General features: G+C 35.5%; 2 protein-coding genes and 1 pseudogene across 3 annotated transcripts; 1 reads left to right on the plus strand and 2 right to left on the minus strand.

The window, feature by feature from the left end:
• Nucleotides 1-5,892: 5,892 nt before the first annotated feature.
• Nucleotides 5,893-28,732, minus strand: Aasdhppt (aminoadipate-semialdehyde dehydrogenase-phosphopantetheinyl transferase). Its single transcript, XM_015489926.2, has 6 exons — nt 28,447-28,732; nt 26,624-26,849; nt 13,839-13,960; nt 12,929-13,090; nt 9,742-9,813; nt 5,893-7,817 (listed from the first exon to the last, which is right to left on the minus strand). Exons 1-6 carry the CDS (start codon nt 28,627-28,629, stop codon nt 7,653-7,655), a joined length of 930 nt encoding a protein of 309 aa, XP_015345412.1. The 5' UTR covers nt 28,630-28,732; the 3' UTR covers nt 5,893-7,652.
• A 126-nt stretch (nt 28,733-28,858) lies between these two features.
• On the plus strand, nt 28,859-60,656 carry Kbtbd3 (kelch repeat and BTB domain containing 3). Of its 2 annotated transcripts, none has more exons than XM_015489927.2 (3): nt 28,859-29,038; nt 52,773-53,017; nt 55,960-60,656. In XM_015489927.2, exons 2-3 carry the CDS (start codon nt 52,785-52,787, stop codon nt 57,560-57,562), a joined length of 1,836 nt encoding a protein of 611 aa, XP_015345413.1. In that variant the 5' UTR covers nt 28,859-29,038; nt 52,773-52,784; the 3' UTR covers nt 57,563-60,656. The 2 variants fall into 2 exon arrangements, with proteins under 2 accessions (XP_015345413.1, XP_048651902.1); XM_048795945.1 differs by lacking the exon at nt 28,859-29,038 and adding an exon at nt 53,600-53,722 and having other exon boundaries at nt 52,884-53,017.
• On the minus strand, nt 36,308-51,228 carry LOC107145706 (annotated as a pseudogene).
• Nucleotides 60,657-61,919: the final 1,263 nt, after the last annotated feature.

Raw genomic sequence — 61,919 nt, forward strand, 5'->3', positions numbered from 1 at the left:
CTTATCACACTACATACAGATTCTGAATTTTTCTTTGAAAGCTAAACTTGGTTAATATAATAACATCAGTGTAATTGTGGTACCGTTACTGGCTTCTTTGTATACTAGATGTATTAGTATCTTCAAGTATGAAAGTCTTCAAAATATAAGATTTAGAAGAGAATTTTACCAAGTTGGTGTTCTTCTAACTAAAGTTTAAAGTAAAGGTTTGGAATTGTAAAAATTATGTTTCTTGGTTCAAAGCTATTATGCAAACTAAATAAGTTCTTATTCTTGTTAATTTCATTTTGTATTCTTCTTATAAATTTTGTAACTGTTATCTATTAGTGCCTTACAGAACTATAACTTCTAATTAACATCTTGAGTTAATATGAGATAATAGGCCATCACCTATAGGACAGACAGGATGAAAGTCTAACTTCCAGTACTAATACTGATCCCTAATCAAATGGAAGGGTAAAAATATAGATATTAAAGGTGGAACCCAGTCCTCTTACTTTAAGACTGGTAAAACTGGCTTGCTAGATTTTTAAGACCCAAACTTGGAGACTAAAGTTGAGGAAGTAAAAGGGCCAAAAAAGAAAATAGCCAAAATTTGGCTCTTGCCCTCTGAGGTCAGTTTGAACATAGGCAACAATGGGACTTTTTCTAAAGGCTTTGGGACTCTGGGCCACATGACCTCCCAATCAGGGGTATCAATGAGACCCTGGAGAACAGAAAGCTGACTAGTGTACATGCTGAAAAGAGGAGGGTCGTTGGAAAGGAAAATGTTCCTGATGCTTCCAAGGGAAGCCACAGGGTCAAGGAGACCTTGACACATTCTGGCAGATGGCACTAAAGGAGCTAAGAAACTACTCTCAAGTTCCCAAGAATGACCCCCTGAGGGAACTCAGCTGACTCTCAACAAAAGATAGGAAATTGACCAGCATGTTCTTAAATACCTAGCAAAAAGAGTTACAACCAAAGTACAACCATACCTGGACATTCAAAAGAAAAGACAATAGTTCTCTTAATGGAACTTGAGACATACACTTTTGTCAGCCCCACCAAAAATAAGACTAGAGGCTATAAATGAAAAATTCTTAGACAGTAGTGCCTGATAACTGTCAAAAAAGACTATCAGAGTCACAAGTGTTTTTAGTTACTTGTAGGTCTACAAATCTTCCTAACCTCCCACATAGACAGACTTAATCTGTTTGCTAGTATGATTATCTAGCTCTAAGTAACAGAAATAAAGGTATCTCTACTAAACCCAGAGATTATGCCAATAAAAAAGGTATTTTATAAAAATCAGATGACATAAGATATCTTGATTGTATCTTATTGGTAGTATCTTGGCATTATAAAAACTAAGTGTTGTATTTACATTCCTGACAATTCTGGCAACATAACTAATATCCTTAAAGATTTACATTCTCAAATAGAGGACATGTCCCCCCACTGGCCTTGCCATGGGAACAACTTCTCAGCTCTTGCACCTCCTGGTAAAAATTCTATTATCATGATATTCATTGACACATTCCAGATGCTTTGATATTTACCATTGTATTAATCTTATTCCAATACTCATATCTTCTTGTTTCTCCATAGAGCATTTGCTTCTCAAATGACCTTACAATGTGCTTCTTCCAAACCAGACTTTTAACATGGAGCCCTAAATTGACCCCAAACATTCCTAAAAGGTAAACCCAAACTGCTTTTCCCATATTGACCCCTCTCATTCTGAAGTAGCCAAAGTTGTCATAGTCCATTTCCCCTTATAGTAGTAAGGGTTCCCTTTTCAGAGGGGGGATTGAAGCTAGGGGACAAAAGGACAGTCAGTATAGGTAATGAATGATTGGGTCAGGAAGATGGGGGGTCTATTTGAAAGGAAATAGAATGCTAATACCTGCAGAGCTCTTCCACCCCCTCCAACCTATTGCCAAGGTTACCTGCCTCCAGGGAATTGTTCCTCCCAACAAGGAGTTTTAATGCAGTACCTCCTGGGCAGTTCTCTTCCTGCCTTTCTGTTGAGATAAGGAAAGGCACCCTGGAAAGGGCTCCTTTCCCACTTTTTGGCTACATGGGCAAGATAAGAGAAGGGGGCATGAGAAGAAAGGATAAAAGGGGCAGGATACCCCTACTTCCACAGGTACCAGCATTGGACCCCTCCTCTACAGAGAACTTTCTCTATTTATTTAGTCTAGTCTTTAAATAAAACTTTTTGTTCTTGCCTCAGCATTTCTGGGGTGTTCAATCTTCAAATCAGGGGAATGGACATGGATGATGATTCTCAACATCAGTATCATCTCTGGCTTTAATACTGAGTAAAGACAACAGAGAGAACAAGGAATGAACAATCCCAGTGGTGGAGTGGTTAGTGATAGAGTGGTAACTGGGTAGTTAGGATTTGGGGAATGAATATTAAGGAGTCAGCTTTAAACATATTATGTATGAGATATCAGTAGGTAGACGTGGGCATGTTGAGTAGGCAGTTGAAATTATGAGTCTGGAGAGGTCTGTTAAAGATTTGGATAGTATTTGATGTCCAGGTGTGAATGAGATCACCAAATGTAGGTATGGGCAAAAAAGTGAGGAGGTATGAGGACCATGATTTGAGGTGTGCCTCAGTTTTGGAAGATGAGGAGAAGCCAACTGGTAAGCAGTGCCCAGTGGGTAGGACAAGGAACCAAGTAACTTACAGGGCATTTGAAGTAAGTTAGAACAAAGTATTTGGAAGAAATAAAGAAGGAAAGAATAACTGTTTATAAGATGCACTCAAGTTAGCCAAGAAATTGGACAATGAGAATTGCCTAGTAGCTTCTTAAATGTGAATGCCATTCATTAATGAGATAAGAACCATTTTCATAAGACTGGTAGGAGTTAAGCCCTAACGAGAATTAGGTTTTTAAAGGGAAAAAAAAATGAGAGGAAAGAGTTTGGAGTCACTGAGAATGTATCATGCTATTGTATCAAAAGAAATGAGGGATGGAGGTAGCAGATGGGGATTAATTACTCCTTTTTTTTTTTTTTTTTTTCAAGAGAACAACTCAAGTTTTGAAACTGAAGAGAATGATTCAGTTGAGAAGAAACAAATGGTGAAGCAGAAGAAAGAGCTCCTGAAGTGGCATTTTTGAGTAGTGAGATAGAATGAGTGGTTCAAAGTGTCTTACTGAGGAATGGACCCTCCATAGAACAGGAAAGCCAGAGTTGTGGGTACAGATATTGGGAGGTAGGCAAATGTGATGTTGCTGAGAGATTGGGTGGGAAACAGTACACCCAGAAGGAATGATTGAAGAAAGAGTAGGCAAGAAAAAAAGAGACCTACAAGAGATAGGGAAGCAGTCTGGGCTAAACAGGAACAAGATGTTTCTACTCCTAAAATGAAAGGGCAAGGAGAAGTGGCTTCAGAACTTGTGAAACCTGTATGTGGAAGAAAGAGGGCTATGTCAGAAGCGGTTTTGCTAAGGAAAACAGCTAAAATAGAAGGGAGAAGGCAAAAGAATCATCCTCCTGACCTCTTTCCCTTACCACCCTTCCTCTAATGGTCCCTTCCATTTGCAGAACCCAATCATGGAAAAGGGAGCCTGGTTAATACAGGACACTGGACATCAGCCTTCTTGGGTACCAAGCAAGGTGAAAATCTCTATAGACTTAAAGGGGAAAAGAACCACCAGTTAAGTAGGCTTCCTGCTCATGCAATACTACAAAAGCATAGAAAGGGCTTTAAAATACACTCAGTATCGATAGAAAACAGGGTATTTTCAGGACCACCAAAAGTTGTAGGCTCCTATTCTTCTACTGCTGAGGGCTTCTAGGCCAGCAGGAGTGATCATACACATAGCACAGGGACAGTCCTGAAGATGATCTTTAAGGAGTGTATTAGGCCAAGCATCAGATGCTACTACTTAGGTAGCTTTTTCCTTCTAATGATGGTTCCTTTTAAGTTTTTCCATTGAACAAATGATTCTAAAAGCAAAGAATGGTGACTTAACTTTTAGGGAAAAAAAATTCTCTTAAGCCATTTTTACTTAAAATGTAGCCAAGTTTGCATTCTCCTTACTATCTGTATTGCTTTAACTCCAAAATTTCTTTCAACAGATTTAGATAAATCAGGTACTCACTTGCTGTCTTGTGTCTCCTAAGGGTATATATTTCACTGTTTTTGTGGCAAAAGCTACAGAGGTCCCCAGATTCCACTATCACTGTTCCACTATTGCTGGTTGTTAAATAATTTCCAGCACCCCTAAGGTTAATATAGTGATTGAACCTGGAGTGGTGGTGTGCGCATCTCTTCAGTGACTTGGGAGACTGAGGCAGAAAGATTGCAAGTTCAAAGCCAGCCTCAGCACTTAACAATTTACTGAGGCCCTCTCTCAAAATAAAAAACAAAAAATGACTGGGAAAATGGTTCAGTGGCTGTGCAACCCTAGTTAAAAAAAAAAAAAAAGTGCTCCACTATGCAAAGGACAACATGATCTTTACTAAATTGCTCACTTTAGTTTTCCCATCAGCAAAATGAACCAATCCCATAAGATGATTAAACAACCTAAGTATGAAACAGTTCGTGTGGAAGACAACTATTTAATATAATTAACTAGGACAAGACACTTAAGGAAGTCATTTGACATTATCTGATAAACCAGAATTTTATCCAAAGACCTTAGCCAATCCCAAATTCACACATACTATGATGGCATTATTTTCCTCCTAAAGATGAAGTTCATCATTAGCATTCTTCATGTTCTCTTTAAGTCTTTAATAATTGGAAATATCTGTGATCAGAGATATAAGTTCATACGTGTATGTCTAAATCTATTTGGTTCTCAAGTTTAGGTAGAAGCTGGGCATGGTGGCATACACCTATAATCCCCGCAAATTAGCGTGAGGCAGAAGGATCCCAAGTTCAAGGTCAGTCTCTTCAACTTAGATCCTATTTCAAAAAGAAAAAAAAAAAGGGACTGGAAGGGGGACAGCGGGGAAGTGGCTAAAAATGTAGCTCAGTGGTAAAGCACCTCTGGGTTTTATCCCTCAATACCACACACCAAAAAAAAAAAAAAAAAAAAAAGAAAAAGAAAGATAGATCTTGAGTTTCCCCAACCTCTACACCACTTTGCAGAAGTGGACTGCCCTTCCTCCCAACCTTAAAAAATATATATCTCCCATGTCCCATCTGTTCTTAGGAAGCTACTTGAAGATACACCCTAGCCAGAGGGGGAGGACATCTAAGATACAAGATCTAGGAAATAGGAAACAGAATCCAAAACAGAAGAAATAATTCCCAAGTTGACAGTAGAGAAGATTTTAGAAGACAGCTGTACACCAGCCATAGAAGGCAGACAGTCCAGACTGGACACTGCAGACTGCTTCAGGAGTGATTTTACAAAATGAATGGACCTGAAAGAATGTTATTAGGTCTGAATATAATACAGAAGTTATTCATTTAGCTGGTTGAAAGCCAAGCAAAGCCAATTGTTAATTCAAGGAAATGAAAATATAGTAATGTAGTATATTATCACTTAGTAATCAGGTTACATAACCTAAATAAATGTAAATATATTCTAAGTGTAACCATAGTCAAAAAGGAAACTCTGGAATATAATATGTTGAGAACAGAAAGGGGGATAAGCAGAGAATGCATAATGTTGAGGAGAGAGAAGGGTTGTATTAGGAAGCCAAGAAACAATGCCCTAAAACTGAAAAATCAAGTAAAAGTAATATAAGCATATTATCTGGAGATATAGTTGTAAGTCACAAAAAAAGTCAGAAGTTGTAGTACTTTAGGAAAAAACTTACAGATTTGATTTTTCAAACTATGTACATGTACAACTTTGATTTAAAAAATAATAGGAAAATCAAATCTGGAGAAAAACAGATAATCTAGCACTGTCAGGCTCATAAAAACTCCATAACGAGTATTAATTATTTTATTATCATAATGACAAGACAAATGGTTTTTCATATCACCATTACACTCATGCTAGGGATAACAATACTTTCTGTATTATAAATGCTACTTGATCTTTTTTAAACACATTACTTATTATGCTTGGAATAAATGAGCATGCTTAATAAAATAAAAAATATTATAAAACATTCCAAGATTTTTAATTAACAAAAGTACCTATTTTTATACAGTTTACATACCACTTTCAATGTTAGTAATAGAAACAATGAAATTATTTGATATTTAACAATAAGACTAACTTCCCAAGACATGCACTACAACCATATAATAGATTCTGTCATCAATATGATGGTCTTGGCATTTTAATATATTATGTTCACATTTTAAATTAAGTCCTATTAACTAAAATAAAAACAGATTGAAGACAATGAACAAGAGGATCATTAAAAAAAGGAATACAAATAACCAGTAATGTTTATCAACATCATTTGTAATGAAAGAAATACAAATTTTAAAAAATGACACAACATTCTTCAGGTATACTGACAAAGAGTAAATGCGGGGGAGGGGGAGATAAAAGATAATACCTACAGTTGACCAGGGAGTATACAGATAGGCATGGTCACACATACACTACTAAATGGAAGTGTAAACTGGATAGCTTTTCTGAAGAACAATATGCTAATACTTACCAAAGCTCTAAAAATATTTAAGCCCTTTCAGTCAGACACTCCAGTTCTAAAAACTTTCTTAAAAGACATAATTAAGCATGTGCCTCAAAATATACTAGGGCATTCACTGCACCACTTACAGTAACATAATGTAGACAATCAAAATGCCTAACACAAAAGAAAATAAGTACATTATGGCACATATTTCTTACGCCAGACAGTGGGGCTTCACCTCAATGCCATAATCCCAAACCTCCTGTAGCTTTTTCTTTCCCAACAGAATCTACTTCTAACAGAGGCAAAAAATGTCAGATGCTAGCTTTCTCTATGACCAAATCTGAGTTGATGGAAAATGAGAGGAAATAATTTGGAGGCTATTAGGAGAAATATTCCGCACCATAAAATAAATGTTACAGGAAAAATGGTCTTTCCTGCCTTGCAGATGCAATTTTAGGAAGATATAAAACTAGAAGTTATAGCATTATGCTGGGGAATGAGATGAGCTTAAGGCAAAATCAATAAATTGAGGGCAAAAAAAAAAAATTCTTAATGAAACCTCTGACATTTATTATATGTTATATAATAAATATCCTTGGTTACTTAAGCCATTTGGACAATGTTACCTCTAGTCAAAAGCATCTTAACTGATATTAGTCATAGAAGAGAGTACTTTAGAACCACTAAAAGTTTATGTAACAGAGGTATTGTAAACAGTTTAAAAAACTTACAAAACAGTGTGTTCCCATTTTAAAAAAAAGTTAACATGGATTCAATGGCCAAGAAAAGTCTGGAAAGAGAACTCAGAGTTTAAAGAGTAGCTTATCTATGAAAGATGGGATCCTAATGTTTCCTTTATTCCACAATGAACATGTAAATTCTTCCAGCCTTTTTCTATCAATTCAATGCAATTTCAGACAGGAAGAGGTAAACATATTGTACCAGAAGTCTGCTTTTTGAATAGTAAAAGTTTTCAGTTAAAAAAAAAAAAAAAAAAAGTTTTTGTGAAATAAAACTTGATCAGGCATTGATTTTTTTTTTTCTGAGAATATGGAAGATTACAATTTTCATTTCCCTTTATTACGTAGGGAATCATATCATGACTTTGTACCATTTCGAATTGGAATTTCTTCTGTGAAGCAAAAACAGTCCCAAAATGAAGGATCTTCAGGTGTCATGGGAACAGCAGATGATATTAAATCATTAAAAGTAAGAATAGTAAACTGCCTCTGGGTTGGTATAGAATCATCTTGGGATGAAACCTAAAAGGAAAAAATTAGATTTTAAAATATTTAATGTTTTTAATATTTAATATTTTAAATATTAATATTTTAAAATAATTAGATTACCTACTGTAATTATTACTGTATAGTAATCATATGAACAACTTTATAATTATAAAAATAAGACCAAATTATATCTTCAGTAGATTACAGTATGACTGTAAAATTTTTAGAATATTTTTACTCCTTGTATTAGTACTGAAAATGTACCCAATTTAAAAAAGAGAAAACTTTTTTGTATTTAATGATAACCTGGTTGTTTAAAATTTCTTGAGCCCCGCATCCAGAAAGACTCATTCAGTAGACAGGAATTTAAAAGAATCTCAAAATCTGCAATTTTAACAAGCAGAGTTAGGCCCAAGGCAAACTTTTGAAAGCTACTACTCTAGAGTAAGGATCTGGGATCTGATAAAACTGTTACTAAGTATACAGATGTAATGTTACTTTAGGAAATTACTATTCTGCAATACAGACTTTGTTCAGGACACAACCCAATATAGATCTTTCATGTTCTATACATTCTAGTACAGGTTGAGCATTTTTATTCTTAATTCAAAAAATTTTTAAAAAGCCAACATGCTACAAAATCTAAAACTGAGTGCCGTTATGATACCACAAATGGAAAATTTCATATCTGACTCTCATGTGACAGGTCACAGCAATTAGAGGTACATTAAAAATATTATCTATATCTATATAAAATTACCTATAGGCTATGAGGTGTATATGAAACAAATGAATCATTATTTATTATTATTTAGTATTTTAATATGTCTAAGTAAATATTCCAAAATTTAAAAAAAATCCCAAACACTTCTGATCTCAAGCCTTTCAGATAAGGGCTACTTAATCTGTATAAATAGCATTTGGGTTTTGTAAAGTATAGTATAATTATGTATAGCTGTGCTGTAATATGGTTTTGATTTTCAACTTTATAGATAGGGAAATTGAGGCTCCTAAAGATCAAACAATTTTCCCAAGCTTACCACACAGGTTAAAATAGTAGACTTGTGTAGAACCTAGACTTTCCATTATGCCATTGCTGGATAGGCTCTAACCAGGGAAAAGTAGTACTGAATATGTAGATATTATAAAAACGATAAGGCTCTATAAAAACACGATACCCACAGGGAGTTATGAAGCTGAGACTTGAGATCATTAGGACAGGTAGCCTAGGTCAATAACAGGTATTAATTTTAACATGCTATCCTTAAAAAAAATCTATGTAGAATTTTAACACTTTGATTAATCTATCAAAGGCATGGTGTGTGTTCTGAGTTATTTTTCTAGAAGAGAAGCTACACAGAAAATTGATTGTTCTACATTTTCTTACCCAGATTCATTAAAAATAATGGAGTGCATATAGCTTTGATTATAACATTATCTTAAACAAATTACTTTGGCAGAACCACAACTAAGCTGCAGTTTTTAATCCTAATTTTTTCCCTCTCTCACTTACTAGGTAACAGCCTCAGAAATATATGTCTCACATGTTTGACACTGAAACTTTGGAATAATTTAGGGTATTACTTTAAAAGTGGAGGAGGTTCAATTGCAAGATAATCCTATTACTTACCAACCTTCAATTCAGTACCCTTTTTATTCAACACGGCCCCAATTCATAAGGAAATAAATTTCTATTTATATGACCAAGATAATGATTATAGTGAATTTCTACAAAAATATGAATGCTATGATAATACTACCAACATTTTTTCCCATAATATTTAAATATATTTGAAAATGAAGAAGCAGGTAACATACGCTTTCAAAAAGTTTCTGTGACACAGACTTACACATAATCTCAAACCTGATGTAAGGCATATTAACTATTTCCATTAAAAAGATGGGAGGACAGATTAAACATTAATTCATACTTTGAAGAAAAAAAAAAAAATCTTACATCCTCGTGTCTAGATCCATTGGGTTTCCTAAGAGCTACTGCAACAAAATGGTGTTCATCTATTTTGCTTTCCTGAAAAATAAAAGGGAAAGAGACACGGATTATAACATATGTAAATCTAGATATCGTTTTGTTTACATTTTATGTATCCCATTCTTTTTATATACATAGATACACAAACACACATGTATTCCTCTAGGAACGAACTTATAGGCAAATGAGACCATGTCTTCTTAGCCTTTGTCTTTTATAATAATAACATTTTAAATACAAACCCCATGGCTTTCCACTTTAAAAGAATGTTGCAAATTTTTGGTTTTATGTTTCTTAATTAGATTTAGATCAAGTACACACTAGTTATCTGCCCTTTAGTATGGGTTGGGGCTGTAGCTCATTGGCAAAGTGCTTGCCTACCATGTGTGAGGCACTGTGTTCAATCCTTAGCACCGCATAAAAATAAACAAACATAATACAGGCATTCTATCCATCTATAACCACCAATTTAAAAAAAAAAAAATAATAATAATAAAAAAAGAAATCAAGTTGCAATGTTGGTTTGTAAGCAGTTAGTTACTTATATAATACAGCCTATGGAAAACCAATGTGGAAATTTATAGGTAAGATTTAAGAAATAGGAAACTATCATCAGAAGTAATACTTGGAGACCTTTCACCTTTCATCCTCCTTCATATTTTCACACCTTAAAAAATCCAAATTAGCAAAAAATAAAAATTCAAGAAGAATGAAATTAAGACGATATAATTAAAGAGGAAAAATAAATAAGACTAAGAACGAGAAGATTCAGTAAATCAAACATCAAAAAATATGCAGGCTACAAAGCCTGCTTTTTCTTTACAAAAAAACTAATTTGAATGTATAGATTTAAAAATACCTAAGATTAATTTTCAGAAATTTAGCAAATGACACAGTTCTTATACAGATGGAATATTTTAATAAATAAACATCATGCTTAACATATATGTATGAAAGTTGGGCACTAAAGACTGTTACTAATTGATGTATTATTTCTAACAGTATGAGATACTAACAGAAAATATCATTCTATCATGACCCCAAGGAAAAATATTTTCCATTAAACTAAGAAATTTTAAGCTCACAATATTTACTTAAGTATTATAAAAAAATTACTCTATATATCAGTAATAGCACATTATAATATATAGAAATGTTTTGGCTAGAATTACTTCGGAAAAACACTCCGGTCAGCAACTGTACTTCCTGTATGTAAGGCAAGTACCATAGATAACTGTGGGCAATAACCAGTTCTTATTCCACCTATCAGCTAAAATACCAAGATACCCTGCTCATTTTATCTATATAAGTTGTTACAAGCCAAAATTCAGTGAGATTAATTTCAAAATGAGGCTTCACTCTGTCTACTCAGACCTTATCAGTGCAATATAAATATAAAATATGACATATCAAAAGTAGAACAGCTGTATTATAACTGATGCCCCAGTTATCAAACTGTCATGTACCTCATTGTTACATGTGGAGTTCTAATAATGTTAGCTATTTATATACAATAAATATTAGAATGAAATCTCTATGAGGTTAGGAAATTTATATGAAATCCTTTCTGGTTGAGAAAGTGCCTTTAATAAATGTGCCTTTAATAAATTAAGATGAAAAAAGAAAAAAAAAAATTTAAAGCAGCAAGCTACCCTAGCCAGTACATTCAATGCTGTAGAACATAAGACTTAAGTTTAATTTTTAAGACTTTCTAAATTTCAAGAATTCTCTTGTCATTTTTTTTGATATATCTATATATATATATATCATTCTATATCTTTTTATATCTTTATATAGATATAGGATTCTATATCTCAAATTTACTAAATTTACTGTGAACACCAAAATCCCCCTAAAATTTCCACCAAAAGAAAAGAAATCTTTTCAGGAAATAGTTTAACATTGGTTTAAAAGATGAATCTGCTTCAGTAAAATGATAGGTCATTTTCTTCATGTGCGTTCTCTTACAAAGTTAAAAAAAAAAAAAAATTAGCTACAACTTAAAACATTCTCATTTTACCTTTATTCCCAAAGGTAAAAGGTTGAAAAACGTATCGATAAATTCTGACACATTTCTACTTGATAAGTCCTTCCTTTGCAAAAGAATATAACCTCATCATTTCAAACATTTTGTTGTTCATTTTCCTGTAGAATGTTTGATTTTTCCAGGTATGAAGATTCAATATATTTGAATAAGTGACCTGCCTTCGGAGAGCATTAAGAAATTAAAACAATTACATAGCTACAGATTATGAGGTAAAATGTGGTATATTATAGGTAAACAAATATAAAACATATAGTCTTAAAGAAGACTTAATTTTGTTAAAGAAGGCATTAAGGTCGGGGGAGTCATGGAATTGGTATTAGCAATCAGAAAAGAAAAGGGGAGGGGACATTCAAGGAATACCAGGTTGTGATTTAGCTGTGATGACTAAAGAAGGTAGACAAAGCAAAAGTGTATTATCTTTTAAAATACAGGATCCAAAGTAAAATTTACTCTTTAACTGACAGAATCCCTATCTACTGAAGCAGTTTTTGATATAGATCTCTTTCTCAAAATACTTTTGCCCTTGGAATTCTGATACTACTTTTATTTTATATCCTATTATTTTGGCCATTTTTTCCTAGTCTATGCCACATTCCACTTTTAAATATTAGTATTCTCAGAGTTCTGTCCCAGGTTTTTCTCTTTTCTAACTTAGATAATCTCATTGCTTCAACTTGAGTTTCTCTTCCTAGATTCAATTTATAGCTACTACTTAGGCAATGTCATAACTTCAACTTCAAATCCCATGGCTTCAAATACCCATATATTAATGATTATTGTTTGTTTGTTTGTTTTTTTTCTGGTCCCAGCCCTTCATTCTATTTGCCCACTTGACATTTTCACTTGGATGTCTCAGTGGCATCTCAAACTTAACATTTAATTTGTTTTTTATAACATTCTGTATCTCAATAGGTAGTCCTCTGAAGTCAAAGCACTGCTCACATCATCTTTGATACCTCCCTTCCTTAACCACCACATACATCAATCTGATGTTACCACTCCATACAACACCTATCAAATTCTCTTGAGAAAATTCAAAAACACCTCCTATCTTATCCATTCATCACCAAACCCTGGGGAACTAACCTCTGTATCTAAATTTCTTACCTCAAATGCCCATTCTTTTTCTTCCTCTCCATCCAGGAACAAACGTGTTTCTTTATAAACTTCGCCTATATCCAAGTTTAATGGAGATATATCAAATTCAAGCCGCTGCAATTCAAATCCCAGTCCAACACCAATAGCTTTTATGAAGCTTTCCTTCAGCGCCTAAGATACAGACAGGCATCCATTTCTTAAAATGAGTATTCAGAATATAAAACTTTCCATAAAATGTACAGGACCAGTACCATATGAATTTCTACTTCTGTACCATGTTATTGTATGCGATTTTTAAGAAAATTTTCCTTTCTAGTAGCATAGAAATAAATCATGCCTATAAACTTAAGCTAAATCACTTAAACTCTGCATCCATTCTCTCTTGCGTGAACTGTGACAACAACACTTTCACTGGTTTGTTACAAGAATTAACTTATTAAGAGCTTGAAATGGTATCTTCCAGCATGTAGTAAATATTATGGATTTGTTAAACAATAGTCATGCATATGAATTTCTTCAAGACAGAAAACATTTTATTTTTTTTTGAGAGAGAGAAAGAATTTTAATATTTATTTTTTTATTTTTCGGCGGACACAACATCTTTTGTTTTTTTGTATGTGGTGCTAAGGATCGAACCTGGGCCGCAAGCATGCCAGGCGAGCGCGCTATTGCTTGAGCCACATCCCCGGCCCAGAAAACATTTTAAATGGTAATGGAATACAATGAATTTTTGTTTTAAAAGTACCTTCTAAATTAGTGTTAAATTTTCTCAACATAAATCATCATGTAATACTATATGTGTTAAAATCCAAAGTTCTCAAGCAATCACACATTTACTTCCAAAGGACTTTTACTCCCATTTTTAGTGATAATAGAATCATTACAGATTTCTCTTTTCAAAGTTAGAAAAAATTTATACCCAATTCCTATAAAACATATCCAGCTGAGTCCATTCATCCTTAAAGCTTCTGATTGTTTCCCATTCTTTGTTGGTAAACTTTCTTTTCATAATATGAAAGAACTCTGGAATTGAACCTCGACCTGTGAAGTAAGAAAATACAGAATTAAAAAATTAGCTGTTCTATTAAAAAAAAAAAAAAAAAAGCTGCTCAGTAGAGCAGCTAAAATCTGTTAAAGTCAGCATAGAAAAAGAACACTACAAGGCAACCCATCCAGTCACAGTAATCTTAAACTAAGTACCAGTCAATCAAATTGAGCTGGGAATTAAGAGAATAACATGCCATGTCAAGCAGAGCATAGCCTAGAAACTGAGGCACAGTTAAGCAGGAATCAGTGAAATTGGAAATTATTAAATAATTAAGAATAAAAACTACATGGCTGTACCAAAAGATGTTCCAAAAACTCAGATTTTTAGCATCTAGCTAAACAGGAGAAAAAAAGGAATCAATTATTTTCTTGTAATTTGCTGTAAATCAGAAAAAAAAAAAAAAACTAAACATTGTTCTTTTAAGTCATTACTGTGACTAGAAAATTAATACACTCTTATTTCCTTCAAAATAACTGTGTTCTCAAAATGTTTTCTAATATGACTTCTTCAAATAAAAACAGATTTTCTTGTCTTTTTGGTACTGGGGATTGAACCCAGGGGTGCTTGACCTCTGAGTCATATCCCCAGCCCTTTTTATTTTTTATTGGGAGACAGGGTCTCACTAAGTTGCTGAGGACCTCGCTAAATTGTTAATGCTGACTTTGAACTAGCAATCCCCCTGCCTCAGCCTCCTGAGCTGTTGGGGAGGTGTGTACCACCATACCCAGCAGATTTTCTTTTCTTTTATAGATATAATGGTAAAATAAGTTCATATTAAAATCTGAAACATATCTTTAGCGCCCACATTCCAAAGACAATATACTCCACAGCATTCTAAAAATCAGTGATAATTAAAGAACACAACTCAAAGGGCTTGCTTCCTACAACTACGGGCTAAGGTAAAAACTTTTTGAAGGAAGTCCCTCCACAAATTCTGTCAAAACAGAAATGTCTCCAAAATGTGACATTTCTATTCCTGTTAACTACAACTCTTTAAGTGATAGCTGCTACTATATTCTCCATGAGCATCTCTTATGGAAAGAATTATGTCTGGAAAAAAGATGTTGACTCCCCCTATTAATGCATTCCTGGCATATATATCACTAATGCATCCTTTGAGAATCCAACAATTAAATTCATTATTATTATTCACTGAAAACATATGAGTTCTAGATGCTGATAATAACATGATGAGTAATCATACCTTTCCCATAGTTAACTCAAGGCAGAAAAATATTAAAAGCCAGTTCTCTCACAAAACTCTAATTCCCACACTGTTCTCAATTAAAGAGTCAAAATAATTTGCTCATTTAGCCAGGAAGTGTTTCTGATTATCCTAAAATGATAAGTAGTACTTAGATAAGACAAAGATTCTTGTTCTTTTTCAAGCACTGAAATATTAAACTGTGAGTTTAAAAGTTCTATCACAAGGGATTCTACCCTTTTAGGGCCCTGGATCATTCTTATAGTCTGATGATTACTTTTCAACACCTTATGGAAACAACTAGAAGCTCCTCAATAAAAACTGTATTGATCAGGGCCACATCACTGGCACATGCTGGATCAACAAATAACATACTAAAGACTACCTTAAAGAAAAGAAAGCAAGCCTTCAAAATAACTGAAGTAAATCTGATTTTTAAATACTGGGAGCACATAAATGATAAATTGTTTCCTTTAAATGGTTTCTAGTATAAGTAATAACAATAGGAGAAATAGCTTAACTTGAATTTGGAAAACAACATTTGTGTATTTTGAGTGGAACTATAGTTTTAATATAATATTATAATACAGTAGTTTTAATATAAAACTATAATTTTAATATAATACAATCCAAAACTCCATAATTTAAAAAAGATGTGTCCATTGTCATCTATAGTGTCATTTTGTTTGTTGGTTTCTCCAAGTTTTCATTTTATAACCTCTAAGAAACTGATTTCTAACTAAATGTGATAAGGCAATGAAGGAAAAATTTAAATATGTATGCTTATAAAAAACGATTAACATAAAAGGCAATCTAGCACAATCACTAGGAAGCAATCACAGAACTCATTACTTAAGGCTAAAAAAGTAACCAACGACTGCATTTTCATATACTTTTGAGAGCATCTTATCTAATCCACAAGAAATTTGACAGCAACAGGAAAAGGTCATTTTGTGAATATTCAGCCAAAGCACAACAGCGCCACACTGTGGTATTACGGGGGAAATATGTAATTGGTGAAGTCTGTTAATCCCATAGCTTACTTAAGAAATTGGAATAAAAACAACCATTAGGAAATACCACTAGAAAAGTAAATTTGTCCCTTAATCTATTAGCAAAATTATTGGACAAAAGCTGACAAATCGTCCTAATAATACTATTACACATTCATGGCTATTACAATTTTCTACTTAATCATCCTATTCAACATTTAAGAATTCAGAAAGGACATACATATGTAAGAAAGTGGAAACCATAGAGGTACTACTACCAGTTATGTTTAGAAAACCTTGATCTTCCATCTTAGACCTTATTATTAAGCAGACAGTACTAGATATTAACTAAAATGTTCTGCAACATTAAGCAACTAAAAGTCTTTTTTGTTTTCTTTTTTTCGTGGGGGGTGTCCCAGGGATTGAACTCAGGGGTGTTCAAACACTGAGCCACATCCCCAGCCCTATTTTGTATTTTATTTAGACACAGGGTTTTGCTGAGTTGCTTAGACCCTCACTTTTGCTAAGGCTGGCTTTGAACTCATGATCCTCCTGCCTCAGTCTCCAGAGCCACCAGGATACAGGCATACACCACCATACCCAGCTCTAAAAAGTTTATTTTAAACATAGTAATAACCTACAACAAATCATTCAGTCAATACCCTTGGCTACTATTGCAAGCCTATGACAAAAATTCCTGATAGTACCAGAATCTCGAATCTCCCCTACATCATTTTCTCAAAAATTAACTCATCAATATGTATGTATAAACAGCACCTCAGTTAAGGCTCACCATTCTTCTTAAACAGACCAGCAAGATGAGTGATATCCACTTGTGGGTTTGCTTATAGCAAAATTTTGTTATAGAGACTACATACGAGAAATTCTAATGAGTTTCATTTTTTAAAGTATGATTACATAGGACTGGGATTGTGGTTCAGTGGTAGAGCGCTTGTTTAGCACATATGAGGCGGCACTGGGTTCGATTCTCAGCACCACATAAAAATAAATAAAATAAAGGTATTGTCCATCTACAACTAAAAAAAAAATTTAAAAATATGATTACATATAGTCTTGCTTCTATGAGAAGTGTCAAGTATTCTAATATGTATACACTAATGCTTCACTTACTAGCTCACCTATCAAGTTTATTGAGATACAAAACCAAAAACAAAAAATGTGATTATACTTTCATAAATTCTATACAAAAAGCCTCTTGTATGTTATTGACAAAGGATTTTTAAGTTCTCAATATGTAAAGTACAGCAGAAAAAAGACTAGACTGCAATATGATATCCTTGACTTGAGACACTGCAATATGATATCCTTGACTTGAGACTAACACTAAGTAGCAAACTTCAGTTGCTCTTCTGTGTATTTATTTGAATGTATATATATTAATATATACCGGTTGGCAAGAAACAGGCCAACAAAGCTAGAACCATGAGGCTGGGAATATTATCCTTCAACAAAGGTCTTTCATAAGCAAGGAAGAAGGCCCAGGAAAAGCAGGTGGGACCACCTAGGAGCCTACATACAAAGTAAGCAGCTGTTATTTTCAGTTCTTGAAACATAATGGAATTTATTTTCCCTCCTGAATTTCAAACTTGCTTGCAAACCATGATCCATCCCCCTTTTCTCAACTTCTCCATTTTGAAATGGAAACTTTTTCTTATGCTTCTCCCACCATTGTATTTTAGATGACTTGTTTTCTAGTTTCACAGGTTCACAGATGGAGATGAATTTTGACCCATGATGGATCATATCTAATTTGTATGATTCAGATTATGAAATCTTCAACTTTTTGAGTTGATACGTTAGATGAGATTTTGGATGTAGAGCTAATATGGGTTTGAGTTAAACCTAAGGGATGCTGGGAGGGGGTGAATTGATTTTGTATGTAGAACGGATATAAACTTGGGGTGGAATACGCACAGGATGAACTTTACTGGGTTGACAAGCATTTCCAAAACTTACATCCACTCAAAACTACAGAATGTGACTAGATTTGCAAAAAATTTCCGCAAATGTAATCAAATCAAGATGAGGTCATACCTGACTAAGATGAGACCTGAATCCAATGACAGGTTACCTTAAAGGAAGACAAACTGATTATACAAAGAAGAGAAGGAAGAAGGCTACTTGAAGGTGGAGGCAGAAAATGAATGAAGCACTAAAAACTAGGAAGAGACAAGGAAGGATTCTTTCCTGGAACCTATAGAGGGAGCATGGCTCTGTTGACAACCTGACTGATCTAAAGCCTTTCAGAATTGTTAATAATTTCTTATTGTTTTAAATCACTGAGTTTGTGGTACTGTGCTAGGTAGCTCTAGGAAACCAGTATATACATGTATACAATTTCAAGGATTAAGTAAACAGTCTTATGAGTTTAACTGTTATCTCTCTGGAGTCAAATGTTCAAATATTTTCCATCATTTCTTTCTCATATTTATTTATTATGTCTAGGGACAAAGAGTTGAATAGATTAAAGAATAAACATATAAACTACCTGGAAATACCAAGTACTTAATAAAGTTAAGTTTTTAAGGTTCTTGTGGTAGCTGTTATTGCTAAATGTATATAAATGTGTGCACACACAAACATATTCCCTTTTGTCAACTGTTTTATCAAGTCCTTCGTGCATTCACCAAATAAGACTTATTTGATTTTCTCATCAAAACTTAAAAGCATATTAAATATTAATATCAACCTTTGTTATATTTGCCACAAATAGATCCCTAGGTTTGTAAAGTGTGATTTAATATGAAATCACATCAGTTGACTTGTGGTTTTTTTTCTTATTCTTCTAAGCTAAAACGTCATCCTTTTTTCAGAAGTGTGATCAAATATACAATTCTTCTGTGTTCTTATAATTGTTATTAGAACATAACTTTAATTAATTTTGTTGTAAAGTGTGTGAGGCAGGCATCTATTTAATGGCTTCCTGATCATCTGAGCCATCAATACAAGCAGATGAACTACAATTTTTCTTTTTGATGGCTTTGTAAATTACATCCAATACGATGATGTTTCCCAACATTATGCTAACAATCAACTGGAAAAATCGTTCTTACTTGTACTCTAAAATTCTGGCTAGGTAGATCTAGGGCACTTTCAAGGAAGCTGCATTTTCAATACACATCTTACCTGATTTTGATATACCAACAATCTTATAAATATAATTATATGGTCCTATTACTATTATAGAAGAGAAATCTGAGACTATTAGTTTATTGTTTGGAGGCTGGTAGGGCTATTCCAACCCCTGCCCCCACAACTTAATCCTGATACTATTCTTTTTTTCGGAGGGGGAGGTGTAAAATATACATAATTCTGCCCGTTTTTTAAGTATATAGTTCAGTAGCATTTAGTGCTTTGACAATGCTGTGGAATAATTAACACCACTTATCTCCAGAACTTTTTATTCTTTGATCTGAAACTTCACCTAATCTCAAATTTTTTCCAGTTTTCAATAAAAAATATTTCATTTTCATTTCTTATCCATTTAATCTGTTATCTTCTTCAAAAATATGCATTTTTATATGCTGAAATCTCTGTGTTTAAGCCTCTTTATTTCCTAATTCATTTCCTTTTAATTCTGGAAATGTTTCCAAGGTCTGTCATATCTAAACAGATTCTATTTTCACCAATAACTTCTTATTGGAAGATAAAAGATTTTGCAGAGGAAAGGTTGTAGTTTTTGCTTGAATTTAGTAATGAAGACTGATTTTCTTCTAAAATTAAAAAAAAAAGTTCATGGAGCTTTTATGGGAGACAAAAAGACATTTCTTTTAAAGTACTTTGGTCTCTGAAATTTCTTCTTCTAACTTTCTGAGTTTAAAAAAATTATTTTAGGGCATGTGTTTTTAAGAAATAGGATATTACTATATTTTTTTGGTGATAAGATTTTGTAAATTAACAATGCATATTATAATTCCCTTCAGATTAATAGACGCCCCACACACACTGGAAACTTAACTCAGGGGCTCTTTACCACTTAGCTATATCATCAGCCCCTTTTATTTTTTATTTTCAGACAGCGTCTTACTTACGTCATATAGGGTCTTGCTAAGTTGCTGAGGCCAGCCTCAAACTTACTTGTAATTCTCCTACCTCAGTTTCCTGAGTAACTGGGGTTACAAGTGTGCATCAACATAATAGCCTAATTCATTATTTTACATAATAGTCTGTTAAATTCATGTCGCACGATTTGCTTAACCAATTTCTATTAATAGCCTTCAGATATTATTCTCATATACAAATATCATTATGGATATAGCCCGATGTATTCTTCTATTTTTGGATAGAATATCAGAAACAAATACTAAATCAAAAGGCTTATGTATTTTTTTTAATATTTATTTTTTAGTGATAGATGGACACAATTATCTTTATTTTATTTTATGTGTTGCTGAGGATCAAACCCAGGGCCTCACGCATGCTAGGCAGGCGCTCTACCTCTGAGCCACAACTCCAGCCTTGCATTTTTAACTAATATTTTTCCAAAAAAGCTGTACCAATTTTTATTTCTTCCATATATATATGACTATTCTTTACCAACATCCTCCATTGTACCAGGTATTTTCTCCATAGTTTGCAAATCTTATTAGTACCTCATTCTTACTCTTCATTACTTTATTTTGTCCTAAAATTGTAACTTTTTAAACATTTAATCTTTAATTCCTCCAAAATTTGTGTACACAGTATTATATTTGGATGGCTTAACCAATTTTACCAGCATCATTTAATAATCCTTTATCCACTAAATTAAAATATTATGCATATATAACAGGCTCTTTTCCTTAACTCTCCTAGTTGTCTATTATTTTGCTAATACCCTACTCTTTTGTTTACAAGGCCTACTATAAGATTTGTAAAAAATGGTAAGGCAAGGTCCCTTATCATTGTATTTCTCGTATTGTTAGACATTAGATTTTTTGCAAGAACTTTATATTTATTTAAATTCAGTTTCACAGAATTTTTCATAATTTCATATTTGCAAATCCTTAAATAGGTATCAGTAAAATCTCAGATTGAGAGGTCATGTACTATAGAACGCAGGTTGAACATATGGACTTCTACTTTTTAGCTAAGTCACCTAAGTCTACCTCTGAGCCACACTCCCAGCCCTGTAAACTTTAATATTATTTAATGTTAAATCTGTAGATTTGATATTCTGAATGTGTGCTATGTACTAGACACTATGCCAGGCACTAAGTATACTGTACTAAAAATGACAAAACAAGCACGATTTCTGAAGTCATCTAATGAGCAAGATAATAATGAAATAATTGTCTGAATCTTTTTTATAAAATAATAACAACAGTATTATGCCCTGGACTTAAGGTAAAGAAATAATACATATAAGGCATTTAACAAAATATCATACTCAGTAAATACTAGTTCCACACACAATTCCTATGAACAGTAGAAAAGATTCACCCCCGTAACCTAGGGTGGGCAAAACATGCAAGTAGAAACTTGGTTTTCCAATAAGGAATTCAGAATACGAAGAGAATGTGACTCTTTACAAATCCTAAGTCTAACCTTTAAAAAAAAAAAAAGTGTTTTAACTAAACATATCCTGCAAAATGCAAGTTTGGAAGACTGTACATCATCCTAGAAAAAAAAATGATAATGGAATATGTTATAGTAGCAGCAAAGTTGAAAACTGAATCTGAGAGGAATACAAATGGACAAAGGAAACAGCTAAACAGACTGGTAAGGAAGAAGTCTCAAAGGAAGAACCATTTTTATCATAACTTACCAATAAGAGTAGTTTGTATTCTAACAAGAATCTAACAGCATGAACAGTCTTTCATTTTGATTATATACCCCCCCCCCTTTTATTTCCAAATAACATCAGGAATATTTTCAGAGAAATTAAGGAGAGAGGGACCCTAAAGTCTTTTCAACCATTTGTACATTTAATAAATATATTTGGTATTTTGAATGGGTACTATGTGCTAGACACTATGCCATGCCAGGCACTAAGCATACTGTAGTGAAAATGACAAAATAAGCACAATTTCTGAAGTCATCTAATGAGCAAGATAATAATAAAATAATTGTCATAATTATAAATGAAAAAGGCCTACAAAGGAAAAAAGATGAAGTGTCAAGAAAGTCCTTTCTGAGGAGAAATACTGGCTACTTCTCATTCCTCAAATCTCAAGTGTCAAGAAAAGAGTAGGGAGAACACAGGCAGAGGGACCAGTTCTTTTGCAATGACCCCAAAATAGGAAAAAATTTACAACATTGAAAGTAAAAAAAAGAGACAGGTGTGGTCAGAAAATTGTCATCAAAAAGAGCAGATAAAAACTATAGAAAGGTCTGCAAATGAAGAGCCAGATGAAAACAAGAAAAGAGAGTCATGTTAAAGAGCTTGGATTTTATCCTATATGCAATGAGGACCAACTTCAAAGAATTTTAAGAAAATTGAAGAACGTATTTCAAACGTCTGTTTTATTCCACAGCAAGACTGTAGTGACTGGGTGAGGATGAAAGTGAAAAGGGAGAAACCAATTAGGAAATTATTTAAATAGAGCAGTGGACAGGGTATCATAGAAAGAGACAAGATATAGGCTCTATCACCTTCCCAGTTATCATATAATACCAATTCTTAATTATTCCTGCTGCAATTAAATTTATACTTATTATTTAACAGCTGCTCTAGACATAATTCCATAGGACCATCACCTCAACTTCACTTTTTTTTTTTTGGCTCAGGGGATTGAACCCTGGGCCTTGTGCATGTGAGGCAAACACTCTACCAACTGAGCTATATCCCTATCCTCCCACAGGACCATCATTTCAAATTACTGAAGTTAAAATTAGTACCGTATCCCAAAATATTTTTGTTATTTTGTCCAGTCAACTAATAATCTGCAAATTTTATTAAAAAACAAAAACATGAACACAGGGAAAATAATTCTAGTTTGTTTTACAAACTTAAATAATAAATTTTATACTGTAATCTTGCCTTACTTTGTAAATATGGTAATAAAACTGCACAAATCATAAAAGTCTACTTACTTAAACTTAAATTACTAATACCTTTAATGGTAGGGTTAAGTTACAAAACAAAGGAAAAACCTGACAAGGAAGATATCATTCTTCTCAGAGTTAAAAATGTACTGAGGGGCTGGGGTTGTGGCTCAGTGGTAGAGCACTCACCTAGCATGTGTGAGGCACTGAGTTCAATCCACAGCACCACATAAAGATAAATAAATAAAGGTATTATATCCATCTACAACTAAAAAAAAGTATTAAGAAAAAATGTACCTCACTGGCAACTATATATGCTAGGGTGCCCGATCTCCTACAAACCATCATCTCTGGACATTTATTTACTGATTGGATATTTACTGAGTGTTCAGTGAGTACTAGTTACTTTTGTTATCAAGCTGCCTTGCTACCTTCTTCATTAAGGAGAGAATAAAGTTGGTTACAGTAACCTCCTTAATAGTGTGCATACCTAAACTCAGAATTTCCTAGATCTGTCATTATATCCTCTCCAGCTCTACCAGGGCAGCAATGGCAGAATCAGGAGATGGATGGGAAAGAGCCACACATAGCAGAAATGTTTACTGGGATAAGGAAAAAGACTCCTAAATTCCTTTAGGAGGCTTACCTTCAGACACAGAAGAGTGTTAACAGAACTGGAGCTTTCAATATACTAATAAGCTTCCCCTGCCAAAAGCTGACTGTCTCTTCTTGATAGTTGACAGTCTAGTAACAATGTCCAGTACAAAGTACAGTACTTCCCTTGTTGCTATCCTAAGTTTTTCTTTCATCACTTATCAAGACTCTTAGGAACATCTCTTGATCAATTCCCTCATTCTGATAAATAGAGCAATTGAAATGAATCTCCACTGAAGCAAACCCCTATCTACTTCCGTCCCTCTTTAAGAAATCATGCTGAATCCATTTCTACTTCAGAAACTAGTAACATAGTAATAACATTAGTGACAACTGGAAACTCTCTCTTTCCCTTTGTGTCTCTGGACATAGCAGCTTTTTGACAATGAAATAATCTTAAGAAAAACAAATAAAATAATAAATAATAAAAATAATAATGAATAATAATCTTAAGGAATAGGTCAACATATTGTTATTAGTCAAAATCAACCAAAAAAGCTACAAGGGAACGAAAGGTCAAATGAAACATTAATTGGAAACTGAATCTCCAATTTCTGTTCAACTATCTTCCAATCATCTATTAAAAGCTTGAATTAGTAATTCTTTATTTACCCAGTATTGACCATAAGCCAATCCTGCATATCAAGTCAATTAGTAATAAAATCTGTTCCTCATAGGCATCATTTCCTGGCAGATATATCATCTTGCTGGGCCAATCACCACTGTGTAGTTTTGCAAATCGCATTCTAAAGATTAATGGCCTCTCCACTAATTTCTGATTTTAAGAAAAACTCATGTAAGGACAGTTCAAAGGTATAAAAACATATGGTCTTATCCCCATTATTACTCTGAATCCTCTACAGCAGTGGTCCCTTAATAATGAACTTTCTATGCCTCTGAATACCTCAGAACTATGGAAGTGGATTTTTGCCCTTGTGGGACTGGATTGGTTATGTCAAGAGCAGGATGTTTTGAAGTAAGGGTGCTTCTGTTTTCTTCTTTTCACATGCACCCTTCCACTTTCCACCACTAATTCAAATTGCACAAGCACAAGGCCCTTGCCAGTGGCTTCTCTTATTCTTGGGTTTCCCAAGCTTTAGAACCATGAGTCAAAATAAACCTCTTTTTTAATAAACCACCTGGTCTCAGGTATTCTGTCAGAGCAACAGAAATCAAACTAAGACATTGAGAAAAACAGACATGTCCACATTCATACAAAATGTAACTACCAATTTGAGAAGGTTTATACCTTATGTTTCATCATGGAATCTATGTCAAGATCCTGTTTCATAATCACTAGCAGAGCCACCTGAGATTTATAAGCAGGAGAGAGTCCTGTTGGGCAATTCCAAGATAAAGATAATCAAAGCAAAAGTGAGATGAAATTCACAACCATACTCTGAAGCCGAAATTATAGCACCACAGTGCTTATTTATTCATATCACAAATATTTATTGAGCACTATTATGTACTAGGCAAGGTATTAAGAAGATATGATAGTGATCAAACTCTGTTGTAGTTAATAAGGTTTTGGCTCTCATGTAACTTAAAAGCACCAAAGGAAAGAAACTCTATCATCCTGATGAATAATTATAATAGGACAAAGAAAACATATTTTATGACTGCCTATAACAAAAGAACCTATTTGAGAGTGAAAGTTCATAAACGTTTCCTTAAAGGTAAGGTTAAATCTAACCAGTAAATAAGAGTAACCTATGTAGAAATGGGGGTGAGGAATAAGGTTAACATAAGCCTTCTAGATCAAGAGAACCACATAAACAAATATCCTAAGGTGGAGATAGTACGTAGATTAGGCAGTTGTACAAATATGAATTTAGGAAGTTGTGAGTTCTCCTATCAGTAGTTTTCTTCTTAACCTATTATCTTCTAATGAAAATAATGGAATGTTTATCATAGGACAGTTGAGAGAATTCAAAGAATATATGTAAAGAACTTAGTGAAATGCTGCCTCACATAGTAACTACTCACTTAATATCAATGATGCTAATGATTATAGAGTAGTAGCTGAGAACTTGCACACAGTACATATTAAAAGTGCCTGAGGCTGAGCATGCCTTAATCCCAGCTGCTCAAGAGGCTGTCAGGAGGATCATGAGTTCAAAGTCAGCCTCAGCAATTTAGCAAGGCCCTAAGCAACTCAGTGAAACCCTGTCTCTAATAAAAAAGCTAGTATGGGGCTCAGTATTTAAGTGCCTCTGGATTCAATCCCCAGTACCCCCCCAAAAAAGAAGAAAAACTTTAAAAAAAAAAAAAAGTGCCTGAGTTTACTCAACCCCAGTTTACTCAGCAGCTCCTGAAGCTACTGATAACAACTTTCTAGGGCAATATACAAGAAACAAATATTTCAATAGGGCCTACTCATCATTTTTACTTATATAAATGTGCTAAACAAAGAATTGTATTTATATATAACACAAATATGTCATCTCCACCTAAGAACTACAATATTTTACCACTGAGACTATTCTTTTAAATAAACTAACAATTTTACTGATGAACTCTGGAAAATGCTTAGGTGAAACAGTTGATGTATAATTCAAAAAGAAATAATTTCACTTTGCTTCTAAGCAAAGTATTACATGGATCCCCAGTAATGGAGAATGTATTCTTTTAGTAGAAGTTTGTTAACATAAAAGGAAATACATCCTTTTCATGTATATACTCTCTCTTCGCGTATTAGATCCATTTTTTCCTAAACTTAAATATCTGATACATTTCCCGGACTGCTGGATTACTCAACAATTAAGAGCTGAGACATCAAAATACTTCACTTCTATACCACAAAAATGCAACATTACCTGGAAAACTAGTCTTCATTATATCAATTCCAACTTGTAGCTCAGGTTCAGCAGCAAGCACTGCATAGTCCCCTTGATGAGAGATGTTAAAGTTGAAATTAGGGTAAGGATTCAATGAGTCCTTTGCAAGGACTGGTTTTCCTTTTGCAGTTCTTTGCAAACGGATATGATTCCAAGGGATATTCAATTTCTCTGCAACTAATTTCCTTATCATCAGACGACCAGCCTGTTAAGTACATAAAACATTTGATATGTATTGATGTCTTCTAAACATTATTGATGTCTTCTAAACATTAGGCATAAAATATACATTTTTGTGGCTTCTGAAATTTTCAAGTTTTGGAAGTATATAAATATTAAAATATGATGCACTGCTATCAAGTAATTATTATGTAGATAGAAGAATACCATTTTGCTTAGCAATTTCTTCCCTTACCCCACAAGCAACATTAACAGCAGGTATCAATCCAGACTTCTCTTTAAGTATTTAAATATATGTACTTCTACATGTTTTTGCTAACTCTTGCTATATAAACACATATAAAATCATATTATGCAGTATCCTACAACTTACTAACTTTTTAAGTACTGGGGATTATTTCATGTCTATCCGTATCAGTCCAGTATGTAGCATACTTCATAGTATTGAGGTTCCATAGAGTATTGGCCATTCCCCTATTACTGAACATGTTAGGTTATTATGAATATTGTAGATTTGCTGTTATAAAATTCCAAACCAAGCAACCCTCCTCTATCTACATTCGTACATATATGCAAGTATTTCCAGATTCTATGCATTGATCATTCAGCTTCAAAAATTAGTAAGGCATAACCTATCTTGTTCCAGTCTCACACTTCCTTTATTAAGAAAAAAAAAAAATACACACACACGAGTATGACAAGGTTTAAAATATTTTTTAAAACTCCTTCAGGACTTTTTCCTTCATCAATTTCAACACTGACTGCAGGACTTTCAAATTCACTGTTTCCAGTTTCTTACAAATTATTAAAAATATTCACCAATTTGCCCTCATAAAAGAATCAACTAACTGGCCCATATTTCAGTGTTTAAATATTGAGACATTTTCAAGAAACGAATGTCTATGAAGTGATGGTAATTAAAGGTTGCTTAAACTATGCTACACAGTAATTTATTTTGAAATCTAATTTGCCATATTTTGCTATAAAAATACAAACATAATTAAAAAACATAATACATCTATCACAAATACTGTTCCCCAAGATTGCATCCTCCCTGGACTTCAGTTTCATTGATAAACGGACGACTGGCCTAGGCCTCTTACAGTCCCATGGTACACAAGGATACAAGCAAGCTAAGTCGTATTGTCAATACTTTCTGAGCATGTGCAAGATGCCCCTGGGACACTGGTGGGCTATGTAAAAGGCAGATTAGCATGGCCTATGAATCCAGCAAAGAAAAAAAAATACAATTTGCTACCACGTAAAAGATACATACAATAACAATTAACTACAGTAAAAAAAAAAAAAACCCACTATTACTCTGTAGGTTTTCCCTACACTTATTTTATGATTTGGTGGGGGTCTCTATTTTCAATTGCCTGGGGGAGGAGCTAATTTTTACTGCGATCGAGGCCTCCCAGGAGGTTACAAAGACTTGAGAGACCAGGCCGAGAGCTTGACCGAGACCCCGCAGCGCCGACCACTCTTACCCGGGACGGTCCACAAGTGTTCTAGAGCTCAAAGATCCACGTTACGGAGGGAGGATGGTCTCCACAGCCCAAGCCAACCCACCTCCCCCAACATCTGCTTTCTCGGCTTTAAATACCAAAGACCTGTACTACCATGGCTGCCTTAGCGTCCCGGGCAAAGACGAACTGGCCAATGCGCTCCTTCTCCTCTGGCTGGATCGATCGCACCGCCAGCAGCCATTCTGCACGGCTCGGCAGCCAAGTGCCACAGGAAAAGGCCCAACGCACGCCCTCCATGGATGGCACCAAGCAGAACCGTTTGGCTGGGAAAACCATACACTGAACACGGGTTTCACCGCCACCTCGGGCCTGATGGCGCGGACGCTAGCGTGGCCACACCCCCTTCTTCTCGGCGTCTGTGCGTAGAAGGCGGGGCGCCGTGCGGCGTCAACTCGCACGTAGCTCTCCCAGAGCGTTCCCTGCCCCGCCCCAAATTCGGCGGTCTCCCCTTGGAGATAGCGGTCGGGGGCGGTTACACCAACGACCTCTGCGCTTTGCGGCACCGTGTGACGTCACGTAGGCGTGACCCCGCAGGCGAGCGAAGGGAGGGACCAAGGCCAGGAGCCCTACAGTTACGCCATTCACGCGTAGGGAAATACTAACCAGACAGCGGTGCAAGCCAATCGCAATCAGTGCTCTGGAAGCAGGGAGACTTGGGTGGAGACTTCAGAGACTGCAGTTGCAGGTGGGTGAGCTCTTGGGTCTGAGGGAGGAGTGGGATATCAGTTCCTCATTCCTGGGGTCGGGGTTACCTCGTACGACCCCCAGAGAAGGGGCTTTCCTTACCTTCAGCTGCTTCTGTCGCCCCTTTGTATTTTGGGGAGGGAGAGGGTTTTCTGGCTAGGAAGGATTACCTAGATATCCCTGGAGTTGTGCAACGCGGTGGCCCTGAGTTGCCTCCTCCTCTTGCCCCCCAGCCTCATCTGTCAGTGGAAAACCTACCCTCACCCAGGCATTCCTTACCCCTATCAGCCGCCCACCTGAAAGCTGCCATCGAAAGCCGGGCTAAGACCCTGTCCTCAGCGCTGGCGCGAGCGCGGGCCCCGCCTGAATCCGAGGCTGTCAGCTAGCTGCTGGGCTAATGCTGACCCTTCATTGCGGCGCTTAGCGCCCAGGTGCTATTTTGCGGTTGCCACGCCTGAGCTAGTATTAAAGGGAGAAAACGGGATTCCGATGTTGAATCATCAGTGGTTTCATCTTGACAGAGGTCCTTGATCTCTCTAATAGCCACAGAAATCAAGTAAATAACTTCAACGGTCCTTCAGGTTTACTCTGTGCCTTTGCTCACTTTTTCCCCTCAGGCTTTATAAAGAGTCACATTGATATAGTCTGTTTCCATGTAGACTGTTTATGACTTTTTTTCGGTCAGTACTGGGGATTGAACGCAAGGACGCTCTACCACTAAACTACGTCTCCAGTCATTTAAAATTTTTATTTTGTGACAAAGTCTTGATAAATTACCCAGTCTGGCTGTGAATTGCCATCCTCCTGCTTCAGCCTCCCCAGTCACTGAGATTACAGGCATACGCCAAGACTTTAAGCTGTTGGTAACACAGAAAAAGCCCACCTGATCAAAGTTCTTGTGGATTTTGGTAGAGGGAAAAGTTGTATCTGCAGATGAATGTAAATACCCCGCTTGATGGTAGATTAAGTGCTATACAATGGATTCAGCCTATTCGCTTCTTCCTATGGCTGCCAGGAAATATCATCTATGTCCCGCAGTATTGATCACCACAGTTACCTGCCTGTTACTTCTTTAAGCAGAATTTTATTCCTTTTTTCATCTGTACTTCTTCCCCATTAAGTTTTTGTAATATCATGAGTCCCCTCGAATCCTGTGCAAGGCAATGGGATTTTGAAAACACACACACACACACACACACAGAGAGAGAGAGAGAGAGAGAGAGAGAGAGAGCCTCAGAGCACAGTAAGATGAATTATTGGCTTGAAATATCAATTTAGCTAATACTAAGAGATTTTGTCAGGTGCTATGCTTAAGATCTGCTTACCACTTGCAGGGAGCTTTGTCTAGTAAGGCAGATGAAGGACACACATAAAAAGCTTCAATAAGAAGATATGAAAAGTAAAAAAGTACTAAAATCTACATCAGCAATGATTATAATACAGTTTTTCATTTTTCACTTTTTGTATCTAAGCATCATACATCATAAATGAAGCATCATTTCCTTATCTTTTGAACTGATTTTTATAATTTTGGTATGTTTTCTGTTTTTAAAATACATCTATGTACATTATCTTACATGTTCTTCTGTTAATAATTATTAATGATGGAGAAACAGCTCAAAGGAATTTGCAAAATAATTTAAGTTCAGGTTTAGGAATTCATATTCCCTTCTTTTACCACTAAACTAATTGTACAAGATTTATTTAGTGCAATATACGGACAAGTGATGTAGTGGTTATTTTTACAGTTTTTTTCTACCTATAATATAATTCTCTCTTACCAACATCACATTCCTTGTTCCTCTGTATGATTTAGGCTCAAATGTCATACAAAGATAATGTCTAGAATAGCTCATTCTCCTTACCCTCAATCCCAGCCCCAAGTCTACTACTCTAGTGAACACCCTTTGTAGGTTTATTTAAGTTAATCACCCTCCTTATTTACTTTTTAAAATCTTATTTGTCCTTCAAGGCTTAGCTTAAGCCTTTCTCCAGAGTATTAAAAAATAAAGGTATTGTTTATAGAATTCATTTGCCAATTATTCAAATATTGCTTTATAAAATCTCTTTTATGGTCCTGATACACACACACACACACACACACACACACATAATCTTTCAAATAAGAATATAAATTGAGAAAGAATTTCATGTATATTTGAACTTTTACAATGATATACATAAGCAAATGTTAGTAATTGACTATTTTTGTACTGCAAATTGAAGCCAGGGTCTCAGTCATGCAGACAAGTGCTCTGCCACTGACCTATATCCCCAGCCCTTTAAAAAAAAAAAAAACTTTTTGGGACACTATGCTGACCAGGCTGGCCTCAAACTTGCAATCTTGTTGCTTCAGCCTCCTAGATAGTTGATATTACAGGTATTTATCACTGCCCCCAGCCTAGTAATTGACTTTTACAATAGATTTTATTATTCTCATTGGGGTAATACTGTTTTTATATAGTCTGTCTTTATCTCCTTCACTTTTTTAAAAGGAAATATAAATGCACCAGTTAGTAACTTGCCTAACTAGGTTCCATAAACCCAAAATTATATTAAAAATTGTTTATTGCATTGGTCAGGAGAAGAAGAGGATGAACATAATAGAGGCTTTGCCAGTTTATGAGTAATAGTCATTTTGCCTGATCCTGATTCATAGCTTCTTACAGGGATTCTGGGAGACATGATGTTCTCTTTCCAGTTCTACCACCAGTTGTCTGTATGACTTTGGTAAATCACTCTCCCAGGTACTAATTTCAGTGGAAAGGCATCAAATGAGATCTAGCTAAGATATTTGAGATCACTAGCTTTTTATTGGGTTACAAACTTTATTCTCTCTCAGACCTTTTTCTTTTTTTTCCACCCAAGACTTTATTGACTAGCTCTATAATTCTGCCAGTTTCTCAAGGAACAAACCATTATTCTCCCTTTTCCTCATTCTCCATGTTCATCCCAAAGCCCTATTTTGGTTCTGCTCTAAAGTAAAGCTAAATCCATCTATTTCTCTTTCCATCATTGTACACCTTGTCTTCAAAGCTAAATCTAGAAATCCATGCTCTTAATCACTATGCAACATTGCTTCCTAATTAGATTGACAAGGACAGAGTGTTGTGGCACAGAACTAATATTCCTGAAAGGTTAGATGAGGAGAGACATGAGAATTCAACTTTGAGATGATAGTGTGGTGGCATTGAGAAGGGCAGTTTAAGTAGGGTAAAAGAAAGGAACTTGATTGTAGTGGAATGAGAAGGTAACTTGAGGCTATGCTACCACAAAGTTAGCCCTTAAAGAAGTTTTTTCTACTTGAAAAAAATATAAAAACAGGATGGTAGCTAGAAGAGAATAAGAAGTCAAAGATATTTTTTGTTTGGTATTTGTTTACAGATGGAGATACTAAAATTTGTATTCTGTGGAAAATGTATAGTAGAGAAAGAGAAATTTTACTATTGCAAGGGAGGTTAGTTGTGTGTGTGTGTTTTCACCACTCTAATGTGTACTCCGGAGTAGAGGACCTTGTCTGTATTGTTTTTAGCTGTATCTTCTGTATTTAGAACAGAGCCTGCTATAATAATAACTACTCCCCTAACTTTCTAACAATTGCTGAATGACATGGACTCTGCTTCTTTTACTCTTTTTTCAATTTATTTTTCACATATTTTCTGGAAAGATTTTTTTAAAACACAAATCAGATTAAATACCTAGTTTAAAATTAGTTGTTCCTATTGTACTTCAAATCGAATTGTAGCTCCTTGCACCTGCTTTCTGCAGTCCTGTTTCCTGACATGATTGTTCCCACTAACTGTTCTCCAGGTACACCAGCTGCCTTTAAATTTCTTAAAAACTGAAGGACTACTTTCTCACTTTAGGACTTTATCTAGTATTTCTCCCACCAGTACCTTACCTTCTCACCAGTCAAGTCTCAAATTACACCTTCTTAGAAAGGGATCTGAGTCACACCCCATGTACCCACTTACTTACTATTTGACCTTGGGAAAATTACTCAAAAATCTCATGTTTTTCTATCTAGAAAATGGAGATGATACTCCAGTTATCTGCTTTATATAATTGGTTTGAAGATTAAGAGCATGTATAAAGCATGAAGTACAGATCCAGGCACAGAGTGAGCACTGTGTTAACTGTAACCATTTTATTATCTGAAGTAGACTGTTCCTGCTTTTCTTTTTTCTTTTTTCTTTTTTTTGTGTGTAATTTATTATCATCAGCAGGAACCATATCAGCCATATGCTCCAAAATATTTAGTTCCTAATTCATATATAGTTAACATATGCAATAAATATTGAATAGTATAAGCCAGAAATCTTGCTCCATTTTGGAACATCAGTATCAAACTAATAAGTGAATGACTCAATGAAATCAAAGCCCAGGTCAATTAGGACACAGCTTTAATTTCATATTTTATCAATTTTCATATGCCTTTCCATCACTACTTTGCATCAAAGACTTGGTTCTTAGGTTTGACCCTTGTACTTTTATTGATTCAATTATGTAAATCACCTTTTAATGGAGGACATTAAAAGAAAGAATAATTTGTTTTGAAAATTGATTCAGTCTTTATTAAACAGAAAGGTGTTTCATTGAAGCTGAGATGCAATAGATGAAATACACTATTATTTTATGTGCTACTAAGAAAAAAGATATGCCAGTTTAATTATTGTATATTTTTTTATCATTTGGAATTTTTCATTCTGAAAAAATGAGCCATATGTGCATGTGCTCCTGTGTATATATGTATACACACACACACAAAAAAAAAACATATATCCCTTGTACATACACTGAAAGAAAAATTGGCAGAGTTGTTCCTAAAACAACTTAACATTCAATCTCTATTTAGGCTCACTTTCAATTCATGCTCAATGTCTGTGTTATATCCATATAATATCATTCTTTGTTTATAGAATTAGTGATTCATCATTTCTTATGGAAGCATCTGTTATTATCTCCAGGGTTTTCTTCCAAGTTGCTAATATCCATTTTTCATATTTAATATTCATGGGTTGACTAATGTGACTGCTGAGCAAGCAATGTGGTTATAAGATGCCTGTTCACTTCAAATACTATTATGAAAAAAATTGCCTTAATAAACTACCATAATTGAATTTGAAAAATATTTGGAAAAAATAATTAACCTTCAAATCTTCTGCCAAGAATTAAGAATAGTTCAACATTTAACAATATTGCATATTTTAATTATTAATACTTATATACACTTGACAATATTAATTCATCATTTATGATATCATTAAAGTATTACAACACTCCAGTGAGATTGGTGTGTCTACTTTGCAGATAAGGAAACAAAAGCTTCACCAATCCTGAGCTGTAGTCACCAGTAAATGATGGACTATTTGGAACCATCTTCCTCCTGCTCCAAATCCCATTTTCTTTGTTATTTGCAAAATATACAAATAGAGATTTATTCGAACCAAATTTAAGAAATGGAAACTTTTAGCTGCTTGGATTTGTTATTCTATGTAGAATATACATGGCAGGGGGATTTATTTTTTTACTTTATAAAACCAAATAAATGTGATTGATCTTAAAGTTTTATTTTAGTATACTTAAAATTTTCTAGTAAACTCTGCTTTGTTCCTGTTCATAGAAATAAAAATTCCTTTATGTTATGTCATTGGGTTCTATTCTTATTCATGAACTATAATCCTAAATAATTAACTCAATCCAACATAAGACCTAAATTACATATTTCTAATGATAATGAAATTGATTAAGAAGTATTTTGGTTGGATTTTTTAAAAATTGATATTCTTAATACCTATGCCAATATGCACATAGTTTTATCTTTTTGAAGGTTTAGAAGATTTTGATACATTTTTGCAGTTTCATTTTCTAGTTATTTCAAAAAATATTGAAAAACCACTTTATACTCAAAATGTTTTCTTTGTATTTCCTAAGTGTTTTGAATAAGACTAAAACTGGAATTGCAAAGTAGTTTCTTGAATTGATATTTTATTTTTTTATTTTGAACTAATTACATGTAGATATTTAGTTATAAGGATAGTGGAGAGAGTTCTCCTGTATCCCTCACCCAGTTTTTGCTAGTGTTTAATATGTAACACATAATTATAGTACAAAATTGAAACCACAGATTTGACAGTATAATGGGTGATTTAGTTCCATGTCATTTCTCATATATGTATATGTTATTATAACTTTCACAACAATCTCTATACAGATTAAGGGCTGCAGAGGTAGCTCAGTGGTAAAGTGCTTATTTGGCATGCTCAAAGCCCTAGGTTCCCAGCAACACACACACATGCACAAATGTGAGCAAGACCTTACTATAGATCACTACAAATGTCTCTCTTGTGTGCAAAACTACCCTTTCAACCACTCTCCACCATCATCCACTGCTGGCAACCCCTAGTCTCTTTTCCAGGTCTGTAATTATGCCATTTCAAGACCTTTATATAAATGGAATTATACAATGTGTGATCTTTTGAGATTGGCTTTTTAGTAACTCATCATAATGCCCTTGAAATCCATCTATGTTGTTATGCATATCAATAGTTTGTTCATTTTTAATGGTGAGTAGTATTCCATGGTATGAATATGCCAGATTGTTTATTCATTCACCTATTTAGCAGCATTTTGGTTGTTTCCTCTGTTTTAGTATACTAACAAAATCTTTGTAAAGCAGCAAATACAAATATTTGTGCACATTTAAGTTTTTATTTCTCGGAGATAAAATGCCCACGAGTATCATTGTTGAATAACATGGTAAGTATATATGTAGTTTTTTTCTGATTTTTTTTACTTGTTATTTTAATAGATCATTTGCATTTTCTTCAATAATAAGTAAATCTGACCAAAGGTATCTACCCCTTTGGTCAGATTTACTTATTATTTAGCAACTGAAGCATTAAATGATAGTTTTTACTCTCAATCTTTAATAATATTATATTCATTATATTTGAGATTGTTTAGCTTTCTCATGGAGAAAAAGAAACTCAGGCATAAACCTTCATATTATACACTTGCTGGGCCTGCAACACAGTTTTAACTAATTTTTTTAACTGATACGTGGGCAATTTCTATAAAGTAGGCAGATATCAACAAGAATGATTTAAATGAGACATCATTACCCTAGGTACATGTATGATTGCATGAATGGTGTAACCCTACTTTGGGTACAAAACTAAAGAAGTCAAAAATTATGTTTCATTTGTGTATAATGCGTCGAAGAACATTCTGCAGTCATATATAACTGACTAGAACAAATAAATAAATTTTAAAAAGAGAATGATTGTAAAGTGGCCGGTAAAGAGTTATGATCTTGGATCCATTACTCAATCCATTTCAAGGTCTCATTTACATTCTGGTTCTTTGTTTGGCAGCTGATACACAATTACTCCTTTGTAGGATGCTACAGCTTCTTCATAAAGAACTTGAAAAATATCAGATTGAGTATTATCTTTTAATTTCTTCTCACTATAATCTCTTGTTTCAAGTCTTTTCCACAATACACTGTTATATGTTCTCAACACAAAAACTATATGAAACCAGCATTCAGGGAGGAAATAAAAACTGTGGTGATCAACAGTGAACTCCACCTTTTCTCATTTGTTTTTCTGACCTATCAACTATTCTACCTAAAATGGGATATTATACCATCATGTAACTGGCCTTCTAGAGCTAATCACCCACCCACCTTAATGTATTTCAGTTATGATCTTGATGTAAGTTTCTTGCCTACTATGGTTTTCCCAACCCCTGGGGTACTGGTGAAGGTCAGAGGCAACACCACCACAGAAGGAGGGAGGCGCCTCCACTCACCTTCCAGCTACACTACCATATGTTTAGTTTTTTTAAGAAACTGCCAAACTATTTCTACCAAATATGTGTGTGTGATCCAGTGTCTCTATATCCTCTTATGCCTTTGATATTGTCACTAAGTTTTTTTTTTTTTTTAGCCACTCAAATAAATGGGCAGTAACTTTTCATCTTGGTCTTAATTTGTATCTCCATAAAGACTAATAATGTTGAACATCTTGTCATGTGTTTATTTACCATCTGTATATTCATTTTAGTGAAACATTTCTTCATACCTTTTGCCCATTTTTTAATTAGATTGATTTGGGTTTTTTTGCTGGTGAGTTTTGAGAGTTCCTTGTGTATTCTTTAATAGATTTGATTTTGCAGATATAGTCTTCTGGTTCAAAGCTTGTTCATTTATCACATTCATCTTTTTTTTTTTTATTGGTACCGGGAATTGAACAACCGAGGGGCACTTGCCCACTGAGCCACATCTCAGCCCTATTTTATATTTTATTTAGAGACAGGATCTCACTGAGTTGCTTAGTGCCCTGCTTTTGCTGAGGCTGGCTTTGAACTTGTGATCCCCTGTCTCAGCCTCCCAACTGCTGGGATTAACGATGTGCACCACTGCACTGGCTGTTCATCATCTTAACAGGGTATTTCACAAGAAAAAAAAATAATTTTGATGAAATCCAATTTATTAAAATATTTTTTCATTTACAGATTATGCTTTTGAAGTCATGTCTAAGAAGTCATTGACTAACTCCTAGTCACAAAGACTTTATCCTATATTTTCTCCTAAAATTTTCTCTTAAGTGAATTAATCTGTAATGGGATTAATTGAGTGGTAATAACTGGAGACATGGGGTGTGGCTTGAGGATGTTGTAGGTTTATTGGTGCCTTGGCCATGGGATATATATTTGAATCTGTCAAGTGGAGGCTCGCTCTCTGCTACCTGATCATCATATGAACTGGTTCCCTATGCCACACTTCCACCATGATGTTCTGCTTTACCTCAAACTGCGAGAAATGGAGCCAGCTGTCTGTGGACTGAGACCTCGGAAACCATGAGCCCTCATGTAAACTTTCTTCCCTAAAATTATTCTGGTCAGATCTTTTAGTCACAGCAGCGAAAAAGCTGACTAAACACACTATGAGTTAAATTTTATGTGAAGTATGGTGTTTAGGTTTATTTATTGACTCGTGAATATCTATCCTCTTAAGCACTGTTTGTTGAAAAGACTATTTTTCTTCCATTGGATTGCTTTTGAACCTTTGTCAAAAATGACTAGACTGTCTGGGGGCCAGGGCATGGCAGCACATGCCTGTAATCCCTCCTACTTTGGGAAGCTGAAGCAGGAGGATCAGGAGTTGGAGGTCAGTCTAGGCAACAAAGCCATACCCTGTCCCCTTCCCACCCCCCGCCCCCCAAAAAAGACTATACTTCTGTGAGGCTGTTCCTCTAGTCTATATTTTGTTCACTGATCTGTGTGTCTGTCCTTTCACCAATGTCACAAGGTCTTGATTACTGCATCTATAATGTCTTGAAATTAGAAGGATCGTTGTCATATTATTACTTTTTCAAAATTGTATTAGTCTAGTTTTTTTATCATTTCATATAACTTTTATAATAATCTCAATAGTATCTGCAAAACATCTTGCTTAGATTTTGATATATAGGTTTGGTTAAACCTGTATATCAGTGTTTTTTTGGGGGGTAGCGATTAATTTTGTGAGTATGTTGACTTTTTCAATTCACAGATATGGCACATTTTTCCTCTTTGATTTCTTTTGTTAGTATTTTAGAGTTTTCAGCAAATGCGTTATGTATGTGTTTTATTATATTTATATTTGGGTATTTATTTCCCTTCTTTTTTCAGCTATTGTATTTTTAATTTTGGTATTCATATATTTGTTACTAATATATAGAAATATAAATGATTTCTGTGTGTTGATCTTGTATTTTGTGTTGTTGCTGAGCTCACTTATTAGATTTATTTGTTTTTTAAGGAGGTTAGATTCCTTGGGATTTTTTGTGTACACAATCTTGGTATATGCAAATAGAGACAATTTTGTTTTTTCTTTGCCAATATATATGCCTTTTATTGAATTTCCTTGCTTTAGTGTGCTGGCTAGAGCTTCTAGTGCTATGATGAATAGCAGTGGTAAGAGTAGACATCCTTGCTGTTTTCCTCATAAGGAAGAGATTTGGTCTCTATATTAATACTACTATTTAGTATAATGTTAGCTATAACTATTGTTTTCAGTAGATATTCTCTAGCAAGTTGAGGGGGAAACTTTCTCCTGAGTTTTTCTAAGTAATGGGTTTTGGATTATGTCAAATGTTTTTTGTATAAATTGATATGATTATGTAATTTTTCCTTCTGTAGCTTGTTAATATGATGGATTACATTGATTGATATTCAGATATTTAATTAGTCTTACATCCCTGTATAAACTTGCTTAGTCATTATATAATTTCTTTTATAGTTTGATGAATTCTTTTTACTAATATTTTGTTAAGAATTTTTGCATCTGGATTTGTGAGGGATATGGGTCTGTGGTTATGAAGTGTGTGTGTGTGTGTGTGTGTGTGTGTGTGTGTGTGTGTGTGTGTTTGGGTATTGTCTTTGTCTAGAGAACAGCAGCAATGCTGGTTCAGTTCAAGGTCAGTTGTGGCTCCATGCATTGGGCCTAAGGTGAAGCAGAGCATCATACAGGGAGGTTATGGCAAAGCAAAGCCTGCTGACTTTCATGGCAGCCAGGAAGCAGAGACAGAGAAGAGAAGGTGCCAGGGGCAGGATATATCTTTCAAAGGTACATCCCTAGTGATCTACTTCCACCTTCTGTGGACTATTACCTGTGAATTCATCAGTGGAACTAATGCACTGATGAGATTAGCACCCTTATGATACAATCATGTCTCAAAAGTTCCACCTCTGAATGTTAGGGAACTAGCCTTCAACACGTGAGCCTTTGAGGGACATTCCAGATCCAAACCATAACCCTGATCTATGGATTATTTAGAAGTGTGTTATTTATATTCTAAGTCCTTATATATTTTCACATCTTTTGTAAAATTAATTTTTAGTTTGATTTCATTGTGGTCAGATAACATAATATGTATAATTTCAATTCTTTTAAATCATTTGAGGTTTGCATTGTGGAGCAGGGTATGGTCAACGTAGGCATATGTTCCATGGGCACTTAAAAAGAACACTTAAAGTCTTCTGTAGAGGTTGATTAGATTCTGTTGATTGATGGTGGTGTTGAATTCTTTTATATATCCTTGATGATTTTTTGAGTAGTTTTAGAGAGGTGAGTATTTAGATCTCCATCTATAACAGTGGACTTGTTATTTTACTTTCCTCTTGCATCAGTTTCTACTTCATATATTCCAGAACTCTTTTGTTTATGCATATACATTTAGGATTGCTAGTCTTCATGGTAGATTGACATTATGTAATATTTCTCTCTATCCCTGGAAATTTTTATTTCCAAAGTCTACTTTATCTTGTATTAGTATTTCCATACTTACTTTCATTTAATTAAGGCTTGTAGAGCATATTTTTTCTCTCCTTTTATTTTTATCTACTTATACCATCATACTTGAAGTGAGTTATTTGTAGGAAATTATAGTTATGGAAGTTATAGGAAGGTAACTCTTTATCTACTCTGGTAATCTCTGTGTTTTAATTGGCATGTATAAACCATATTTATTTAGTACAATGATTATGTTACTACTTAGCCTATTTATCTTTTGTTTATTCTCCCTAATTTTCATTCTTCTATTTTATTTTCTATGTCTTTCTGTGGGTTATTTGAGACTTTTTGGAATTCCATTTTAATTTAGTTATAATGACCATAAGTATTATCTCTCTGCATACATTTTTTGTTGTTGTTCAGCCTTCTCTGACATCATTCTACTAGGAAAACAGGAGGAGAAAGGTTGAGTCTCTGATTGCAACCTAGCATGTGCAGAATTCTAGGCTTGTCATTGCTCTTTTATAAATATGGGTAGATGAAGAACCACAATTCTTCTATTATGTTCACATAGGGTCATTGTCTAAAACCTTTTTGGTTTGCCAGGTTGCTCCTTTCTTAGTCCCGAGACTAAACATAACAAGTTTTTCTTTTTCTTTTATTGGTTGTTCAAAACATTACAAAGCTCTTGACATATCATATTTCATACATTTGATTCAAGTGGGTTATGAACTCCCATTTTTACCCCAAATACAGATTACAGAATCACATAGGTTACACATCCACGTTTTTACATAATGCCATATTAGTGACTGTTGTATTCTGCTACCTTTCCTATACTCTACTATCCCCCCTCCCCTCCCCTCCCATCTTCTCTCTCTACACCATCTACTGTAATTCATTTCTCTCCTTGTTTATTTTCCCATTCCCCTCACAACCTCTTATATGTAATTTTGTATAACAATGAGGGTCTCCTTCCATTTCCATGCAATATCCCTTTTCTCTCCCTTTCCCTCCCACCTCTCATCTCTGTTTAATGTTAATCTTTTCCACCTGCTCTTCCTCCCTGCTCTGTTCTTAGTTGCTCTCATTATATCAAAGAAGACATTTGGCACTTGTTTTTTAGGGATTAGCTAGCTTCACTTAGCATAATCTACTCTAATGCCATCTGTTTCCCTGCAAATTCCATGATTTTGTCATTTTTTTAGTGCTCTGTAATACTCCATTGTGTATAAATGCCACATTTTTTTATCCATTCATCTATTGAAGGGCATCTAGGTTGGTTCCACAGTCTAGCTATTGTGAATTGTGCTGCTATGAACATTGATGTGGCAGTATCCCTATAGTACGCTCTTTTTAAGTTCTTCAGGGAATAGTCCGAGAAGGGCAATAGCTGGGTCAAATGGTGGTTCCATTCCCAGCTTTCCCAGGAATCACCATACTGCTTTCCAAATTGGCCGCACAAATTTGCAGTCCCACCAGCAGTGTACAAGTGTAGACTTTTCCCCACATCCTCACCAGCACTTGCTGTTGTTTGACTTCATAATGGCTGTCCATCTTACTGGAGTGAGATGGTATCTTAGGGTGGTTTTGATTTGCATTTCTCTGACTGGTAGAGATGGTCAGCATTTTTTCATGTACTTGTTGATTGATTGTATGTCCTCCTCTGAGAAGTGTCTGTTCAGGTCCTTGGCCCATTTGTTGATTCGGTTATTTGTTATCTTATTGTCTAATTTTTTGAGTTCTTTGTATACTCTGGATTTTAGGGCTCTATCTGAAGTGTGAGGAGTAAAGATTTGTTCCCAGGGTGTAGGCTCCCTATTTACCTCTCTTATTGTTTCTTTTGCTGAGAAAAAACTTTTTAGTTTGAGTAAGTCCCATTTGTTGATTCTAGTTATTAACTTTTGTGCTATGGGTGTCCTATTGAGGAATTTGGAGCCCGACCCCACAGTATGTAGATCGTAGCCAACTTTTTCTTCTATCAGACGGCGTGTCTCTGATTTGATATCAAGCTCCTTGATCCATTTTGAATTAACTTTTGTGCATGGCGAGAGAAAGGGATTCAGTTTCATTTTGTTGCATATGGATTTCCAGTTTTCCCAGCACCATTTGTTGAAGATGCTATCCTTCCTCCATTGCATGCTTTTAGCCCCTTTATCAAATATAAGATAGTTGTAGTTTTGTGGATTGGTTTCTGTGTCCTCTATTCTGTACCATTGGTCCACCCGCCTGTTTTGGTACCAGTACCATGCTGTTTTTGTTACTATTGCTCTGTAGTATAGTTTGAAGTCTGGTATCGCTATACCGCCTGATTCACACTTCCTGCTTAGCATTGTTTTTGCTATTCTGGGTCTTTTATTTTTCCATATGAATTTCATGATTGCTTTCTCTATTTCTACAAGAAATGCCGTTGGGATTTTGATTGGCATTGCATTAAACCTATAGAGAACTTTTGGTAATATCGCCATTTTGATGATGTTAGTTCTGCCTATCCATGAACAGGGTATATTTTTCCATCTTCTAAGATCTTCTTCTATTTCTCTCTTTAGGGTTCTGTAGTTTTCATTGTATAAGTCTTTCACCTCTTTTGTTAGGTTGATTCCCAAGTATTTTATTTTTTTTGAAGATATTGTGAATGGAGTGGTTGTCCTCATTTCCATTTCAGAGGATTTGTCGCTGATATACAGGAATGCCTTTGATTTATGCGTGTTGATTTTATATCCTGCCACTTTGCTGAATTCATTTATTAGCTCTAATAGTTTCTTTGTAGAGCCTTTTGGGTCTGCTAGGTATAGAATCATATCATCTGCAAATAGTGATAATTTAAGTTCTTCTTTTCCTATTTTGATGCCTTTAATTTCTTTCGTCTGTCTAATTGCTCTGGCCAGTGTTTCGAGAACTATGTTGAACAGAAGTGGAGAGAGAGGGCATCCCTGTCTTGTTCCAGATTTTAGAGGGAATGCCTTCAGTTTTTCTCCATTCAGAATGATGCTAGCCTGAGGCTTAGCATAGATTGCTTTTACAATATTGAGGTATGTTCCTGTTATCCCTAGTTTTTCTAGAGTTTTGAACATAAAGGGATGCTGTACTTTGTCGAATGCTTTTTCCGCATCTATCGAGATGATCATATGGTTCTTATTTTTAAGTCTATTGATGTGGTGAATAACATTTATTGATTTCCGTATATTGAACCAGCCTTGCATCCCAGGGATGAATCCTACTTGATCATGGTGTACAATTTTTTTGATATGTTTTTGTATCCGATTCGCCAGAATTTTATTGAGGATTTTTGCATCTAGGTTCATTAGAGATATTGGTCTGTAGTTTTCTTTCTTTGAAGTGTCTTTGTCTGGTTTAGGTATCAGGGTGATGTTGGCCTCGTAGAATGAATTTGGAAGTTCTCCCTCTTTTTCTATTTCCTGAAGTAGCTTGAAAAGTATTGGTATTAGTTCCTCTTTAAAGGTTTTGTAAAACTCTGCTGTATACCCATCCGGTCCTGGGCTTTTCTTAGTTGGTAGTCTTTTGATGGTTTCTTCTATTTCCTCAATTGATATTGGTCTGTTTAGGTTGTCTATATCCTCCTGACTCAATCTGGGCAGATCATATGACTTAAGAAATTTATCTATGCCTTCACTATCTTCTAATTTATTGGAGTATAAGGATTCAAAATAGTTTTTGATTATCTTCTGTATTTCTGAAGTGTCTGTTGTGATATTGCCTTTTTCATCCCGTATGCTAGTAATTTGAGTTCTCTCTCTTCTTCTCTTCGCTAGCATCGCTAAGGGTCTGTCGATTTTGTTTATTTTTTCAAAGAACCAACTTTTAGTTTTGTCAATTTTTTCAATTGTTTCTTTTGTTTCGATTTCATTAATTTCAGCTCTGATTTTAATTATTTCTTGCCTTCTACTTCTTTTGCTGTTGTTTTGCTCTTCTTTTTCAAGGATTTTGAGATGAAGTATGAGATCATTTATTTGTTGGTTTTTTCTTTTTTTAAGGAATGAACTCCAAGCAATGAATTTTCCTCTTAGAACTGCTTTCAATGTGTCCCATAGATTCCGATATGTTGTGTCTGTGTTTTCATTTATCTCTAAGAATTTTTTAATTTCCTCCTTGATGTCTTCTATAACCCATTGATCATTCAGTAACCTATTGTTCATTCTCCAAGTGATGTATGCTTTTTCCTTCCTTCTTTTATCGTTGATTTTCAGTTTCATTCCATTATGATCAGATAAGATGCATGGTATTATCTCTACTCCTTTATATTGTCTAAGAGTTGCCCTGTGACATAATATATGATCTATTTTTGAGAAGGATCCATGTGCTGCTGAGAAAAAAGTGTAACTGCTTGATGTTGGGTGGTATACTCTATATATGTCAATTAGGTCTAGGTTATTAATAGTGTTATTGAGTTCTATAGTTTCCTTATTCAACTTTTGTTTGGAAGATCTGTCCAGTGGCGAGAGAGGTGTGTTGAAGTCTCCCATGATTATGGTATGGTGGTCTATTAGACTCTTGAACTTGAGAAGAGTTTGTTTGACGAACATAGCTGCACCATTGTTTGGGGCATAAATATTTATGATTGTTATGTCTTGTTGGTGTATGGTTCCCTTAAGCAGTATGTAGTGTCCCTCTTTATCCCTTTTGATTAACTTTGGCTTGAAATCTATTTTATTTGATATGAGTATGGACACTCCTGCTTGTTTCCGAAGTCCATATGAGTGATATGATTTTTCCCAACCTTTCACCTTCAGCCTATGTATGTCTTTTCCTATCAAATGCGTCTCCTGTAGGCAGCATATTGTTGGGTCTTGTTTTGTGATCCATTCTACTAGCCTGTGTCTCTTAATTGGTGAGTTTAAGCCATTAACATTTAGGGTTATTATTGAGATATGGGTTGTTCTTCCAGCCATATTTGTTTATTTCTGTTACTAAACATGGTTTGTTTTCCTCTTTGATTATTTCCCCCCCCTTTACTGTCCTACCTCCCACTGTTGGTTTTCATTGTTATTTTCCATTTCCTCTTCCTGTAATGCTTTGGCGAGGATGTTTTGAAGAGATGGTTTTCTAGCTGCGAATTCTTTAAACTTTTGTTTATCGTGGAAGGTTTTAATTTCATCTTCCATCCTGAAGCTTAATTTCGCTGGATACACAATTCTTGGTTGGAACCCATTTTCTTTCAGTGTTTGAAATATGTTATTCCAGGATCTTCTAGCTTTCAGAGTCTGTGTTGAAAGATCAGCTGTTATCCTGATTGGCTTACCCCTAAATGTAATCTGCTTCCTTTCTCTTGTAGCTTTTAAAATTCTCTCCTTATTCTGTATGTTGGGCATCTTCATTATAATGTGTCTAGGTGTGGATCTCTTATGATTTTGCACATTCGGCGTCCTGTAGGCTTCTAGGATTTGGGATTCTGTCTCATTCTTCAAGTCTGGGAAGTTTTCTCGTATTATTTCATTGAATAGACTGCTCATTCCTTTGGTTTGGAGCTCTGTACCTTCCTGTATCCCAATGACTCTTAAGTTTGGTCTCTTAATGTTATCCCATATTTCTTGGATGTTCTGCTCATGGTTTCTTAACAGTCTTGCTGAGCTGTCTATGTTCTTTTCCAGTTGAAATACTTTGTCTTCATTGTCTGATGTTCTATCTTCTAAGTGTTCTACTCTGCTGGTAGTATTCTCCATTGAGTTTTTAAGTTGGTTTATTGCTTCCTGCATTTCTAGGATTTCTGTTTGTTTGTTTTTTATAACCTCTATCTCCCTGTATAGTTGATCCTTTGCTTCCTGGATTTGTTTGCGTAATTCATTGTCGAAGTGATCTTTCATTGTCTGATTTTGCTGTTTAATGTCTTCCTTGATACTCCAGATCATCTGAAGCATGTATATCCTGAATTCTTTATCTGACATTCCATCTGCTGCAGCTGTTACCTCTTCTAAAGTTGCGTTGACCTGCATTGCTTGTGGTCCTTTCTTTCCTTGTCTTTTCATACTGCTTGCGTATCTTTCCTGCAGGCGCGGGCGGCGGCTCTGCTCTCTCCTTATTCCAATTGGGGTGTCGTGGCTACCACGCCGGCAGGTCACTGGGCCTGTTCTGGGCGCTGGCGGCGGCTCTGTTCTGCCCCTACTCCAATTGGGGTGACGAGTGTACCACGCCGGCAGGCCACCGGGCCTGATCCGCCGGTCGGTTGCAGGTTTGCCTACCCTGCAGGCGCGGGCGGCGGCTCTACTCTGCCCCTACTCCAAATGGGGTGACGTGTCTGTCGTACCGGCAGGCCACTGGGCCTGTCCCGCTGGTCGGTCGCAGATCTGCCCACCTTTCGGGCACGGGTGGAGGCTCTGCTCTGCCCCTACTCCAATTGGGGTGTCGTGACTACCCCGCCTGCAGGACGCTGGGCCTGTTCCTGGCACGGGCGGCGACTCTGCTCTGCCACTACTCCAATTAGGGTGGTGTTTGTACCACGCCGGCAGGCTCCTGGGCCTGATCCGCCGGTCTGTTGTAGGTCTGCCTACCTTGGAGGCGCGGGCGGCGGATCTGCCCTGCCCCTCCTACCACGCCTGCGGACCCCTGGGCCTGATCTGCAGGTTGGTCACAGGTCTGCTCACCCTGCGGGCACGGGTGGCGGTTCCGCTCCGCCCCCACTCCAATTGGGGTCACGTGACCACCACACCGGCAGGGCCTGATCCGGGCGTGGGAGAAGGATCTGCTCTGCCCCTACTCCAGTTGGGGTGACGTGTGTACCACACTGGCAGGCCACTGGGCCTGACCCGCCAGGCTGTCACAGGTCTGTTTACCTTGCAAGCGCGGGCGGCGGCTCTGCCCTGCCCCTCCTACCACGCCCATGTACCACTGGGTCGCGGGTCTGCCCACCTTGCGGGTGCGGGTGGCGGCTCCGCTCCGCCCCCTCTCCAATTGGGGTCACGCGGTCACCACGCTGGCGAGCCGCTGGGCCTGCTCCGGGCGCTGGCGGCGGCCCGGCTCCTCCCCTCTGGCTCGACGACAAATTGAGGAGACTCGGGTGTCTGTGCCTCACCCCCCCTACCAGGAGACCAACTGTTTCTGTCGCCGCTGGTATTGATGAAGTTCTCTCCTCCGCCGCTTTCTGATGACATCAGATCTCTGCCATGTTGGTATCCTATGCGAATGGCAGCATTTCGTTCCCCTTGCCGGGCAACCAAAGCAACGGGTGAGTCCTGACCGGCCCTCAGCAGGACCCGGACCGAGAAGCAGTTTCCGCGGGCTCCTTAGCCCTGGGCCAGAGCAGTTCCGGGAGCCGGAACTCAGCCGCTCTGTGCTCGGTGTATGCTCCGATAAGAGCAGGCTCCAAGAAGCAGTCTCCGCAGGTCATCTAGCACTGAGCCTGAGTAATCTGTCTGCAAGCCGCAGGCGAATGGCAGCCTGAAATTACCTGTTCTATGGCTGAATGAGCTGCGGTCAGTTGAAAACAGGGATGGTGACATCAGCTCTCCAAGATGGTGGCCGCTGGCCTCCTCTGTGATCTGACCGGTGTGGAGAACCGAATTGGACCGCTTCCTTCCCCCGTCTCAAACCCAGAATTCAGCACTGAGTACGGTGCTTGCCCGGCTGGCAGAAACTGCAGCGCTGTATCCCTGCGTCGCTATCTCCTCGTTTCCCAGCGCGTGCTGCAGACTCTAGCCGCAGGGCGATTTGCTGAATAAGCAGTGTTACCCTCCGTGCGACAAGTCTCTCGCGTTTGAGTCCCCGCAGCCGATCCTCGTGCGATGGAAATCCTTCCTCCAGGTTCCAGAGCACCCCACTATTGCTGGAAATTCCTAACAAGATAGCCTTTAGCAGTCCTGACTCGTCATTCTCCCACACAGTGACGCGGCACACAGGGGCAATGCACTCCCCTCACCGCCATCTTCAGTCTCTATTTATTTATTTTAATTTGGCTAGTTTTTCCTCTTTGGTTATTTTTCCCCCCCTTTATTGAGTTACCTCCCACAGTTTGTTTTGGGTGCTGTTTTTCAATTCCTCTTCTTGTAGTGTTTTGCTCAAAATTCCTTGCAGTGCTGGTTTTATGGCTGCGAATTCTTTTAACTTTTGTTTATTGTGAAATATTTTAATTTCATTTTCAAATCTGAAGCTTAATTTTGCTGGATACAGTATTCTTGGTTGGAATCCATTATTTTTCAGCGTTTGAAATACGTTGTTCCAGGATCTTCTCGCTTTCAACATCTGTGATAAAAAATCAGCCGTTAACCTAATTGGTTTACCCCTGAATGTAATCTGCCTCCATTCTCTCGTAGCTTTTAATATTTTCTCCTTGTTCTGTATGTTGGATATCTTCATAATTATGTTTCTTGTAGTGGGTCTATTACGGTTTTGAATGTTTGGGGTCCTATAGGCTTCCAGGATTTGGCAATCCATTCCATCTTTCATATCTGGGAAGTTTTCTAAGATTATTTCATTCAATAGATTGTTCATTCCTTTGGTTTGAACCTCTATACCTTCTTCTAACCCAATGACTCTCAAGTTTGGTTTTTTTATGACATCCCATATCTCTTGGATGGATTGCTCGTGATTTCTTAACATCCTTTCTGCATTGACTATATTCTTTTCGAGTTGATAAACTTTGTCTTCATTTTCTGATGTTCTGACTTCTATTTGATCTAGTCTATTTGTAATATTCTCATTTGAGGTTTTAATTTGGTTTATGGTTTCCTGCATTTCTAGGATTATGGTTTGATTTTATTTTTTAAATCTCTATCTCCTGGTAGAGTTCATTCTTTGCTATTTGAATTTGCTTATGCAATTCGTTTTCAAAGTATTCTTTCATTGTTTGGACTTGCTGTCTAATGACTTCTCTAAGATTCCATTCCATCTGAGTCAGGTATGCCTTGAGTTCTTTCTCTGTCCATTTTTCTGATGCCTCTAGGTTCTCCTGTAAATTTAAGTTGTCCTGCATTGTTTTTAATCCTTTTTTCCCTTGTTTTTTCATGGTGTTCACGTTACTTTCCAACTCTGTGTAACTGCTGTGTTTCTATTTTCTCCAATAAAGTTGTTTTGGTTTTGTATGTCTCTGTGGTCTCTCCTTTGTGGTGGCAGACTATGCCTAGAAATGTTGGGCTTTATTGTACTTTAAAGCTGATTCCTTCAATCATAAAAGGCTTACGGATTCTGTATGCATATAGTGATTTGTTGTTTGGTCTTAGGACTTTATGTTTAGGTTAGGTGCTATGATGGTATGAAGGTTAGTATGTCTTGGCTACTTTGGAAGATTGCAGGGGGATATTAACAGGCGATTGGATCAGGGTGTTTGGTAATAGCTAGGTATTTAGAAGCCCTATAGACAGCCTCAAAACGATCACCTATTTGCATTTAGACAGTTACACGTAATGGAAGACGTAATGCTTGGGATGAAAGTTGGGGGGAAGGGGAAGGAAGGAGCTCTTGAAAAGAAAGATGGAGAGAAAGGTAGATAAAATAGAGGAGAATGGAAAGAGCAATAAAACTTGAAAAGGGAAAGAAAGAAGTAAGGAAAAGGGGAGAGAAAAAAAACTAATAAAATAGAAATAAAAATAAAATGAAGTCTTAGAGAGCCATTTTCTTCTCTTCCAGTAGGCGGAGGCGTGCTCTCCCACCGAGCTCCTGCCTTCTATGTGCCAACAACAATCCCTGTAAGGCGGCTCCTGGGAGTGTCTCTATCCTGTTAGTCCAGAGCCGTTTCTCTTCTCCTGCCCCTCCCCCCTTCCTCCTGTCAGCCAGCTAGACCCCCACTCACCGGAGGCGCTCGCCAAGGATCTGATTACACTTGCAGCCCCACTGCGTGCCCTATTTCCCGAACAACTGAGCGCTCTCTCTGTTATTCATCCAAGCCCCAGTGCTATGGAGCGGTGATCTGGGAACCGACAGTTTAATTTTTCCGGACCCCTTTGGTGGGCACGCCCCCGGGAACTGGCGGCTAAGACCTTGGGTGTCGCTGCTGGTGGTAAGGGGAGTTGGGGATCGAGAATCCCCTCTGCTTCCCTCGGCCCCTACAGTCATGTCCACGCTGCTGGTGGTAGGAGGAGTTGGGGGTCTGGAGTCCCTTCTGCTTCCCTCGGCCCCTACAGTCACGCCCACACCGCTGGCGGTAGGGGGAGTTGGGGGTCGGGAGTCTCCTCTGCTTCCCTCGGGCCCTACAGACACGCCCACGCTGCTGGCGGTAGTGGGAGTTGGGGGTCGGGAGTCTCCTCCGTTTCCCTCGGCCCCTACAGTCGCGCCCACGGAGCTCTGGATCGAGTTTTCCCAGCTGTATGTATCTGGTGAGGGTGGGAATCACACACCTGCTAAAGCCAATTCCGCTGGGAAGGAATCCTGTCCACTGAATTCTGGTGACGTCACCTGTCTGCTATGGTGGGCCCCAGGCTCCTTGCCAGAGTTTCCGAAGGGAGGGGTGGGTCTGGCCTGTCTCTGGTCTGACCCAGTCTCGGTTGGTTTCGGTTCCAGGTTCGCTGTTTCATGAAGGCTTGGTTAGAGACCTCTTCATAGGGTCCCTACGCCGCACCTGCTGAACTGCTGTTCGCTGCGCAGCAGCGGCAGGTGGCGGGTCTGGACCTCTGCGCCGCGTAGCAGAGATTCACTCATCTGGGGCAAACTGTCACCTACAATAATCTTATAAATTCACCAGCAGGTCTCACTTCAGCAGAATTTTGCTAGAAGTTTCTCAGCAGGTAGAATCTGAACATATTTATGCGTCTCTCTAACCCCGTTATTGAGGAGGTACTGAAAGTGCTGCCTCCCCGCCCGCCACCATGTTGGGTCCACAAGTTTTTCTTGAGGCTCTTTCTGTGTGTGTGTGTGTGTGTGTGTGCACGCGCATGCGTGCACGCCAAAATTCTTCAGTATCCAGATTATATTAGGAAAAAAAAAAACACAAGGAACTCACCACCATCTTGCTCCTTAGGTCCCATGTTCACTAGGCACTCTGTTTTCTTCTCTCCACTTTTTTCGTAGTCTTCATATGTTTGAAATTCTGAGTGTGTATGTGTGTGTTCAAGGGAGGTTGTTGTACTTAGCAGGAAAAACAGGGGGAGCAGAAGTTTTTTTTGTATAGGGAATATAATTATAAGAATTAAATACCATGTAAAACCCGTGGGCCAGTGCCTGGCACAACTTACTGGCTCAGCCGATGTTATCTGTTGTTATCATATATGTCCTCGTTATCAAGACTGATCTTAAACTGATGAAACTTTTAACCAGTTCATTATGATGGGATCTTAAGAATGCTACATTTACTTTCTATATTTTCACTTGATGTTGAATTTGAGGGTCATGAAGAGTATGGGCTTTGAGTGAAACAAACATGTTTCTATGAATTTTGTGTTCGTAGGCATATTATTTAATCTGAGCCTCAATCTGTTCGAAAAAGGCATTACCAATACCAACCTAAGGAGATTATTATGAGCACTGAATATAATAATTACATAAATTACTTACTATAAATCCTGGTACCTTCAGTCTTGTTATATCACTATAAACTATGAAAGTTCAGAGTCTCTAACTATACATTTGCCTATCAATGTTTATTGTTAACAGAAATGGAAGTTTTACATGTAGTATTATTCTCCAGCTTTTGGGTTTAAAGGTCCAAAAATTCTGCTTCATTACATGGATATAGATGCTGAATTTAGATGGTTGTGATTGTCAAAATTTCCCTCTATACCTAACCTTTGTCCTCAGTGTATTAACATGATCAAGTTTCTTCTATCTAAAACAAAACAACACTTCTGTTTTGCAATCCCTTGCTTTTGGTGGTAAAAATTTTATGCTGGGAGCTGAAATGACAGTTTGGGGAATTCATGATTTTCTGGCCTTCAACTCTCTTGGATAGCTGACCTCATGTTTAGAAAGTCTTTTTAAAATAAAGTTACATGTTCTTTTCCTTCCTTCTTTCAAATAAGTAAACTTGGATCAATATTTGCCTTTGTCTTCCTCAGTAAAGGTCATAACTAGTTTAGTGCAATCAACCACTCTGATCTTTTAAACTAATTATCTTGTAAAAGTAACCTTCAATGCTCCAATGGTTAACATTTTAATGCCTACTTTGCAACCAGAAGAAAATGGATGGGAGGGAAGAGGGATGCGCTAGGTACATACTCAAATAATTATTACTACAGAAATAATGCTGCTTATTGTAACAATAAGGTTAGTCATGAAGTGAGATCCTAGATAAGCTATGTATTTTTACAAGGTGTAAGTTTGGTATTTAACACAATTGTATAGCAAGAATGTTATGCCTCATAATATATTGTTTAATTCCAGTGAGCTCAACATTTATGAAAATTCAACAGGAATTTATTATTAAATGTTATGAAAGCAAATATTTAGAACAAGATTTACTATCGTGTGATTGTTGTTAGCATGTTTGTAAAATTGACATTATGAAGGTAGATTTTGAGGTCTGAAATTTTCATTAGATCTCTACTTCATTGGTGATTTTTTTTTTTCATTCTAGTTCCAAATACAGATGGAATTGGCTATGGATAATTCATATGATTTCAACATACGAAGCTCATGTAATGGAATTCCATCTGAGAAGAAAAACAACTTCCTTGTGTCTGAAGATCATGGACAGAAAATCTTAAGTATACTGCAGAATTTTAGAGAGCAAAATGTCTTTTATGATTTCAAAATAATTATGAAAGATGAGATAATCCCATGTCATCGTTGTGTGTTAGCAGCATGTAGTGACTTTTTCAGGTACTTTACCTTGTCTATGTCTCAAATTTTATGATATGGATAATGAAGTTTATGATATGATTAGCTCACTTTTTTCTCCTCAGTTATTTGCACAGGAATATGCAAAATAATTTTTAGTTCTTAAAGAAAAACTAGATAAAACTAAGATTAACAAGTGATTTTTGAACAGGAGAACTTAAAACTACCTTTTCAAAACTTGGGCCTTCCCAAGCCTATATTTCCCAAAGTTCTAGGAAATCTTAGTCTCTTGAAATGTTCTGGGAAGTAATTTTTTTTTCATATAAAGTTAGTTTTGTTTAGGAGATCCCTGCACTATATTATTGTATAAAAAGATGAAATGATAAGTTGAACAAACATGAAAACAGTTCAAAGAATATGAGTTAGGAAAATAAACTTTGGTTGTGTATTTGATCCATGTAGTACCTAAGGGAAGGGGCTCTAACTCAGAGAACTTAAAAATTTCTCCCCTCTTTGGCAAAGATATTCCTATAGTAGGGAAAAGTAATTCTTAGCAAAGCATTTCTCTGTAGTACATAAATTGTTCTGATTATAAATATAATATAAATGTAATTTGGTTTCCAGTGAGGTCACCCTACAGATTCTCCTAGCCATGACATTACAAGAATCCTGTGATGACAGTGGGTTGCTGATTCTACAAGGTTAAGGATCAGACACATTGCCCTCTTATCTGATAGTTGTCTCAAGGTAATACTGTCCTGTGGAGCCTTCATGGACAAGTCTATTTTGGTAATACCATAACCTTCAGCCTTCCTGGTTACACTGCAATAACTTAAAATCCTAATTGCAGTGTTGTTCATTACGCTCAATTTTGGAAGCTAAGTACATAGTGTTTAAATCCCTAATAAATAAATTTTATAAAAACAAAATAAAATTTAAAATACCAAAACAGCATGGAATTTATACTATTTGAATCTTAATTTAACCCCAATTTTCTAATAAGATCTCACCCTTATTTTCTTCAGAGTAAATCTTAGGTGGACATTTAGCAAACATTTTTTGATGTCTGCTACTTGATAAACACTCTGTAGGGTTTTTTACTTTGAATTTGGGAACTGTGGCTTAGTGCTGCACTGTTTACTGGGGACCAGGAAGCTACAGTTATTGAACTAGCCGTTTGCCTAATTATAAGTCTTCATCTATTCCTCTCATTTCTCGCTTTCGGTATTCTCAGTTATTCCTTGAACTCCATTGTGGCTTTAAGTGTTCTTATATCCTGCCACTCTTGGGTTCCACCAATGTCTTCCCTCCTCTCTTCTAATCCAGCTTTTCTTCCATGTAACTCTTCTGCTCCTTTATCCTTCATATCACCTCTTATTTAAAGGAAACTGTATAGTATAATGATTAAATACTTGGTCTCTTAATACATATGCCCTAATATAAATCCCAGTTCTGCCATTTGTTAGACATGTGACCTTAGGCAAATTAGGTAATCTCTTCAGGTGTAAGTTTCCTCATTTGTCAGAAATTAGGGTAATAAAAATAGGACCTAACTCATAGGATCATTATAAGGGTTAACTGAAATAATGTATAATAATCATCAGAGTACCCACTATATTTAACTAATATTAGCTGATATGATTATTATTTCTAAACCTAGCAAAAATGGAAATAATCTGATTTGGACATACAGCTTGATTTCTCTATATTTTCATCCAAATAAAGTAAGAGGTTTATGTAAGCATTTGAATTTCAGTCCTCTACTCTTCTTGTTGACATTATTTTTTAATTAAATGTTTATGTCCATAGTACTTTTTTTAGCTTACACCTTATTTTTTATAGGACTCCTTTTCATTTTTAAAATTACTATTAGACTAATATAGGTTTCTAATTTTCTGCCTGTTTTAAATAACACAAATGACAGATCCTTTTATTAAATGAATATTTAATATAGTTTTCATTAAAAAATATAGATAGAAATTTGATCATTTATACTCTTGTAAAAAAAAGCTACCAATTCATAATTGTACATTATGATCAAATGTACTCACTGCAATGTTGGAAGGAAAATATAATATTAAAATGTCAAAAAATGTGCATAATGAATGATAAATACCCTTGATTATGTTTTTGGACAAAGGAAATTATGATTAACATGTAAAGTCATTTGGAATAAGAAATTGAAAAGAATTCACACATTTTATAGTAACCACTTTATGAAAACAGGATAAATATAAGATAAATGTTGGCCAGATACTTTAAATATGAGTAAATAAAGTATAGAAATATGATCTTATTTCTGTCTTATGAAAAGAAATATGGAAACTGGTAGTAAATCAAAAATACATTCAATCTTATAGAAAAAGCATTTGCTTTCTTTAAATGATAACACTAATAGCTAATACTTTGAATTGATTAACTTATTCCTCTCAAAAACCCAATGAAGTAGATAGTATCAGTATCCCCATCTTCAGATGAAGAATTTGAAGTAGAGGAAAGTTGTCACCTCCCCAGGGTCGTACAATTAATAAGTGGCAGAGGCTAGAAAACCTACTCAGGCAGCTGGCTCTAGAGGCCATGCTCTTAATTTTACCCTAAAGTAACTATAGAGATTTTAATAATTAATATAATTATCATTATAGATTAATATCTTTCAATTAATATACATTATTTAAAACTCCTCCTTAATATGTAATATGGATATACTAACTTTTATCACTATTTTCATTTGGTTTCATATTAAGAAGTATTGAGTAGCTAGTAGTTTCATATTAAGAAGTATTGATGTAGGAAGTAGCTTATCATTCTCCTTTTTCCTAAGTTGTATTCTTAGTTTTAGCATTCATTAGAATGCTATCAAGTATGATTTCATAAATGTATTTTAAATCACCGTAAGTATAAAGGAAACCTCCTTCAGGTATATTGAAAATTACAGAGCAAAATATTCCTGTTTACTTGTTCTTTTGTGTTCTTTATTTTTGCAGGGCTATGTTTGAAGTAAACATGAAAGAAAGAGATGATGGAAGTGTTACCATTACTAATTTGTCCTCCAAAGCAGTAAAAGCATTTCTTGATTATGCCTATACTGGAAAGACAAAAATTACAGATGATAATGTGGAAATGTTCTTCCAGTTGTCATCATTTCTTCAAGTTTCCTTCCTATCCAAAGCTTGCAGTGACTTTTTAATAAAAAGCATTAATCTCGTCAATTGTTTACATTTATTATCTATATCAGATAGCTATGGTTCAACCCGTTTGTTTGATCATGCATTATACTTTGTACAACATCACTTTTCTCTGTTATTTAAATCCAATGATTTCTTAGAGATGAATTTTGGAATACTGCAAAAATGTCTGGAATCAGATGAATTAAATGTTCCTGAAGAAGAAACAGTACTGAAGGTCGTTCTTAATTGGACAAAACATAACTTAGAATCAAGGCAAAAGCATCTGCCTCATTTGATTAAGAAAGTAAGATTACATCAGTTATCCGAGGACACACTTCAAGACTGTCTTCTCAATGAAGAGTGTTTACTCAAAAGCACAAACTGTTTTGACATAATCGTGGATGCAATTAAATGTGTACAAGGTTCTAGTGGACTTTTCCCTGATGCTCGACCATCCACAACTGAAAAATACATATTTATTCATAAAACTGAAGAAAATGGAGAAAATCAATATACATTTTGCTATAATATTAAAACTGACTCATGGAAAATATTACCCCAATCACACCTGATTGATTTGCCAGGGTCTAGTCTGTCTAGCTATGGAGAGAAAATATTCTTGACTGGTGGTTGCAAAGGGAAGTGTTGTAGAAAGGTTCGACTTCATATTGCTGAGTCTTACCATGATGCCACCGATCAAACCTGGTGCTACTGCCCAGTCAAAAATGATTTCTTCTTGGTATCAAATATGAAAACACCAAGAACCATGCATACATCAGTTATGGCTCTCAACAGATTATTTGTCATAGGTGGAAAGACTAGGGGATCTCAGGACATTAAAAGTCTCCTAGATGTTGAGTCATACGATCCTCTTTCTAAAGAATGGATATCTGTTAGCCCATTACCTAGAGGCATATATTATCCAGAAGCAAGTGCATGCCAAAATGTAATTTATGTTCTTGGATCAGAGGTAGAAATTACAGATGCCTTCAACCCATCACTTGATTGCTTTTTTAAATATAATGCTACAACTGATCAGTGGTCTGAACTAGTAGCAGAGTTTGGGCAATTTTTTCATGCTACACTAATTAAAGCTGTCCCTGTAAATTGCACACTGTATATATGTGACCTTTCCACCTATAAGGTTTATAGTTTTTGTCCAGATACTTGTGTTTGGAAGGGTGAAGGGTCTTTTGAATGTGCAGGTTTTAATGCAGGTGCAATTGGAATTGAAGATAAGATTTATATATTAGGTGGTGATTATGCACCAGATGAAATCACAGATGAAGTACAAGTCTACCACAGCAGCAGGTCAGAGTGGGAAGAAGTTTCACCAATGCCAAGAGCCTTAACTGAATTTTACTGCCAGGTGATTCAGTTCAATAAATACAGGGACCCATGGTTTTCTAATCATTTCTAAAAGAAGTATGTGCTTGGACATTCTAAAACTACTCCATTCTTGTAACATGGTAAATCTGTTTGCCATAATGATTGGTAGAAAGGTCTTTACATCTTACTAAAATAAAATGTTCCTTCTATTACAGGACTACTATGTATGTATGCTAGCTATGAATATACAGTTCCCAGAAATTTATAATACACAATACATTTACCAAAAATTATGTTGAATGTAATTTAATCTTGGAGAATACAGAATACTTAGTATTTTCATATGTAAGTAAAAGTCATAGGCTTTGATACTTTGATTTTTTTTAAGTACTTCTCCTATGAAAGATTAGTTAAAACAAAGTTCACAGACTTGTACTATGTAGATGGGTAAATCTCTTGAGGTAGTAAAAATGAATTATACACACTACATTATGGGACGTGAAAGAAAGTATAAGTAGGTGAGAATCCTTGCTTGATACTGTCAGCCTAAGAGTTATTGAATTCCTGTTCTTTCTGATCTTAGGTTAACTTTTTTAAACATTTCTTTCTTTTACCTTTTTTTTTTGCCAGAAATTTTCTAAAATGAAACATATTTCCCCATCATTCTAAACAGTAAACCTACATTAGTTTTTTTTTAGTAATTCAGCTTAATAAAATCATTTTGTACCAATATAGAATACCATGCTATTGACAGTTACTTAAATCTTTTAAAACTGATTATTTTTGTTGTCAGTTTAAATTCTTTAGCAGTATACCTTTCATCATATTTTTTGGCTCATTAGTAAATTAACACTCCTTATTAGTGGTTCTAAGTTATACCTAGACTGAGTTTATCTTAACATGTAACACATGTAGTGATATTCTTAGATTCTAGGATGGTAGTCTTAAAATATTTTTTTTCTGTATCAATGTCAGGTTCCAACATAATTGAAGATATAGAAAATTTGACCTCTAGATAAGTGGATCTTATCATTCCATTTCTTAAACTTTTTTCAAATTTCAGCTACAGTAAGAAATTTTAGGATTTATTTGTCACCATATCAGTTTTCTGCAATAACATATACAACCTTTAAAGCACTATTCTGGTTTACTCCTTCGGTAAATTACTCATAGTAAATTAATTTCTAATTTAAAAAGATGACTAAGCTTTTTGGTATTGATAATAGTATTCACTACCTGTTTAAGTGTTTAATTTTCAACTCAAGTAAAAAGAATATTGGTCTTGTTTTCAATAGATGGTTCTGTCTTGCAAGGAAATGTTTTTTTACTCAGTATAAAAGACATTTTACATTTTAAGATTCCTGGTTTATATCTCAGGTAATGTGTAGATTGTATTTCTCTGGAATCACATGTAGTTTCATATACTTAGTAGTAACTTTTAATCTGTAGTAAATATAAAGTGGAAATGTATTTAAATGAAGTTTCTTTTATTCTACCACAAAAAATTATGAAAATAAGTTTCAAATATATTTTTCAATATCAAAGAGAATTTAGAGTACAAACAGGGACTGTCTCCAATGAGGTGACAGTTACATAAAGAGAATTCTATAGAATTGGTGGCCTTCCTATCTAAGCACATGATTAGTTGGCTCTGCCCTTTCCTCTAGGTGTGTGTTTAAGAAAGAAAATTTAATGGAGGCTTCTCTATATTTGTGTGCCTTTGAAAACACATTATTTGAGAAAGACTATAACAGTAAGTGACCTATATTTGGATTTACTGAACCATTAATTTAAGCATATATTAATAGAGTATGTTTAAATATTGTTGTCATCACTGACTTTAGGAATTGTTCATCGCTTCCAGAAAGGAGAACTAAAGCAAAACCAAATCCTTTTCTGATACTGTTTCATTATTTTATCATCTTGATTTCTACCATTCTTCTCATTGGCCATTGCTTTATGGTAATGTTTCTAGAAATATCCTTCTTATCAAAATGTAGGTAGTTCCCCATGAATTTTGTTTTTTACCTTTTTCTAATGCAGATTTTCTGCCTTAGTTGCTACAGGGGCTGTGGGTTATTTCTTGATCATTTTCATGCATTGTCATTCCTTTATAGCACACCTTTCAGCTCTTCTTCAATTATCACTGTGAAGAAAATACTATGTCTAGTTATAAGACCCCAAACTCTTCCTGTATTCACTATTTTTTCTCATTGCCTGTGGGCTTTGCACCACTAACTGATCTTCTAATTGAATCTTGTTGTCGTTGTACTTTCATTTGATCTATATGCCTTAAAAATGATTCTGTCTTTAGATTCCTCAAGGAATCCATCTACACAGGTTTAGTGCTGGGTATATGCTCTAGTCTTGCCAATCATAGCTTCACTGTCTAAGAACAAAATGTATCATTCTGATCTCATCATTCTGGATTTCTGACATGCAAATCTCAGCAATCCCTCAAGTCTATTAACAGTACCTCCAGAAGGGGCCATCTTTTCTGTTTGTAAATTTAGGTAAGAAAAAATAACATTCTTTTATGAACTCTTCCCTTAGTCATTATTTTCAAATTCTTTCTTCCTTTCATTTTATCTTTCAGCCAATGCTACAGCATAAGAGACAATTGTGCTCATTTTCCAGATTGTTGTCATTCCTGTGGAGAAATTCTGCATAACATTTCTAAATTCATTATTGTTTGTCTGTTAGACTACATTTATATTATGCATGAAAAATTATTTGAATATTGTGCTATCTTTAAAATTTAAAGGTATATGTCAATAAGTATAAAAAGATTAACGTATGAGATAAAATTCAATAAATATTCCTAGAGTGACCTCTGGATTTGGGCTAAAATCTAATGTAACTTTTGTTCATCTGCAGCCTTTGAGATAAATAATATGAAGAATATTTGCATAATCAAAATTAACTGAATTTCCATAATATTCAACCCTGATACTGGAAAAGAGAGAGTTCTTACATGCTACCGTTGGAAGTTAGATTATTTGAGAGTGACTTTATACTGCAATATGATTCCATTTTCTAAGAGGAACAGCTGAATATGTATTGAGTGTGCTTAGCTCAAGGTACATCACTTGAAAATCAGAATTGCACAGAGAAATGCATTTGTTTATATTTTGATATTTGAAAGCAAAAAATACTGTGATGTAATGAATAAATAGTTAAATGTATAATATTACTTTGAGATTTTAATTGGATCTAGTATTCTGGAAATTATCTATATTTAGAATTGAAGTGTAATATCCCAAATGTTTTTTCCAGAGGGCAGCTCTGGAGGAACTCCTAAACACAAGGGCTGAAATTTATAGGAAACCAGATTTATGTCTAAGAAACAACTTTACACCACGAAGTCCTCTTTATGAAGTCCTACTTTAGAATGCGACTATTTATCAAGGACTGTGGCGTTTGATAAATTGTTAGCTCAGTGATTTCCTGCACAGGAGTGCATGACCAAAGATTTTTGCATTCTATTTATACATTTTGATTTCAATCATTTTCCTAATATGGACTAATTGGTTCTTCCTCTAATTTAGTTAGCAATTTAGATATCTGATTTCAATGGTTGTGCATACTCAAGATTTTTCAATAGGACCTGAGACTTCAAATTGTTTAATTTGAGGAGTATTTTGGTTAAAGGGGATTTTTTTTTCTTTTAATCACTCAGGAAAAGTCGGTAAATGGTGCTGACATTTATAGTGAAATATTGACTGGGATTTTCCCTTATACTTACCATAGATGCATGTTTGTCTTATAGTGAATAAAAACTAAAAGCCAGTTTCTCTGAGCTTTGTTTTTATCTTCATGGAAATGTATTTATACAACCAAAGATAGTGATTTCCATTGATATTATTTAATTTTGAACTCTAAAAAATTATGTTTATAAATTATATTTGATGACTGATGCTTAGTCAAATTTAATAACAAAATAAGAAATTTAATCATAGAATGATACTATTATACATTTATCAAAAGGTAAGTCTTCTAAATCATAGACTTCAAATTTGAAATTAACCTTGAAATCTAATACAGTTTCCAATCTGTAGTAGAAATTCCCTCTAAATTTGAAAACCTGGACATGTGATTTTTTTTTTCAGCTCTCAGTGCTTTAGGAGGTAAAGAATCACCATCTTCATTTTTGAATTGTTCTATTAGAAACATTGGAAATAGCTCTGAATTGCTATAAAACTTCCAGCGGTTGATCAGAGGTTTCTGACTCTGTCTGCAAGTCATTCAAGTGTTTGAAACAGTACCATGTCTCTCATCCTTCCAAAACAGGCTCTCATTTTCATTTCCCACAAAGGCTGGATTACATACCTGTTCCTTATACAGTTGCCTCAGAGAATCTATCCCTTGCTTTTTTCTTTTCTTTTCTTTCTTTCTTTCTTTTTTCTTTTCTTTTTCTTTTTTTTTTTTTTTTTTTTTTTTTTTTTTTT

The sequence above is a fragment of the Marmota marmota genome, unplaced genomic scaffold (assembly GCF_001458135.2).
Source record: "Marmota marmota marmota unplaced genomic scaffold, marMar, whole genome shotgun sequence".
Taxonomy (NCBI): domain Eukaryota; kingdom Metazoa; phylum Chordata; class Mammalia; order Rodentia; family Sciuridae; genus Marmota; species Marmota marmota.

What these genes read in the sequence shown, in the direction of transcription:
- Aasdhppt (XM_015489926.2), bottom strand. Translation starts at nt 28,629, where the DNA reads ATGGTTTTCCCAGCCAAACGGTTCTGCTTGGTGCCATCCATGGAGGGC. An exon ending in ATATGTTTTATAGGAATTGG is followed by an intron (nt 13,091 to 13,838) that starts GTATAAATTTTT and finishes TCTGTATCTTAG; the next exon opens with GCGCTGAAGGAAAGCTTCAT. An exon ending in ATGGATCTAGACACGAGGAT is followed by an intron (nt 7,818 to 9,741) that starts GTAAGATTTTTT and finishes TTTTCCTTTTAG; the next exon opens with GTTTCATCCCAAGATGATTC.
- Kbtbd3 (XM_015489927.2), top strand. Translation starts at nt 52,785, where the DNA reads ATGGAATTGGCTATGGATAATTCATATGATTTCAACATACGAAGCTCA. An exon ending in GCATGTAGTGACTTTTTCAG is followed by an intron (nt 53,018 to 55,959) that starts GTACTTTACCTT and finishes TTATTTTTGCAG; the next exon opens with GGCTATGTTTGAAGTAAACA.